The 70,732-nt window shown below is 43.0% G+C and overlaps 3 protein-coding genes across 12 annotated transcripts in view; 2 read left to right on the top strand and 1 right to left on the bottom strand.

Moving 5' to 3' along the window:
• Nucleotides 1-546, top strand: part of FAM3B (FAM3 metabolism regulating signaling molecule B) — an 11,043-nt gene extending 10,497 nt beyond the window's left edge. For both annotated transcript variants that reach the window (XM_051770857.1, XM_051770858.1), the window contains one exon: nt 415-546. In XM_051770857.1, coding sequence (XP_051626817.1) covers nt 415-504 — 90 coding nt within the window. In that variant the 3' untranslated portion in view covers nt 505-546. The remainder of the gene's footprint in view (nt 1-414) is intronic.
• Nucleotides 547-13,922: 13,376 nt separating this feature from the next.
• On the top strand, nt 13,923-35,552 carry LOC127462315 (interferon-induced GTP-binding protein Mx-like). Of its 4 annotated transcripts, XM_051770803.1 has the most exons (15): nt 13,967-13,992; nt 14,536-14,594; nt 17,037-17,356; nt 18,864-19,056; nt 19,867-20,004; nt 21,222-21,376; nt 22,741-22,879; nt 23,359-23,557; nt 24,292-24,370; nt 25,004-25,126; nt 25,881-26,022; nt 28,134-28,292; nt 29,163-29,239; nt 30,706-30,924; nt 33,552-35,552. In XM_051770803.1, exons 3-15 carry the CDS (start codon nt 17,090-17,092, stop codon nt 33,783-33,785), a joined length of 2,124 nt encoding a protein of 707 aa, XP_051626763.1. In that variant the 5' UTR covers nt 13,967-13,992; nt 14,536-14,594; nt 17,037-17,089; the 3' UTR covers nt 33,786-35,552. The 4 variants fall into 4 exon arrangements, with proteins under 4 accessions (XP_051626765.1, XP_051626763.1, XP_051626767.1 ...); XM_051770805.1 differs by lacking the exon at nt 14,536-14,594 and having other exon boundaries at nt 13,923-13,992; XM_051770807.1 differs by lacking the exons at nt 13,967-13,992; nt 14,536-14,594 and adding an exon at nt 15,147-15,179.
• Nucleotides 35,553-35,676: 124 nt separating this feature from the next.
• TMPRSS2 (transmembrane serine protease 2) lies at nt 35,677-58,422 on the bottom strand. Of its 6 annotated transcripts, none has more exons than XM_051770836.1 (15): nt 58,270-58,422; nt 51,292-51,465; nt 50,057-50,127; nt 49,008-49,206; nt 48,644-48,727; nt 47,155-47,298; nt 45,704-45,833; nt 44,243-44,353; nt 43,361-43,404; nt 42,077-42,251; nt 40,372-40,547; nt 39,198-39,293; nt 38,409-38,551; nt 37,683-37,835; nt 35,677-37,486 (listed from the first exon to the last, which is right to left on the bottom strand). In XM_051770836.1, the coding sequence occupies exons 3-15, from the start codon at nt 50,069-50,071 to the stop codon at nt 37,475-37,477; spliced, it is 1,482 nt and encodes a 493-aa protein (XP_051626796.1). In that variant the 5' UTR covers nt 50,072-50,127; nt 51,292-51,465; nt 58,270-58,422; the 3' UTR covers nt 35,677-37,474. The 6 variants fall into 6 exon arrangements, with proteins under 6 accessions (XP_051626796.1, XP_051626799.1, XP_051626795.1 ...); XM_051770839.1 differs by having other exon boundaries at nt 51,292-51,452; nt 58,270-58,286; XM_051770835.1 differs by lacking the exon at nt 58,270-58,422 and adding an exon at nt 57,614-57,781.
• Nucleotides 58,423-70,732: the final 12,310 nt, after the last annotated feature.

Here is a 70,732-nt window from a genome sequence, read left to right as displayed (position 1 = left end):
AGTGCTCTTCCTGGCACACCCCAGGATTGGCCTCCTTGGCCCCCAGGACACACAGGGACAGCTCTTTGTCCACCAGGACCCCCAGGTCCTTCTCTGCAGAGCTGCTTCCCAGCAGGTCAGCCCCCAGCCTGTACTGGTGCAGAATATTGCTGCAGAATTATTCACATTTCAGAGCTTCTGCTGGACAAAGGTATTCAACTGAGTGTATATCACGACAGCCATCTGGGAAATAAATAAAGCACTCCGTGTAAGAGAGAAACTGGTGGAATCTTCACCCATTATGTCAAGCATGATGTGCTACTTTGCTTCCCGGTCCCCCTCCATCACCCCTTTTTCTTATATGAGGTTTGACAAACTACTGTGTAAATGGAGAGAACTAAATGTTGATTTTTGAAATTTATTTTATTTTTACAGATAAACCACTCTGACCGGAAGACCAACAGATACAATGGCTGGCCAGCTGAAATCCAAATAGAAGGTTGTATCCCAAGAAACCTGATTTGAACAAATGCACAACTCATTAATAAAGACAGTTCTATATTTTTATATCTATGACTCTTGTGAATGGCCTCCAGAACCCAATAAGCAGCTGAACACTAATAAGTCAAATAAGTAAAATAAGTCATATGCACAGTTTTAAGCCTTTCTTTCCTCTCTGTAGTTTTATTCTAAACTGAAAACAAATAGGTATTTTGATGAAAAGTGGAAATAAAATACTCTGTTTTGGAATTACAATGCTCAGGAAGTCAGCCATAAAATGCCATGATTTTTGAAAGTAAGTATACATTAGTATATTTTAAGGGTTTGGTTTTACTTGGATTTTTTTTTAGCAAGTGTTTTCTTTTGGTTCCCTTTAAAATACTAATATGCAAATAGAGCTTAACCTAAATTGTAGTATAGAATCCCTAGCAAGAAAGAAAATTACTTCTATCTTAGTTTATTAGTAACATTCTTTCTCTTCAGAAAAAGTATGGAAACAGCAGTCACATTTCTTGAGCTGATTTTAGTGATGTTGACAACACAGGATAGCAATGTTAACATTGCATGTTAACATGTAAAGATACAGTTACTTGAACTTTTTTTTACCAAATTTAAGGTGAAAACCTATATAGTTTGGTTTAATTTTTTTTTTTCGCCCTGTAAGTTTAACTTTAAAAAAACGTAGTGTCTTCAAGCAAGCTCAAGTGTTGTTCATGCAAACTACAGAATCAAACACATGGTTGAAAGGAAATCATAGAACCTTTTATTCCATTTCCCCTTTTCTGAAGCACAGCAAGTATGTCTGGACTGTTCTTAACTGCTTAACTCATCACTATTCTTTTTATGCCAGTCCATTGTTCATCTGTAGACTGTCCCCATCAACTCCCCCCTCCATTGGCTGAACCCACCTGGTATGTTTTAATCTTTCTTTACACTTTTCTCAGCATTAAAACATTAGTTCAGCAGCTTCGTGTTTCCTGCTTGAAGCCCTCTTGAAACCTCAAATGAAGCTTGGCAGCTTCAAATCTCTACCCTTGTCACAGCTGTCACCGCCTACTCGTAGTCACTGATGTGTTCCCAGCAGCTTTCTGGTATCACATCCCTCACCAGTCCCTAAAGTTTCCTGCTACCAGTTTGCAAACTACTCCACGTCCCAGGGGTGCTGCCAAAGAAACACTTAAATCAGTTTGACTTTGGCAGACTCCATGGTTGCTCCTTAGCACCTTGCTGCTGATGAGGTGGTTACAAATTGAGTACTTCAATGGCTGTTTCAATGTTTTCCCACATCTGTCATTCTTCTTGTAATAATAATATTTTATTCAGGCAGTGTTCATGTTACTGGCAGAACATTTATACCCTTACCTCATAATCACCCCTTTGTTACTTGCCTGAATTATAAAAATAACATAATTGCAGTGCTAACTGTTGGCAATCCTCAGAGTCCTGGAGTCTGACAAGTCATTGCCTTCTGCTCCAGGCCACAATTAATCTTACAGCAATTACAATTAAATTTTACTTCAATTTCTGTTTAGCAGTTGCCATGAACTGTGCAAGAGCTCCAAGTAGTACATTTTCTTGCCTTACACTTGCTCTGTTCTTCACTCTGTGCAAGCATCTCATTCTTTGTAATCCTGCAGTCTGAATCAAAGATGAAACCACACGAGAGCCTTTCACAGCACGAATTCATGAATACTGACCTTTGACTCTCTGGTGTTTTCACTTTTCCAGAGATGAAGTTGAGTCATCTGGGCAAGAGTGTTGATAATCTGCAGTGCTGAATAGCTGTAATCAGCTTTGCTTTAATTTGTTCATGACACAGTGTTTAAACACGGCAGGCAGAGGAGCCTCAAGTGCTTTGATAACCCTCTGATCTGAAGAAATCATGGAAAAGTGATCACTGAGGCAAAACAGGTGCCACTTTTTCAATCATTTTTCAGATTAGAAGCAATCTTACAGGGGGTTAGTTTGAAAGTGGGATTTTGACTTTGCACCCACGTCTTGAAGGCTTTTAAAGGCACTGCCTCCTCGGGAGGAGTGAAAAAGCTTTTTTGTGGAATTGTAATCCTGAAAAATTAATCTGGGGAAAGGTCAGGTAGCTTTGGATTTATAAATAACCAAAAGCTCATGAAGTTAAAGACTTTAATTTTGTTTGGGGGTGAGGCCATAGGGTGTAGAATCCCTAACACAGCTCTCCTTCCTCCCTCACCTTCTCTGTCAGGTGCTCTGGACCACAGATCAGCTCCAGTGGGGGAGGTGGATGCTCTCAATTCCAGGTGACACTGCCAACCACAAGCAGCAGGTGTGGTTGTGTGGAAGTGGTTTGCTGTGCTCTCCTGGGCTGCATAACTGCTGTGGTCTCACCTGTGAAGTACCTCTGGGTGGTTAGTGGGGTCACCACCACAAAATGAGGTTAAAACCTGCGCAGCAATCCATCTCTTTCTGACCCCAGTAGGCAAATCCCACGGGAAGACACGAGCTTTGGGCAGTGGCCTTACTCAGGGCGTGGGTTTGTGGATTTAGAAGCAGAATGGCACAGCAGGTGGCAGCAGTGTCTTTCCAGATCCTCCGAATCTCTACAGAAATACCCGACCTGTCTGTGCTTACCTGTCCTGGACAGACACTGGAAGCCACGGACACGGCTGGAGGTCACCTTGCCTTTCCCTTGTGGCTGGGTGGAAGCCAGCAGCTTCTGCCTCTAATGTTCCAGACCTTCCTTTCCTGGGCTTTGCCAGTGGCAGGCTCCCATTTCAAATATCCCCCCCACCCAGCAGCAGCCTGCCAGTCAGCATTCCACACAGGAATGTCTCTGGGACCCTCTGACCATTTAGCTGGACATTTCGGATGCTCCTGCTTTCACCTCCAGTGTGAACGTGGCAACCAATCCCACAAAGAACAAAGTACCTGGAAAAAAGGCACTTTTTTCTCTCTCCATTTAAGAGCATGAAAAGCATTTCAGGTTCTTGACATGCCTCTTAAAAATCCCTGGATCCCTGATAGTCCAATTTGATGGCAGCAGTAGGAGATATTGATTAAATAATAGGTAACATTTTCGGTTTCTCAGTGCTAACTGTTCCTTCATGTTCTTTGTGTAATGTTGTCTGCCTCAAAGTGGGAAGTTTTCCTCTGTATTTAAAAGAAAAATACAAGAAAGGAAAAGTTCTTGGGTGAAAGATCCCTTTTTTCAGGGCAGGCAGTGCTTAAAGGAAAACTCCCACAGAGTGCAATCCATGAAGACCAGCAAAGAGAAGCTGCTGCTTTTACTTATACACAATGCCTAGAGGGAAGTAATGTATGACTGTGATTTATCTGATCTCTTCTTAGCTGCAATGAAATGCCGAATGATGATTATAATTCAGGGGATTAAGATGGGTGGTTTTAATAATGTTTGAGTGACAGCAGTTCCTCGTTTCCTGGGACTCTGAAGTTTTGATTTCACTTCTCTGTTGTGGGTTTTGTTTGTTTTGTTTATTTGGTTGGTTGGTTCTTTTTTTGATTTTTTTGTGGGTTTTTTGTATTGTGTTTCTCTTTGTTTTTTATTTCTGGGAGAGATTTTGAGCATCATAGGAGATGTAGCTTCTCCTGAAAACACAAACTTCATGCTAGCAGCTCCTTTTTCCAAAGATGAGAGCACGCAGACAGATGCTTTAGCCAGTCCCTGCTCCACTGCAGATCTCATTAAAAATAAAAAATATTTTTTAATAGTAATGTTTCAGCCAAAAGCAAGACACATTTCAACTTTGTACTTCTCAGCTAGATCTTAGATGGCTGTGCTTTTTATAGCTACTTTCTATCTCCTGGGAATTCCTTACCAGAGTTCTTGGGAATGAGACTGAACTCTACCTTCTCCCCCAGGATCTGTGACAATCTGGACTTGAAAGAGGAATGAAGTCTGAAAGTAAGATTTTCCAAAGGGTTATTAGAGTTTTAGAGTCACTCCTGACTATAAATTCCACTTTTGCTCCTATCTAATAGTGTGCTACCTGATTTTATTGCCTGCAAGGACTGCAAGTGGAAGAATTACACCTTCAGTATCTCTGGATAGAGGAAATCACCTCTCACTCCCTGTGCCACCATAGCTGATGTGTTTAAAGCCAGACAAAAGCAACCCCGTTTTGCAGAAGAATGAAAAACAAATGTTTGCCTCCCCTTCAGAAGTCACTGCTGTGACTCCTCAGGAGTCTGTCTTTTATAACCCAACACACCACCCATAATTGCTCTGCAGTTGCCCAGTACTAAAGATCAAAAAATCTGACATTCCTTGTGGTATTTCAGGCTTTCTCCTGACTTGGAGGATTTGCTGATCAGGCTTTTGATCCCTTTCATTTAGAATGCATCCTGTAAGTGCATGTGCAATGTTACAGTCAGACCTGGTTTATGAACTGGTTGCTCAGTGTGACAGACAGGACTGGGGGACACAGCTACAGCTCCTGCACAAAGAAACAACTGGTGATTTTTAGGATACACGAAGTGTCTGCACCTCAGAGTTCATCAGAATTCTGTGCACCCCTGTTCGCTTCACTGACTACAACACTGAGCAGCTCTGCACACAGCCAGCACCTGCTTTAGAGTGATCTCTTCTTTACTGACAGCTCAGATGAATGAACTGTGAGGGCTTTTTTGTGTCATTTCAGAGAATGGGCCAGGAGCACAGAAAGTTCAAGTCCTGATGGGCTTCCCTGTTACAAACCCCATGTCCATGTCCAGCTCCAACTGATGGCTGCTGAGAACCCCCTCCAGAGGAAGGGCTGAGGGCTGGTGAGACCTGAGTGCAGAATAACCCTGTTCTGGGAGGCTGTACTTCCCCTCTCACCCGAGGAACTTCAACAAAGTAGATTTTCCTCCTACTGCCCACAGCTCTCCCCTTCTGACTTGCGTAACATTCCCCTTTGATGGGAGCCCAGCCCAGTGGTGCACCCCTCCCATCCCTTGCCCAATATTCCAAGTACAAAAAAGGGGAAGTTTTATTTTCTTGTTGTTCACTTAAAACTTCTATGGCACAGTACCAAAAATGAGGGCTCAAGAGTTTTCTGTGATATAATTTCCCACAGTTTTTACTGCCAGTGCACCTCAGCAGGAATGCAACATACCCCCTAACTATCTGGGCTGGCTGTGGCTCCACTAGGGATGCAATAAAACTAAGGAAAGCCCCCTCACCCTGCCCAGCAGAGCATAAGTACTCCTTGTTTATGCATGTATCACTACGACTGTTATTTTCCAGTGCTGCTGAAACTAATGTCTGATATCCCAGGGATTTCCCACAGAGGAATTTGCATTTAGAGATTTACGAGGTTTGTTTCACATATATGTAATTTAGCCAGAAAACATCAGTTAAATATATATACATCAGTCAGGCACCACATTGTTCCTGTTCATGAAGTACTTGAACATTTGTGAGACACAACTGATGCCACTCAGGCATGGAGCTGGCCCTGCAGATTTCATGATGCCGTTTATTATCCCATGTTTATTCCCGAGATGATGTGGCCTGCCTCTGCACTTGGCAGTGTTAGATCTACAGCTGGATTCAATGATCTTAAAGGTGTTTTCCAACCTAAATGGTTCTGTGATTTTGTCATTCCCCTGTTAAGGAAATTTTCCTGCCTGACCATTCAGGAGCCACTCTGGCAGTCACAGTCCCACCACCAGAGGCTTCCTCTGCTGGGACTGAAGCACTTTCATGGCAGGCAGTTCCAGTGCCCCAACAGGTGCCCTGCTTAACTCCCTGCACACCCCACCCACACAGTCAGACCAGGTTTCCTTCCCAGCTTGACCCCAGGTTTCCCACAGCAGAGTCTCAGACATCTGGATCCTTTACAGTACTTGATCCACAGTTCAATAACACACAAACAGCTCAAGGTGCTGCCTCTGAGGAGGGACCCCAAACTAAGGAACCTTGGACTTTTATCCCCTCTTCCTCCTGAGTCCTTGGCTCCTGCCTTGTCCCTGAGTGTCTGGTCACCTGGCTGGTGCCACAGGTCCCTGTGCCCTTTGTTGTGCAAAGGGTTGGTGCCAGTTCACAGCCTCTTGCCTGGAGCTCCCACCACCCAGAGCTCAACCTGCACCTTGAGTTCCCTGCTCTGAATGGGTTCCTCAGCTGTGGTGAAAGCATTTTCCTTCTTTCACAGTCCACTGCTTGGTGTCTGAGCCCCTGTTTGTGTTTTGCTGCGGTGAAGTGAATTTGTCAGTGAAATACTGACATATTTCACGACAAATAATGAGCATTAATTAAGTTCATAACCTGTTTGGTTACTATGGCATAGAAGGGATAATTCGAACTGTAACTGCTCAGCAATGGTCATTCCTGACCAAGGAATGATGTGGCACGGAGGGAAAGAGGGCAAGAAAGGGTTACCCTGGCTGGAAGCAGGGATTCCTGAGACAGGATTGCTCCCTGTGAGGGAGTGAAGTTCCAGTGGGTGATAAGAAATCCTGCAGCACTGTCCTGTGGCAATGGTGCAATGGGAGCGCTCAGGGGCCACCTTTGGACAGCAGGGCTGGTGCTGGAGGATGGACCATGGGGCTGAGGTGTCCTGTGCCAGCACTCACCTGATGCATCCCAGCACGAGTGTAAGGAATCAGCCCGTGCCACATCTTTGCACAGGCCTTGTAGAACAAGTTAGGGCAGCAGGACTTTGCTCTAGACACCACTCATTAAATCCTTTTTTTAATTCGAGTGCAAATATGTGCTTAATTCACCTCAAGGGATACAAAAATCCCCCAACATTATTCTGCCAGGTCCTTCGCTACTATTTAGTTTCCTGTTGGCAATGATAATTTACATGAGTCGAGGAGCTCATCTAATTTTTAAAGCAACAAGATAAAGGAACAGAAGTGGAGGAAGCTCATGCAAAGCTGGTTGCACCCAAGCAGTTCCTGGGCAATCATATACACTACGAGGTGTGTTTTAGGTTCCAGTTTCTCCCCACCCCACGCAAATTGTAATACTTGAGTGCTAAAGAGCTGTGAGGAAGTGACTTTATTTGCCTTATCTGTAACAGACCATGCTCTTCTATTCCTTTCTCATTGTCAGAAGCAAGGAAAGTATTAAAAATGGTTAGATAAAAATATCACCACTTGTAAATATCCAGATGTCAGGATCCATTACCTCCTGGCAACTGTTTAGATACCATCATCATAATGATGACTAACAAATGTCAATATCCCTTGAACAAATAGGTTTATACTCCAGATAACAAAGTTTTAATTCTTAGTCACACTGCCTTATATAAAATGAAGAAATGGTCTCTCTCTTTGAGGAGGGGATTTTTTTTTTTCATTTCTTCCTCTTTCCCCATGCTTCTTGATAGATTCTATTCATTGGGGTTATTTAATTTATTTTGGCTATTTTGTTGTGTGGGGTTTGTTTTGGGGGAGGGGGTGCCCAATCCATTGCACGGTTAAAGCTCCTCTTTCTTGTTTGATACTTCAGTTTTTGCTCTGTTTACTTGCTTTTGCCTTTGATTACCTTGAAATTTGGAGACAGAAAAATATGTCACTTTGTCAGCTGTTGTTGGGTTCATTGCTTCATTGCTTCTTAGCAAATCTTTACTCCTTTTCTCAGTGGAATTTGTACCATCTAGTCCCTGTACATTAGGATTTTTATCATTTTCTCAGTGGAGAAAGAAAATGCCAACATGTAGCTGAAAATAAACTCAGAGTGTGGATAACAACAAAGAGGGAGTTCAGATGTCAGTTCCTGGGCTCATTTCTGACTGCTTTCCTTTAGACACTCTTTTGAAGCTACTTCTGGGGACAGGAGGGGAGGTTTTCATACTGTAAAAGAGGAAAACACTGGCTCAAGATTCAGAGTCCAGACAGGAAAAATTACTTTGGCAAACACACCAGCACAGATAATTTGTTACCAGGACCCACAGTTACAGCATTTTCACCCAAATATCATTACGACTCCCTCTGCAAAGCCTCCCCAGAGTAGTTCAATATGTTTTTCTCAGGCACTGGTCTGAGAACCACCTCTCTACCCAGAAAGCATGACACCTAACAAATGTGCAGGGCGGGTGGAAGAAGGGAAAGCACCCAGGCAGTGAGTATTTAACAGGAATTGTAAGACTCTGCATGCAGCTGAAGAGGACACAGCCCACTGGGTGAGGGTAGGAAGGACCTGAGACTGCAGAAAACTCATTATCTGGATAGTGCTAATCCAGTGCATGTGGGATTACTCTGGTATTAATGATGTCAGCAGCTCCCACTGCTTTGAATAATTTGGATCTCTCAAATTTTGTGCTGGAAAAAGATCCCCTTGACTACAATATTCAGTTTACATAAGACTATCAGGCTTCACTAAACCACATTCAGACAAATCACAGTCTTGACTCCCTCTCTGTGACCGATAGGAAGCCACACAGTGATAGATACTCACATGGACAACTACACCCCCTTCTTCACTTTCTTCAGGGATTTCCTTCTCCTCTGTAAGGATGAAACTTGCATGTCCAGCAGTTGGTACTGTGATCCAAACTTCAGCCAAGTCAAAAAGCAGACAAATACACTTGAGACCTTTGCAGGAAGAGGTGGAAGAGTTCATACACACCCTATTTACTGAATCCTTATAACCCATCCCTTACTAAAGAAAAACAAGGCTCAGAAACACTTAAGAAAAGGGCTCTGACTTAAGTCTGTCTCACTGCTCTGAACCATGGAGAGTACTGTACCCATTGATGTATTTTTTAGACCCCTCATGCACACACAGACCTGAGGATTCACTTACCCCAATTATCTTTTCTCTCTGACCTTTCCCCTTCTCTGTTTAGCCTGAAGCCTTTCAAGCTTTCGCCACCCACTCCTGCCTGCCATAAGGGACAAACTGCTTTTTGTCTCCATTAGCTCGTGCTGAACCAGCTTTGCATTTGAACTGCAAAGCACCTCCAGGCAGTAACAACCTCTTGTCAGAGAAGACCATCAGCTTCCATCCTCTGGGCCGCTCTCTCCTCACTTTCTGCTTTGTTGCAGGGACCCGAGATTCTCATTCCCATCTTGCACCCATTGGGGTGTGAGTGACAGAAAACTGACCAACCAGGGGATGTTCAGTTTGGTTTTAAATCTCACGCAGGCCTAGGAGCTAATAAAGAGCTCTCTCCTGGCTTTTTGTGAGATCTCCTCACTGTCAGAGCACGGGAGACTGAAATGTCCTTGACTTAGGGTAAGCACTACTTAGCAACAACTAAAACATCCCTGTGTTATCAACATGTTCTCCAAAACACAGCACTGCACCAGCTACTAGGAAGAAACTCTCAACTCAACTCTCTCCCAGCCAGGACACTTGGGAAGGGGTGGTTCTGTGGGTGGGTTGTAGCATCCCCTGGTGTCTGAGAGGATGGTGCTGAGCTCTTTGTAGAGATGCATGGCGGGGAAATGAGAGACAGGGGGCATAAACTGAAACAAGGGGGGGATATATCCACCTGGATATTAAGAAGAAGAAGAAAAAAAAAATCATTAGTTAATCATTTGAATTCATTTCATAGTGAGGCTGTGGAATCTCCATACTTGAGGGCTTTCAAGACTAAATGGGATAAAGCCTGAGGCAATGCTCTCTGAAACACTTTGATTTATAAAGATTGACAGGACAACACCCAGTGTGATATCTGAATAATTTTATGATTAAGGATTTTTCCTAGTGGTTTATGTCACATAATGATCCTGCCAACTAGTGCATTTACATTACATTTTGATATTTCTTTTTAAATTACAATCTGAAATGGCTTTGACAAATGCTTGGTCATTCATCTTCTGCATCATGTCCCATTTTTCTGTTCATTAAATTTATTTCAAAACATACTTTACACTCTCAGATTTGAATGAAATTCTACTTAATTGTTTTAAACATCCTTTATTGTGTTGTCTTAATCTGTAGAAATGTATTGCTGGTGAAACAAGCTGTTATAAATCATTGCACAAACACGAAAATTGTTTTCAATGCCTTACATTAAAGCATTTTCCACTAAGGGGATAAAGATTCTATTTTGCTGTTTCAGGAAAAAATAGTAGAACCGAAATCTTGGCATGTGGAGAAAGGAAAACCCCTATTTCACCCTTCACAGCAGGTGATACTGCCCAGAGTTGTTCTTTTTTTGAGAAACATAGTCCTGTGATTAAACAAAGCCCCATAACCAAACTGATCATGTAACAAAGACACTGCTGAAAATTCACAATCTAGTCACTACGTGGGTGCACAGCTCCCAAATACATAATTTATGTTTAACCTGTCTCAGTAATTGCAGCAGCTACAGAAAAAAATAATATGAGAAATAAATTCAGGATAATATATCAACTGAAACCAGGAATTTTTGATGTATAGTGGAGCCACACATTCAGTAATAACTCACTGAAAGGACCTGCTAAGTAAAGTTACAATTCTGATTGTTGGGGTAATGGGAAAATGAGCTTTGTGACATTCTTACAACTCATGGAGGGCACAACTGGAGATACTCAACTGTCTCATGAGTCTCTACATGCCAGAATGTCCCCTTCCATTGTTAGGACAAGATGCATTATGCAAGTTAAGTGCTCAAACAGCTTCTTGGAAAGCTCTATGTGTCTCACAAGAAAAAGCATGGAAGGCTCTGATCTGTTCACTGATGAACCAGAGCTCAGAGGAACCTGGGAATGACATCCTGAATGCAGTCCTGAATGCTGCTGAGAGAGTGTCAGTCTGAATCAGACACCAATAAAGAAACCTTGTTCTCAGGAGTATGGGTAGGATTTGAGAACAATAAACCAAATAATCATGGAAAAAATAATTATTTGACTGTTTTGGATTTAAAAGATGCTTTCTTTTGCATTCCAGAGGATGAGCAGAGCCAGGCTCTTTGTGTTCAAATGGGAAAACATGACAATGGGAAGAAAGGTGCAGCTATCCATGCAGAACATCAATGGTGGGGGCACTATTTTGGGAGGGTCACTGAGTGCTACAGGGGTTTTTGCTGTTGTTCTCTTCACCCTCTTGTTGTTCTCTTAATATTAACCCTATTATGCTTTGTCTTAATTGCAGCACTGTGTATTTGCTGCATATATTTTGCATATTTGATTTGGAAAATCATGAAGCAATTGACTGACCTGCCATCCCCATGATTCATTTTGGGAAAGTATGTGATGGTTGTAAGAAGTGAGGCTCCTGAGTCTTGTCATAGAGACAGACCTCAGAGCCTCAAAGAGGGGGAATGATGAACAGCTCCCAAACAGATAAATTAGGCTTAACATGTCCCAGTAATTGCAGCAGTGAGAGAGAAAATAAAGGAAGAAAGAAACCTGAGGTAATGCATCAGCTGAAATTAGACACAAGGGAATGCTGAACGAGCAAACCAAGGACACTTGGTGAAGCAACTGAGGTAATTCCAGATTGCAAGGAACAAAACCAGGCCAGTGCATCAGGCCAGGAAAAGGTACTTCTGGCACAGGGTGGTGGAGAAGGCCGGGAGAGCTTAGAGATGTGTTCTCCTGCTGTGGGCAATGTCCAGCCGTGGTGGTGGCTGTGAAGCACCAGCTCTGTGTCACACCCTGCCACTCACCTGCAGCCTGAGATCAGAAACGAGCCCTCTGAGTCACAGAGGAAAAGGGCTGGGTCTAGAGAACAGTGGGAGTGCTGTGGGCTAGAGTAAGGCAGGTTGAAGCCCACCAAAACAACCAGGAATTGAGAGCAGCTGATCAATCGAGGCAGCAGTCAAAAGCAGAGGGAGTGAGAAGTAAGGGCTGATCCTGCACCTGACTTGGAAAGCCCCTGACTGAACAAACCATATTGACTTTGCTTAACAGCTTAGAGCCTGTAAAAAGAAAAAGAAAACAAAACAAAGCAAATGAAACCAAACTAAACCAAACCAAACAAAAAACCAACCAAACAACCAAAAATCCAACCAAACAAAAAAAACAAAACACCAAAACCACGAAAAATGAGAGAGGAGAGCAAAGCCAGCAGAAGAGGGAGCATCCTGACCCAGTGACTCTGGGAAAACAGCACAAGGATTTGAGAAAAAGCTTGAGAGCTCAGCTGTCCTGAAGCAGTGTATAACACAGACAAATCACACTGTGTGTCACTTTGCTTTCTCTCACTCATATTGAACAACCTCAGCCATACCCTGCAGCCTCTGGCAGCCCTGGCTCAGCCCAGGTGAGTGGTGGCACAGTTTGCCACCCTGGCTGGGCTGGAAAGGCTCCCTGTGAGGTGGAAAAAATACTCCCTCTCCTGTGGAGGGGGCCCTCACCCACTTGTTTTTTGCATGAAGGGATGAGAAGGCTAAAAGGGTCCTCTGGAGGGCACAGGACCAGCATTCCCACAGGGCAGTACTGGTGGGATTGGGGCATAGCAGCTTGCCTGGGCTCCTCTGGAACCAGTAGGTTTCACCTCGGGTGTGAGTGAGTTGACTCAGTGAGCTGACTTTTTTGGGGAGGAAGAGGGGGCTGTTGCTCAAGGGCAATATTTCCAAGTACCTCTGCCGTTTGCCATGACACCCTGACATGCAGTACAGCCAAGAGAGGAGGAACTGTGTTGTGAGGAGTTACTTTTCTCCTGTTCACTAAACAGCAGGAGGAGAGTTGGCATACAGAGAAAGGGAAAAATACCAACACATTGCATTATTGTTTCTTCAGCTATCGTGAAACTGTCACCTTTAGAGTATGGATTTGGCATTTGTCTGACAGAGCCCCTCCAAGGACTTTGGTGGAGGCAGTTTCACAACGTCAAAAATCGTTTACTCAGGTGACAGCTACAACAGATTCAGAACTGCTGCTGATAAATGCATTTGCTGTGTTAGTGCTAAATATCCTAAGGCTAGAAAGACAGTGATTAATTAATAATTTACAATTCACTAAGCTTAACTTTACCATTAATTAAGCTCAGTTTCACCAGGGTATGAGCCGCTGAATAGCGGTACAGAGGTGGGGGTGCTCTTCTGTGAGGCTTCAGAGAGATTTTTTACAACAACATGTAATAGGACAAGGGGCATGGCTTTGAATTGAAAGAGAGTAGGTTTAGACTGGATATTAGGAAAAAATTCTCCCCTGTGAGGATGGTGAGGCCTTGGCACAGGTTGCCCAGAGAAGCTGTGACTGCACCCAGATCCCTGGAAGTGTCCAAGGCCAGGTTGGATGGGGCTTGGAGCAACCTGGGCTACTGGAAGGTGTCCCTGCCTGTGCAGGGGGGGTGGGACTAGATGATCCTTTATGCCCCTTCCAACCCAAACCAGATTCTGTAATTCTATGAACTTCTGGCTGTGAGGTCTCCACTTCACCCTGGGCATGACTTGGGTGTTGGGATTACTCCGGGTGCAATGTTAGCAAGAGGTGCCGACTCATGGCAACTCAGCATTTTGAAAAAGCAAGCCTGGTCATTTTCCACAGAAGGCAACTATTTCTCGTGTGAGAATTGGTTTCGTTTCTCGTGTGAGAATTGGTTTCGTTTCTCCTGATCTTGTCACTGTCTGTAGGTGGAGCCTGTAAATAAAAAACCACCCAAAGAAGTTCAGAAAGGTTACTGCATCTCCTTGCTACGGGACACTTACAAAGGTAAGTTCCTTTTTTCCTGCTTCTGAGAATAATAATGCAATTTTTGACTGTTATTTTCATTTTAACGTGAAAAGGCTCCATAAGAGTCCAAAATAAGTGTGTTTAAACAAGATTGCCAGGAGTAGGATTTGTTGCTTTCCGGGGTGGGGAAAAAAGAAAAGACATTACTATTATTTCCTCTTTAAGAGGAGACAGCTGAGAGATGGCATTTAAATTGGAACACATGTTTTAAAGTAGGTACTGGTAGGAGGGAGGCAGTGTTCAGCAACATGATCTAGCCAGCAGTATTCATTCATGTGTAGCATCATAAGCTGCTTTTTTTTTTTTTTTTCTGAGAAGACAGCTAGAATTAATAAACATACAGCCCAGGGACTGTGTGGTTTACCCAAATATCCTCAAGTATGCCAGCCAGAAGTCCATATGCTCCTCAGGCTGGACAGAGGGTGCAATAAATGCAAGAACTGTGCGGGTTCAGCACCGCACCCCTGCACTTTAGGGTTAAAAGGGATTTTATTGATAAGGGATTTTTTTAATCTCCTTAAGGTGCAAAGCCAGGATCTTTAGAGAAAAACAAGGCAGCTCCTCTTCAGAACCATCAGCAGGTTGGTGCTTCGTGCGGGTGTGGCTGTGCAGCACAGTGCTCTTGGCTGTTCCAGGAGAGGTTTCCACACGCAGGCAGGCAAAAATCTAAAAGTAAAGCTCAAGGAAAGGAAGGAGGCAGGGGATGCTTTAGGATTTGACTCTGTATTTGACTGGATCTTAGGTATTTACACACCTGTCCAAAAGCACTGGGGCCGGAGGTGTAGAAAAAAGGTCCCTCGCTCTGCACCGTTCACAGTAGATGAATTCAAGCGGGACAGACTTTAGTTCAGGAAGAACTCTCTTGTAACTTTATTACTCCATTTCTATATACAGAACCTGGGCCCGAGCTCTCCAGCCAGGCAGGTGTTTCTATCTCTCTCCACAGACCACACACCTCCATGTGACTGCTTCCAGCCACAGAGAACAGCTGTGCTTCAAGCGGCTCTCCAGCCCGATCTTGTGATTCTTTTCACACACACACTAATCTTAGCTCTGGCTCGCTCAGGACCACAGTATTTTTGCTTTAGTGTTTTCTTCTTCTTCTTTAATCATCCAGGTGGCTGGTGTTGTCCGTCCTGCTGCTCCTACGTGGAGGTGCCCTGCAGGTATCCCTGCCTGCAGGTATCCCTGATGGAGGCACTGGCGGTGGGGCGGTGGGGAGAGGGGGGTTGGGGAGGGGTGAAAATCGACCTGGAAACTCCCTGAAATCTCAGGAGGTCAGTTTGCCCTGTTGACTCAGTCTCCAGCATCATTTTACACCCTTTGGTGGCCGATGTGCACCGAAGGCAATCACGAACATCTCAGCTCCCCTGTCTCTGGAATGAATTAATTACGCAAGCATCCAGACATCCTGCAATGCCCACCTGCTTATCCTTGGGCAAATGCCACTACCTCAGAGACCTGGAAGGGATGGGGGAGGGCTGAGGATTCATGAGAAGACCCAGCTATCACCCCTACACACACCTAGGAGGGGTGAAGACCGCAGGGTGAACACACACCCTAAAGAGGATTCCTACAGGCATCAGCAGAGTAAAACAACACCTGTGGATTTCTGAGGTTATCAAGCTATTGTCCCCCTAGACCTGGAAAAGGTTAGTAGGGTGGTGCAATCCTTCCTGTGCCACACAGGCACAGTGATTTTTTTTTTTGTGTACTGAGCCCTAACAACATCTGATGAAGGAAAGAAAGAGGAGGGGGAAAAAAAAAGGCACTGAAATGGGCCAGAATCCACAAGTGAAACGTGACACCGGGATGGGATGACACTGAAAGTCTGCCAACAGTTTCGCTTCCCCAGGGCTGCCCCTGCCTCCTTCCTTTCATTGAACTACATAAGTGCTTTGTTGCTTTGTAATTGTGAATTCTGCAAGGCCAAAGACAACGTTTTGGAAGCAAGAGGGTCTCACTGAAGCTTTGGCTCAACAGGAAGAACCCTGACCTGACTATAATCCACAGTAATAGAGGGCAGAGCTGTTATTTAGGTACTGCACTGGCAATATTTAGATACTGTATTAGCAATAAATCTAATCATAATTATCCACATAATCACTGTATCCTACTTTTCACACCTGTCCCAGAATATTCTCTTGACTACTCTGCTACAGCATGTGGTGTTTTGTCTAAACTTGTTTTACACATTGAAGGTATAACTTACATTGTGTCCAATCATCCTATTTTGACATCTGCTTAAATTAGAAAACCTCTAAACTTAATTCAAGCAAAGAAATTAACAAAACAGGAAGTTGTTTCAAACAAAGATGTGCTTCTCCTAATTTATTTCCCCAAGTGTTTAACAGATCCTAGTTTTGGCAGAGGGAGGCCAAAGAACATCAAGCTTTGAAAAAATGCTGATGGGGTTTTTTTTCTTTAAATCTCCCTCTCTGGAAATCACTTTCCCTGGAAAATGTCACGTCAAAAACCTCTGCTTTCTTCAGACATCCATAGAAAATAAAACTTTTATATAAAGAAAAGCTGAACAAGAAAATAAAAAGTCTCCTAGCTCTCCCTTCTCTAACATCATGTCAAGCAAAGTCTGCTTTTGGGGAGAGGGTTTTAAGCTATAGAGGAGGAGACCAAGATGCAGAGCTTTTAAAATATGTGTCAGACTTGCCTCTGACAAGTGTTTCTACCACAAGAGAGGTGAGTTGGCTGCACAGCAGAATATGGCTTGGTGTGTCCCACTCTCACTGCTGGAGGCTCACCCATGTAGACCCTCCTTGTGCAGCCCACAGCCCTACACTCCTGACCCCAGGAAATTAAGGATTCTCACACTCTCTCCAATCATGCCCACGTACTGACTGAGCTTCTCCAGACACCTTTCAGCCAAATATTTCACTGAGGGAAACCAACTTTTAGCAAAAAACTGGTGTAACTTCGCCCCTCATCCCCAAATAAACACTGTTTTTTTCTGTGGCAGTTTCATTCTTTCGAGCTGGAGTCACTCATTGCCCCATGTTTGATTTCAGAAACTGTACCTAAGAGCTGGACCAGGCAATAACCACTGTTTAGTGAATCACTTATGGACCGGCGTGGTAGCCCAAAACATCGGCGGACCATGGATAAGAGGAATGCAGGATTCAAATCACCTTCTGAAAGAACCAAACCTACCCCAAAGATAGAAGGGTTTGCATTTCCTTTCTTTAAAGAAGCTTTAGAAGGTGTTGCAGTGCCTCTCCCACCAGAGACAGAAGAAGAAGAAGTTCAGATGTCGGAGAACATTTTCCAGAGGAGGCCTGACTATGAGCAGAAGGGCTTGGAGACAGAATATTCCAGAGAACAGGAGAAGGTAAGGCAAGAAGAGGACACAGATCCTCCCCATTCTTATTCTGTTGGTTCCCTTTGTGCCCCAAAAATTAATTCCTTTGTCTCTTTTTGGGCAATCTGCACTTTTTATGTCCAAAGAGTACTTTTGGATCAGGGCCAAGCAGTCATTTGTGTAACTAGGAAGACAGGTACCTGCAGTTAATCTGCAGATATAAACAATGCAGGTCTAACAAAAAAAAAAAAGGATGGCTGCAGCCTAGAAGCCAATTTAATGTGTGACATGTATCTGTGTCATTCTTAACAACAAATGTTGAGCAGAACTCCTAAAAGCTGAGATAGATTTTACTTGAGGCTCTTCTACCTTCAAAAGAAATGCAAAGAAAGGTTGATAATAACCTTCTCAGATATTTGACGCTGGAAGCAGATTGGTTTTAAGTTTGTGACATAGTTAATGAAACTTTTTGAGAAGTTGCTAGCTATTAAACATCACAGTGAAGACAGTAGGCAGGGGGTACCAATAAGGTTTCAGTGCCTGCCTCGAGTAAAGTGTGCAGTCTTCCTCATCTTGAAAGAAAAATTCTGCTCTGTTTGAGTACATCTGATTGACAGACATACTTTTAGAGTTGGTTTTCTTGTATAAAAGTGATGGAGAGAAACTTCAGTTTTTCTTTTCAAAAAGTCAGGTTTGAGTGTGCCTGGCCCAGTATGTCTGAAACATATTGGTGTTCTCAAAATTGCATTTCTAAATGCAGCAGTCAGACTGGAACAGGGAAAAAAGACCAAAGCTGGTCTTTGTATACTTTATTTGAGCATATTTAACAGCAGATGGACCAGTTTTGTAAAAGACTGGAAGTTATCTGGCTTGTTTTCATGTAAATGAGGAGCCTGTGTAAACGTCTGGCACATGTATCAAAACCAAAAAATGACAATAATCAGTCATTTAACACAACCCACTCATATTCATTCCTCACCCAAGCCTAAAATGAGGCAAAGAAAGAAGAACCACGATGATCTAAAAGTCTTTTAGCCACCTGTTGAGGATGCTACAACAGAACACTTTTGGTGTCTGTGGAAAAACTGCATCTTCAAAATCCAAAACAAAGATTTAATAAGCTATTCTGTCCTAAATTCTGTGATTGCTAGTTTTCATTTGCATACACATTTCAATACAACTGTAGATGAGTGGAAGAAAATGGCAATTATTCAAAAAAAAAAAAAAGAACAAAGCACACTTAGTAATGTGGTCTCCTTCTTTTTTTTTTACCTTCTCAGAATAGCTTCCAAAATTTGGTATTTTTGCTAAGGATGATCATTGAGCCAACTGATTTTTTTTTCATATTTATAGACACCTGTTTGTAACATGGAGATGCAAGGATGAACAGTGCTACAGAGCACAGCTTGATGTCAGTAAATAAGTTGTTACGAAAGAATGACGAGCCAGAAAAGATGTCTGGATTTTTGTTGTCGTTGTTGTGGAAACAACTTATTTTAAAATTCGGGAAAACTCATCCTTAATTTGACTCTGTCAGGCTGCAGAACACACCTTGTACAGACAATATGAGGAAAGGATCAGGCCCTGCATTGATCTCGTCGACAGCCTGAGAGCTCTGGGAATAGAGAAGGACCTGTCCCTGCCTGCCATTGCAGTGATTGGAGACCAGAGCTCTGGGAAAAGCTCTGTCCTAGAAGCCCTGTCTGGTGTTGCTCTTCCCAGGGGCAATGGTAAGAATTCCCCTTCTCAGATTTTCACCTGAATTTCACTTTGATGAGATGGAAGGGCTGGGTTTTTTCCCCTCTTTTTTTGGTCTAGAATTGGATAACTGTGACTGAGAAGTGGATGTGCCAGTGAGGCACCACAAGGTGACTCCCAGCAAGGCACATCTTCTGGCTGGTCAAGAGACCAGGAGTAAGGAGTGTAGTGTAGTTACCCCAAACTGTGGACAGACTGAAATGTAGCATCAGGTGACTCTGTGCATTTCTCAGCAAAGAATATCAGTTTCATGTGGAAAATTACTTTTGAAATTTGCTTTTGGTGTTGGTTTAGATTTTTTTTAACAATATTTTCTTAGAGATACCTTTTTTTTTTTTTTTTTGTAAAAAGTATACAAAGACCTTTACTTAAAAACAAAACACCATTTAAGTCATAGAAGGCTGTTGGAAGACTTTGCAGCTCAAGAAGATTCACTTTTCAGCTCTCTCTGTGTGTGTATATTCGCAGATGTAAGTTCAGCAGGTTCTGTGTGAGCTGACAATACCCTCTGATCTTTGAGGCTGGACTTGAGGAAAAATATTCCTAGGATTTAGGTGCAGCACTGAAATGGATCACCCAGCAAAGAGCAAATCCCCCATCTGTGGAGGTCTGCAAGACCAGGCATGAGTGGAAAGAGCCATAGCTGACCTCACGTAGTGCCGGTGACAATCCTACTCTGAGTGGGAAGCTGGATGAGACCCCTCTGGCAATGTCACGTAGTACAAGGCTTTGTGTCATGCCCAGCAGCTGCTGAGTTACCTATGTCTTTGGAACTGCTGCAGGTATTGTCACTCGGTGTCCCCTGGAGCTTAAACTGAAGAGGTTGCCCGAGGGCCAGGCGTGGCAAGGGAGAATCTGTTACCACAATGTTGTCATGGACCTCCAGAGTCCCTCTGAGGTGGAGAGGGCAATCAGACAAGGTGAGTGGGTTTGGCTTGCTCAGTCTCCTCCGAATCAGGATGATCCATGATGATCACAGAACCACAGAATGGTTTGAGTTGCAAGGGACCTTAAAGATCATCTAGTCCCAATCCCGGCACCGTGGTCAGGGATGCCACTTACAAGATCCATGATCCTTTTATCCATGATACAGGATCTGGGTGTGTTCTTATCTGGGTGGTGTCTTCCTGGTTTCCTGGTCTGGGGAGGTTGTCTGTCAAGCTGTTAACATGCAAAGCCCCAAATGGTCCCTGTCATCAGTTCAAAAGCTCAGAGATTGCTCAAGGTGTCTCTGGATGGAAATCTTACAATTTTGGAGAAAATTGCAAGAAGGCAGAGTGAAGACCATGGAGAAATCCTGGCAGGTACTGTGACCATGGCCTCAGTCACTGTCCTTCCCATGTCACGGCTTTGCTGTTATGGCATTTCGTGCTGAGTAAGAAATCATTGTTCTTACCCAAAGGGCAGTAAGTACTTGCCCTAAATGTGAAAGTTGAATTGTCCTTATTTCCTTGAGACTAGCACAGCTCTGCACAGTTATTCCTCCTGTGTTGTTGGGTTTTCTTCATTAACTTTTCAATATATTATTTGGATATTCTCAAGTTATCTTTCCAAAACTGGCAAGGCAACTGGTATGAATTAATTAAGGTAATTACAGAGACAAAAATCTCTCACGAGAATGGCTATGGGTTTTCTTTGCTTCTCTGTGCTGCTCACAGTTCCAACATTATTGCCTTGTAGGATTTGGGACAATTTACTTGGTCTCCAAACCTCCCTATCAAAGTGTGAAGAATATAGAACAACACCTATTTGTCTTTCAAGGCATCTAAGGATTAATTAATGCCCAGAGAGAGTCTTGTTTCTGGGGAAGCATTTCTACAGCTGACCAATATTTTACCTGATCCCTTTTGCTGTGGTTTATTTACATGTATTTTGTCTCCATACAGGAGAGTTCATAAATATGTGCTCTGTAAAATATTGCAGTTCCTATCCCAAAAGGACCTCACGGGTGCTGCCTAATAATTTTCTTAGACTTTTACATAAGTGGATTTATGTGTGTGGTCAGATCTGAGAGAAAAAGCCAAGCCTGAAAGAACCTTAGGTGGTAGTTAGGCACTTTTCAAAGTCGGTGTGTTAAGGTTTGGTTTGATGTAGAGTTGAAGCTTGTATTCTTTGCCTTGCTCTTTTCTCCTTGCAGCCCAGGATGTTGTGGCTGGTCCTAGAGGTGCCATTAGTGCAGAATTAATTTCCCTAGAGGTTCGGTCCCCAGATGTCCCAGATTTGACACTAATTGATCTTCCTGGAATTGCCAGAGTGGCCGTGGGGGACCAGCCAAAAGACATCGGGGAACAGGTAAAACTCAGTCTCATGTGCCAATCTGTGCATGGGGACACCTCTGTAGCACCCCCTCATACCTGGGCACATCACTGAACACACTGCAGCCCCATGTCCCTCAGCTAGATCTGGAAGACAAATACATCCCAGAAAAACTGGTCTCTTACAGCTCTGCGGATGTATTTGGCAGAGGTGAACAGATCTGAGTTCATCCCTTACTTGCAGAACACATCAGAATCAGACCCATCCTGGGTTTTCTCATCCTTTAAGGGATCCCAGCAGACCTTTTCAGAAGTAAACAGAATAAGTGTTAAAGGGGAGGGGATCTCTACTCTTCCTCTGGCTGCTTTTAGATGAAATGCTGGGGAATGCAAATAAAACTAGTTGGACAAGGCCCACTGTGAGGGTGACATGCAGGAAGTGGGTGTGCTGTTCCTCCTAAAATGCCTTTAAATAGGAGCTTGGAATAAGAGGAGCCCAAACTAAACTAGACATACCAAATAAAAATGAGACAAGATTGGATTGTCTGGGCTTTACTTTCTGAGAGGAGAGCAATTTAGTTTCGGAGTTAGATAGTAATCTTTCTATTGTATTCAGAAGAAAGCAGCAGATGTGACATGGTCCAAACATTTCCATCATCCCCAGCTGTCTGCACACTTCAGAGATGGAGTCTGTAGCATTGGAGCATGTCAGAAACTGGGGTGGACAGGAGGTAGAAAAGGGAGGCATCTTTAGCAAAACCCAGGGGGGGAAAAAGAGTTAATTTACTTCAGAATAAGCACAATAGAGCTGTGTGAAGCTGTTGCAAAACAACACAAATTATGAGAAGCTTGTTTAACTGGGTGTTGAAACATGGAAACAATGCCAACTAGTTATCATGGGCTACTTGGTTTTTGGCTTTTTTCCATTTCCCTACAAATACTCCACTGAAATAAAAGCCAGACATTTGCTCTCCTTTCAGAGGTACAAATTTGAGATTTATCAATATAATCTAGCTTGCTTTCTTTCCATGAGTGTGTACCTAGACATCAGAACCTGATTTTCTTACATATGGCTATTTATCAAATATCTTTAATACTTCCATAGTTAAAGATTACTTGCATGAGAGGTTAAACTCTACATAGTTGTCAAGACAGGCATAACAACAGTCTGGTCTCTGTTCATGCCAGCTGTTTGGATAAGGATAAGGATGTTTACATAGGAAAAGAGGCTGCATTCTTCTGCTGACCTGTTTCCATGCCATCCCTTAACAGGTAATACCATCCTCAGCATATGTGGCATTTAATGTCATCAGACAGTGGCTCATATTGCTAGAAATGGTCACATCCTACGTGCAAGCATCTGATTTCACTGAACCTCTTTTCTGCTGTATTGCATTGCAGATCAAAATTCTCCTTAAAAGAATTATTGGTTGCAAGGAGACAATCAATTTGGTAGTGGTGCCATGTAATGTGGATATTGCAACAACAGAAGCGTTGAAAATGGCCCAGGAGGTGGATCCCAGTGGAGAAAGAACACTAGGTGAGACAACTTTTAAGCTACAAGTTGAAGAGAAGGGCAATTTTTTTTTCATGAGGACTGATATTCTGTGTTCCACATCAGATCTGTGACATTAGCTACTAGAAGAGGAGGGGAAAAAAAAAGAAAACAGCCTAAATAAACTATTTACAAACCTTAAGTGGCTCTAAGAATAAGAATAAGATAAAAACCCATGGTTTTGTCTTGCTGGCATTCATGTTATGAATAATTGGAAACTGCAAATCTCAATGGTAGGAAAGCTTTGCCTGTTAAAAAAGGTTTGCAAGGCAAAAGGCCTGGTGGGAGGCCAACTGTAGAGCAAGTTTGACAGGGCAAAGCCCAGGGGCTGAGAGCTTTCTAGGAGAGAGAAAACAGACAAAAACTCCTTTGTGAAACATGGTTCCTGCTTGGTGGGGGGTGTTTCTCCTGCACCTCTCCCACCTGTAACTTCTGCACTCGACTAACTTTGGGTCATTTCACAGGGATCCTCACCAAACCCGACCTGGTGGACAGAGGAACTGAAGAGTCTATCATTAGAATAATGCAAAACATGGTAATCCCCCTCAAAAAGGGTTACATGATCGTGAAGTGTCGTGGGCAGCAGGACATCCACAACAAAGTGACCTTGGCCTCTGCAATCCAGCAGGAGAGGAACTTCTTTGCGAGTCACAGATATTTCAGGTACCTCTCACAGAAAAAATCCACTTAAAAACATATCAAAATCACTTCAAAGCTTCCTGTTGATTTGCTGAGATTTAACTCAGGGTTGCAAACAGGTATTAATTATAATTATATATTGTATTTCTCACTGCCTGGATAGTGTTGTGTTTCAGCAACCCAGAGGAATTTTTACATAGCAAATAAACTTTGAAAATGTTTTCTGAATGCAAAATACATGGGAGAAGTGCAATGAACTTCAGAAGTTCAGAATAACCCCAAAGAATTCGAGTTAAGCATCTGAGCACTTCAGGTCAAGCACTTAGGTGTTTCTTTTCACTGGAAAACGTGATGAAACACAGCATGAGAAAGGGCTGAGGGCACAGTTTGCCCAGAACACGAGTCAGCAGCAAATCAATCATAATACAGAGGATGGCCAGATGAAAAGGGCTTTGAATCAGTGAACTTCACACATGCAGAAATGATGCAGCAGCACATCCATCTGCTGTCAGGATTTGCTGTTTTCAGATGCTTCTCTGCTTCCCTTTGCTTAGCCAGGAGCTGTAAAGCAACTCGTGAATAAAAGAGCCCAGAGAGTCCTGAGCTGCTGCCACGTCTGTACCAGCACTCCCCAGAGGGCTCTTTCTTTATTCAAGTTGCTTAATAGAACTAGTGAAAATAGAGCAGAGCATCAGTGCTGCCTCCTTGCCCTGCACATGCTGGCTACCCAAAACCCACCCTTTCCTCTTTTTTTGCAGTGTTCTTATGGAGGAAGGAAAGGCTACTATCCCTCATCTGTCGGTGAAGCTCACAAATGAACTTGTGAACCACATTATTGTAAGTAACAGAGGTACCACACTAAGCTGTTTGTACCAGTTACTGCCTAAAAATGAGTTCAACCCTTCGACCTTGGAATGCAATGGACTGCAGCTGGATTGCAGCTTTCTATGCATAGATAGTGCTTAATGATCCTTCAACCTGGCAATCTGAGAACAAACTGAACTGAGAGTTAGAGGTAAAAGCACCCCCATGCTCTGTCCTCGGATTTGCCTTTAAACTGCAGATTGTTTCATCTACTTGTGACTCTGTAGCTCCTGCCTTTTCAATGGCAGCCATGGTTTTTCCTTTTGTTTATAAGGAGTGTTGATCATCTGGGTGACAAGGTACTGCCACCAGCTTACTGAAACACAGTCGTTTCTATTTAACTGAAAATGTCTTCAAAATTTCTAGTAAGATGTAATTGCTCTATTATATTACCATACTACTGCAAGTACATTGGTGTTTTTATTTTATATATATTTATCTGTAAGTAATATATTTTATTCCACTAAGGGAAGATGCTAAAATATAAGGAACCTCTAAATTCACTCTCAAAGGAGAAAAAAAAATATTTCTTTATGTAAACTTACAGAAAATAAGCCAGACATGTTCAACCTATGTCAATGCCCTTCTTTACTGACTACTCCCCAGAAAACTTTGCCAACACTGGAGAGCCAGATACGTGAGACACTCCAGAAAACGTTACAGGACCTACAAAGGTACAAGAGAGGCACTCCCAAAACGGAGTCTGAGAAGCTGATTTTCCTCACAGATGTAAGTATCAGTATTAGTTTGGTCAGAGAGCAGAGCGAGGAGGTAGAAAAAGTTATCAAAACATCAGCATGAACCACCAGGAAGTTTGTGGTACCTGTCACTGAAATGCTTTGAGAGTAACACGGGCAAACCTCTTTCAGGAATACACCATACCTGCAAAAATAATGGACCAGAGAAGCTCGTGGCCCATTCTAGCAATTTTTTTTTCCTGTGATTATCTGACAAGAGAATGAAACAACTCAGTTTATTGGTCAAAATCAAGCATCTCAGAGAGGGAAAATTTACCCTTCTGCCTACTCAGCACTTTGAAGGGTTTTCATTGTTTACAGCACTTGTAAGTTCAAGTGTATTCCTGATATCAAAATGTGGTTTGCAAGTCCATCTAAGTTGTCTCATCTTGGGGAGTTAATCCCTCACAGTAAGCCTTTGGCAGACTTATTTGTGAAGCCTCACCAGTCTTCAAAGACTTCATACAAGTCTGGTCAATTAGAATTTAGTAAATAGTTCTAAAAGTCTATGGAGGGGGAGGAAGGGGAAAGAGTATCAAGTTTGTTCTCCTCTAGCTGTGATGGTTTTGTAAGAAAAACCCAAAAACCCCAAAGCCAAACAAACCAGGAGCTGAAAGCAGAAAAGATGTAAGGAAAGGATGTTTTCTATGAACCGTGTCCCTGCTTTAATTCACTTAATGTACACAAATTAATCTGAAGAAATGAAAGTTTGCTACATTGCTTGCTCGTTCTTAAATTCATTACAGCTGATCAAACTCTTTAACCAAGACATCTCTCGGACAATGAGAGGGGAGGAGCAGCTGTTTGGGAATGAAATCAGACTGTTCACGAAAATCCGCCGGGAGTTTCAAACGTGGGGAGCAATTCTCCTGGAGTGTGCTGAGAAGGGTAAGCAGAGAAGCCATCACTTGCAGCTGACCTGAGAGTCCATTCCCTTGCTTTTAAATCTAGACACGGCATCATCAGTAGGTTGTTCTCAAGAAAGTGAAGAACAAGAAGCTACAAGCATCCAGCTGTTGTAGGGTTAGGCAAGTTATGCTTTGGGAACAAAGACATGATTTGTGTTAAATGTTGTCATTACAGAGAGATCAGTGGATGTCTCTCTTCTCCCAGCAAAGCAATAAAATCAAGACCCAGAATTTGTTTGTGATTCTCTGAACCACTCTTTTAAATAACACCACCACCACCACCACTAATATTAATAATAATAATAATAATAAATAATACATTGTTATTTTCTATTATTATTACTATGAATGTTTCAGAATCTGGGTCTTTTTTTGTTCCACTTTAGCTCTGGTTTTAAGGTGTGGAGAAAGCAAGTCTGGGTCTGAAATAGCCACAACCTTGCCAAGAATGTTGCACCTTGCTAATTGCTTAACTGAACTCAGTTCTTAGCTGGGGGATTTTACTGTAGAGTGATACATGCAGACTGAACTCTGCTGTACACTCAACATCCTCTGTAGCAATTTTTTCACATCTCTGAAACCCATCATTTGCTCTTGGAGATGAAATAGCTTCAGCTGCCAGTCAAGCAGTAGTTCTTTTAACAAGTTCTTTTAGTCTTTGATGTACTTCTGTATCAACCTCACTAGTGACTAGAATGATAAATGATAATTTAAAAGTGATAAAAATGATAGGTAGATATAGGTTACAAAGCTGTCATCTGCCAAAGAAAAATCTATGTATATATATATGCATAGATGTGGAGACAGACAGACAGACAGACAGATGTGGGTGTGTATCAGTGTCTCATCCAAGTAGTACCTTGAAACAGTAGTAGTACATCCTTGAAGTACCAAACCAAGCAACATGATTTTATGGAGAGGAATAAAAAAATAGGACAATGAAGGCACGAAGGAATAGATGTAAAGACAGCAGGAAGCAGAAGGATGCAGCCCCTTCAGAGGACAACAAGCACCTGTGTTGCAGAAGTTACACCAGGCATCACACAGCAGCTGAACCACAGTGGGGAATCCTCTGGGCACTTCCAGGTTATCCCCCTTGATGTCCAGCTTGGCAGTAGGTGAGGGCAGCAGCACCCAACAGCTCTTACGACAGCACAGCTCTTGCTCACAACATGCTGCCCCAAAATCATGGGTTCATATGTCCAGGGAAAGTATTTACATCTTCAGCAGAGAAAGTTCACTTATGTAGCTTGAAAACTAGAGGCAGCTTTAGCAAGACCTTCCTCAACGAGAAGCGCTGGTATCAGTCACTGCTTAAGACTTCTGAAAGTATATCACTGAGTGTCAGATGATTCTGTTTAACTTCAGCTTTCTTATGATGAATTAAAGTATAAACATAGCAAATACTTTGGATACTCGAAACCTTGAACTTTCTGTTCCAAACTTGATGGGGGTTCATGTGGATTTGTATTACCGTAACTGTACAGGTATGTTTTTAGACTCTGAACAAGACACTACACATCTATTTCTGTCTTTTATTTTCTTTTCCTTTTCTTTTTGAGTTTTTTCATTATCCAACCATAGATTCATATATCTGAATATTAGAACTGAATGCGTTCATGGATTGACTTCTACTTCCACACGTGCCACGTGATCCATGATTCACAAATCTGACCCCAAAACAGGGCAATATCAAAACCATTCAAAAACATGTAAACCAATTCAAAGGGATATAACTCATTTAAGAGGGCAAATGTGTATAATGTCAACAAAGAAATACTGACTGTTTTAAATATTGACTATTTTAAACAAAAAATTACTAGTCAGCAGCAGATTCCCTGGAATAGGTGTTCAGTGAGCTGGGGGGGGCTGTTTTGCTCTGGGTTTTTATTAAACTTGGAAGTGAGGTGACTCATTCACTGAGCAACAATGTGTTAGCTCTGTTCTGTAATAACAGCATTGCTTGAAATATCATCTCAGCAGTTGCTCTTCTCAAGAACAACTCAAGAGGAGAATTAGGCTTCCTTCCTAAAAGTGGAATGCACAGATTGAGTGATTTGGTGGTAAAGCAACGTTATTTTACTATTACAGCTAAGAAAAGTGTACCCAGTAAAGCAAACAAATACGAAGACCAGTACCGTGGGAGGGAGTTCCCAGGCTTTACCAACTACAGGACGTTTGAGGACATCATAAAAGAGCAAATCCTGGAACTGGAGGAGCCAGCCGTGGAGATCCTGAACAACGTGATCCGTACGTCTCACAGCCTTGTGTGGGACACACTGGGGTGCCTCACAATTGGGTTTTTTTCCAGGATAAGCTGATGATAATGCTCTCTCTGCTGGAGCAAGAGCTCCAGCCAGGATGCTGCAGAGCGGGGAAGTAAATCTGATTCAACCTGGAGACTTGCTTCTTCTCTAAAGCCTTCATTCTCTCCAGCATTTGTTAATATTTTTCCCAGTGGCTCTTGAAAGGGAGTTAGAAAGTAACTTTAATAAATAACACAGTAAGAAAGCAGTATAGTAGAAGTACCTGGTGCCAGCCAAGCAGCTTGGAATTCCCAGACCCAGGGAGTGGAATACACAAACCTGAGCTGGGAATGCATCTTCTTTGATGACATTGTATATATTATACAGTGACTGCTGGGGCTGGGGGGGAGAGTACGTAGCTCATCCAGTAAAAGGCACCCAAGGAAAAATGATGTTGTGATTCTGTCTCTGCTGTGTTGCCTTAGAGGGCAGCAACCCCATGCCAGACTTGCTGCTCTGTACTCCATGTGCCAGCTCCTTGTCCTGGAGAGGCCACTCGGGGTAAGATACAGATGTGCTGACATGGCCAAGTGATGGTACATTTGGTAGGCACAGCTGTAAGCACAGAAATTGCTCTGTCAAAGAAATATCTCTCTCAGGTGTTAAGTGGTTACAGGAGGTCTTTAATTGCTCACAGTCTTGGACCTGGAAATCTAAATTCCTCCTTGTTTGTATTGGTCATAAAGGCACAGTGCACCTACAGCTGCTCATCTATTGCTGAATGAATACAGGAAATGAGTAGTTTCCCGTGTCTCATACTAACAACAGCTTAAAACCCTCACCTACTTATTTTGTCTGTCTGTTCTTCCCTTAGAACTGGTTGAAGAGAAATTTATGGAAATCGTTAAAAGGAATTTTGCTAATTTTCACAATCTAAGCAGAGCTGCTAAGGTGAGACACTACCTATAACCTGAGATAAGTCAAAAGCATTTGTAAAGACAGCCATGCTTATGGTATATGTCTCATTGCATTACCCTTATGCAAGTGTGGAATTTCCTGCAGGAAAATAAGGAAGAAATTGAAAATTATAGAATGTTTATAATGGCACTAATGAAAGTGCATTTTGCACAACTTTGACAAGATCATATATATATATATATATATATACATGTATATATATATATATATATATATATTCTCCATTCATTCTGATCACATTTTTGATGCTTACAACACAATGCAAAGAAAACCTGGTCTGGCTACTTGAAGAGTTTACAACTAATTTCAAATTTAAGTCCTGCAATTATTTGTAAGCATGGGGGTAGCCTCAGAGTCCTAAACAGTGCTTTTCCCTCTCTGAAAATGAGCCAAGGTGTTAGCCAGTGCAGGAATGCCATCTTTGATAAAAGGGAGCGAGAACAGACAGGTCAAAAATCATTCAACTATGAAAAAGTTAGCAGATGACTGTTCACAGTTTGGGCAGGAGCATGTGTGGGGTGGAGTTAAATGATAGGGATGTCCTTGAAGGCCTTTCCTCAGAAAGAACTTTGAGGAAGAGATGAGAAGCAATGCTGGCAGCCAGGAGGCAGAGTCCACTCACAGGGTACTGCTGAAAAAGGGAACTCGAAGGCAAATGTGAGTGAAATAGGTGGTTTGCCATTTGAATTGCATGGTCAAACCCTGCTGAGCTCCAGGCCTACCAGGCAGCAAACAAATAAGGTATTTAATCCAAACACAGAGGTGTTCAAGAACACGGTGAGAGGAAAGAAGTTCTGTTAGACACAGGACATGAGAAGAAAGATGGGATGCTTTCTTAGGGATGCTAGGAGAGCATTTTAGGGGAATTTGAGGACGACTGAGGGAACTTTGAGTTCCCCACAGACTTTCAGGTGGAAGTATCAAAAAGGGCAGAAAGCATCAGATGGCTGCAATGGAAGCACCAGACAGTGAGGGGTTAGGCAGGGTTGGCTTGCTGACAACAGATAGGAGACTGCAGTGTTTGAGAAGGGCAGGAGGGGCAATGGAATTCCCATCAGTGCCTGCTGTCACTGCCCACTGCAAGAGGGAGATGCAAATGAAGCTCATGCAAAACCCAAGGACTGGCTGCAGGCTGAACCCATGGCTGGCCACTGCTGCTTGTTCCTGTCAACTTTGTGTTTGCCTTTGGGTTTCAAGCACCAGTTTCGACTGATCCCATTCATGTTAAGGGGGGGACAAAACTGCCACGTTTTCCTGCTCTTTCACAACAGAGGAACCAGAATCTAAAGCATTACTCCATGTTCCCAAGAGCCAGTCTGGGACTAGACAGTGCTGCAGTAAGGGCTGTTGAGCACTGCCCACCTTGGGACACTACTGAGCACTGGCACCCCTCCAAAGGAAGCAAATGTCTTAGAACTTCTTCTTCCTTTCTTTTCTAGATGAGAATTGAAGACATTAAAGAGAAACAAGCGGCAGAGGCTGAAAGACATATCCGGACACAGTTTAAAATGGAGAGAATTGTGTACTGCCAGGATGACATTTACCTCTGTGATTTTAATACTGTTAAGGCCAATGTGCCACAAATTCTATTTCAAGCTCCAAAAGAAGAACCCCTCTTTGTCCAGGAAATGGTTTCTCACACAAAGGCCTACTTCTCTGTGAGTTTACAGACAGCTTTGCTGCCCCCTGAATGCTATAGCATATACCCCTCATCCAGATCTCCCTGCAGTCAATACAGTCTTTCATACAACACTACTGCTATGCAGGGAATAGTAGCCAGAGGATATATAAGTGTCTTGTTCAGGTACACACTCAGCTTCTGTACAAGTTAATAGGAGCTTCTGACCAGTGATGAAAATGTCAGGACAAAGCTGGTCTGTGGGGCTGTATCAGCACCATGGCTGGGGAGGAGTTGCAGAGTGCAGGATGCCGTGATCAGGAAAGCCTGCAGGTTGTTAAAGTGACAACTGGATCCTAAACCACTTGTTAGCTACCTCCCAGTCTGGCCTGGCTCCCTGCTGCAGCTGCCCTTTGCTTGGGGAACACACAGTCAGCAAGGGAGTCCTCTCCTCCTCCTCCAGCCTTCCATGGAGAAGGGGGGGACTCCCTGCCCCCTACAAAGCCCCACACCAGTACAGTGCTCTCTTGCTGGCTTTCCTATGGGAACAAGCATTAGGGGGAGGAAAGGACAGTCACTCACCAGCATGGAGGAGAGGACAGGACGGGGAAGAACCCTTGGCCCTGTAATTAAAAGTTACTGAGTGATGGCCAGCTCCCCTCTCGAGAAAAGGAAGCAACAGTCCTAGGACTGTGCTCTCCATTGCAAGTTCATCTCACAGTTTTCAAACAACACAGGTTTTCACAGGCTTAATAACATTATATACAGCACTTTGGCATTTGTCACAGCATCTGAGAGCTCAAGCCACTCTGCATATTCCTGCAGCCAGCAGAACGTGGTGTCCACGGCTCGCAGTCGGATCCTAAAGTAACGCGGCAAGAGGAGAGATAATAAAACATGGAGTTAAAATGGATCAGCTGTCTGTAGGGATCAGAGCGCATCTGCTGTACTGCAGACAGCTCCCTAGAAGTTAAGTCTCTGAAGACAAGTGAGATGTTTTAACAAGGGATCATGTTGGAGAAAGACAGAAAAGAGAACATGCAGTATCAGGATTTGCTTTGTCATAAACCTCCCTCAGAAAGTGACAGGTTCAATATTAATAATGCAGTAAACTAAGTAGCAGCTCACCTTGAATTCTAATAGCAAGGTTTTGACAAATTTCTGCAGTTAAATGTCCAGGCTGCTCAGGTTGATGGAGAAAAAAAACAGTGGCTTTCAGAGAACAAGAGACAAAGGCAGAACTGCATAAGCTCTTCCATCCCACCTCGTTATACTCACTGCTGTAATATGTATGACTTCATGCTAGTTAAACATTTTTTTAAATGCCCTAAGAGCCATTTTCAACAGAGAAAACATGCCAGTGCACCATATCTCCACGGGACTTATGCAAGGCCAAATACAGTTTGAATGAGATAGAAGCTCCTAAGCATCCATGGCCTTTGAAAATGGCATGCATGAAGATGTGTTACCTATGACAGGACTGTCAACATTCTGAGTAGAGTTTGGCTCCAGACAAACACCCATATTTAAAGCACCTGGGCTCCCTCACAGGGTCAGTAGTGCCTAGAGAGTAAGTAGGCTCAGTAAGTGCTTTAGCTGACTCAGCCAAATTGCTTGCCATTGACTAGATCTCTGCAAACTACAGAGATAAACTAAACATCTAGTCTTAGGTATTTTTCAGCTTGAGTTCAGCCTCACCATCACACACAAAAGATTTTCAGGCATTGAGCTCCAGAGGTATCTACAGCCAGAAACACTTTAGACTTCTCTGGAAACAGGCTGCCTATAGGACCTACAAATGAAATGTGCCTCTACCTGGTCTTCCCACTGCCATTTTCAAGTCAGGTATTGCAAAAAGAAAGGAAGACAGAACCTCTTAGCTGCAGCCAGTCACTCAAGCATAAGTGCTCACCTGGCACCAGGAGGGCTTGAAGCAGCTCTCCCGTATGGGAGAGGTTTTATTTTTTTATTCCTGTTGCCCAGGAGTACCAGCTGAGCCCCAGACCCCTGCAAATGTCTCTGGAGAAAGGGCCCCACAAGCTCTTCTGGGTCAATGTGTTTCAGTTTGCATCAATAACTCGACCAGGCAGTTGGTCAGGTTAGACAGGAAATTATCTCATTAAGATATCACTACATGTAACGCAGGCACAGTCTGGTCTCACCACTGCTTTAGATGTTTCCCCATAAGGCTAAATCTTACTCCAAAGCTGTCTTACACTTAAAAGGGTAAATATATCAGTAATGCCATCTAAATACAAGAATTTACCAGCTTTGGGAAAAATCACTCAGTGATTTCCTTCACCATAACATCTTGGTAGAATTTAGTGAAGACAGGTTTGACAACAGAAATTGTTCACAGGTTCTGTTTGTCAGGTATGTCCTCCTATAACTCATATCAATGACAGCTGACAGAGCTAAGCAGGGAACAGCCTGCCTTGGCTGTAGTTTGCTGAGGGGGAAAAAACAACAGCTGACATTCCAGTAACTCTTAATTTTTAGATCTTCAGGCACAGATTTTAGTTCATAGTAGTACTCACTTCTTGAACAGTAACTCAACCCAACTTTTTGAAACCTCAGTATCACTTTTTACCAGATTACCTATAAGCCCTTCCCTTTTCAGTTCTTTTTGGGAAACTAGAACTTTGCCTTTTTCCCCCCATCTCGCAGGGAGCAAGTAAACGCCTCTCCAATCAGATACCTCTGATCATCCTGTCCTCTGTCCTTCACGACTTTGGAGAAAACATTCAGACCACAATGCTGCATCTTTTGCAAGATAAAGACAAGTTAAATGTTCTCCTTGAGGAGGACAGTGAGGCTGCTAAACATAGGAACTATCTCAGTCAGCGAGTCCATCGTCTCACCAAAGCCTGTCAGTACCTGAGGGACTTCAGCTCGCTGTAATTTTTTTTGGTTTTTTCACAGGTATTTTTCTTGTTTTCTAGCATTATTGAAGAATTTCATATAATGCCCTAAACATTTAATGTCAGCCCAGACCTTTAACACTCATTTCTAATGCTCAGCTCTGCTTTATTTTCCATAATCAGTTTTATGCAAGCAGCTAAAAGGGCTCCAATGGGGGAGCTGTGATTAAACAAATGTTATCCTATTTCTTGCTTCATGAACTCTGTAAAACCATTGAAATGATCATAAAAAAGCTACCACTCCGAGGGTTGTATGTTTTGTTGTCTTTCCTGGCATTGCCTAAAAGATGACCCTGCAAAGTGTCACCACTGCTAAGTGTCAGCCCAATAGGCAGAGAGGGAACACACAGTGGGAATGAAACAATTACAGCCTGGAAGGAAAATAAAAGTTTACTTCATCTGATGGGTACCTCCACAGGATGCCATTGGCTCTGTTGAGTCTCCTTTTTCAGTTCTCTGATTTGCAGAGAAAGGCTAAGAGGCTCTTTCTCTTGGATGCCTGGAGCATCACCTGAAATTTTGGGACTGATGGGCAATTCAATACACTGCAGGATTTGTATGTCCAAAATGGATTAAACCACCCAGGATGTTAAATATTAGAAGGCTGTCTCAGCATGTGGCTTGTAGGGGTTTCTGATATGGGAAAACAGCAAGAAATGGACGTTGTTACCCTGGTAGGATGCAAGCCATGGGAAAAGTAAGGAGGAGCAGTTCCCTAGGGCAGAAAGAGGAACTTGAACAAAGGATGAAAGGAACTAATGTTGCCAATAGGTAAAAATATTATAATATTGTAGCTAGCAGCGAGGACTTATGGATTTAATGAACAATTGCAGCTTATTGTGTAAAAGGTATAAAAAGTCTGTTGAAATAAATAATAAATGTCTTCGCTTTTACCACCATGTGAAGTCCGTGTCTTCAATCGCCACAGTGGCTTGCTGCCTTTCTCCTTCCCCTCCCCGGGGCATGAAGAACCTTTACAAAACCTCTTTCAATTTCACAGAAGCCAGTGCAAAATATATCACTGCACACTGTGTTCATGGCATCTTTCATATGGAGGATTTATTTTAATGGGCAAAGTTGTGCTTTGTGTAGTAAAAGTAACGTCTGCATTCAGCTGGAAAAAAAAAATGTTGTTATACCAGTGTGCCATGTAGTAATTTCCAGGATTGTTACAAGAGAAGCCTTTTCCTCAGGCTAGAAATGACAGAAAGTGTTTGACCCTCTGACAGGAAACTGCAGTTGATGGCTGATATCTGTGGTACAGCATTCACCCCACTACAGCACAGCTTCCTTAACCCTACTGATCACATTTCACTACACTGTTTTGCTACAGTGCTGCAGGTCAGAAGCCATAAAAAAAAAAGCCCGATATCGTAACAACTTAATTTATTTAATTTCTGGTTTGAAAGTACTTCAAACTCACTGACTATATCATGGTAAGCCCCAAGGTGCACTTGATGCACGTGTGCTGTTGAAAACACCAGTCCCACACCTAGAGAGGCAGGTACACATTGCTTGAGGCAGTGTGAGATGCAGTAACAAAATAGGGTGTGACTCCCTCAAGCCACTGCCTGTAGGTCAAACTTATTTAATTTAATTTCACAAGTCAAGTGTGATTCCATCAGACCCAACCACCACATTCAACATTCCAGGACATCTTTCCAGCCCTCTTTCCCTGGTTTTTTTTAAGGACCTGAAACACTGGAATTAAAGCAATCTCTTGGATCACCCTCTTGGGTTGTTTTTCTATTGTTTGTTCCTTTGTTTTTGTTTTTCTAATCAGATTGCCAAAGCACTTCAGACACTGAGTCCAGCAACTGCTTCCAAAAAAATCCAAGCAAACAGATATAAAGCACTGCTAAGGAAAACTATTTGTAAAAAAAAAAGATTTATTTGGTGCAGTGTTTACATGTAAGATAATTACATCTCAGTACCAAAAGAGAAAACAAGACTAGTGGAGTCATTTCATTCAATAAAGATTTATCCTTCTTAACAAAGTGACTTGATATGGCTTTTTGATCCTCTGTACTATGATTATAAATTATTTTCAAAATCCTAGTTGAGGTGGCACTCAGATATTAATTGTTTTGCCAAAAAACATACAGGCAGATACCTAAAGGACAGCTCTAAAGAATCAGAAGGCAAATTTAATAAATGAGGTAGTTCATCTGGTTACGCAGAAACACAGATTTGTGTTTCCTTGTATAAAACATCCAGTCTCTGCACATGTGTCTGCAATCCAAGGTCTTGCAACACAGCCTTGCTGGAAAAGTTTGCCCTTTGCCTTTCACAGCAGGGAGAGTTCAAAGAGTCAGCCTCGGTGTGCACAGCATCACTGGGACACCTCCCTCACCACTTCCTGCGAGAGATCCAGAGCATCCCTCTCCATACCTGACATCCCTCTCCACACCTGACATCCCTCTCCACACCTGACATCCCTCTCCATAGCCTCCAAAGCGAATGATGGCAGGGGTTGCCCTTTTTTTGGGTTCAGAGCAGCTTTAAGGCAGAACAGCACTTTTAATGGCTGAGGCAGCCAGACTGGTCTCACACTGGACAATCTGACTTGGGTGACTGCTGTGTTGAGATCCTGAGGATTTTTAACTACCTGAATGTACAGTATTATTTTTTTTCCTGTGCCTCTGCTGTAGTGCATGAAAAATTCCCTTCACATATACTCCTTACCCTCTACTCTGCTCTCCTGAGACCCCACCTGGAGTGCTGCATCCAGCTCTGGGATCCCCAACATGGACCTGTTGGAGTGAGTCTAGAGGAGGCCACAAAGGTGGTCCAAGGGCTGGAGCACCTCTGCTGTGAGGACATGCTGGGGTTGTTCAGCCTGGAGAAGAGAAGACTCCAGGGAGACCTCAGAGCCCCTTCCAGCACCTACAGGGGGCTACAAGAGAGCTGGAGAGGGACTCTGAACAAGGGCCTGGAGGGACAGGACAAGGGGTAGTGATGTCAGACTGAAAGAGGGTAGGTTTAGATTAGATTTTGGGAAGAGAGTCTTCCCTGTGAGGGTGGTGAGGCCGTGGCACAGGTTGCCTAGAAAAGCTGTGGCTGCCCCATCCCTGGAAGTGTTCAAGGCCAGGTTGGACAGGGCTTGGAGCAACCTGGTGGAGTAGGAGGGGTCCCTGCACATGGCAGGGGGTTAGAACTGGATGAGCTTTAAGGTCCCTTCCAACCCAAACCACTCTATGATTCTACACTAAAAAAAATTAATTTCTTTTTAAATTGCCAACCAGCAGCTCAGAGATTCAACATTCACATTATTTAACATTTAATTTAAAAGACTACTAAACCAACTGTCTCAACATCCTGCTACAAAAATCTTAAATTAAACTGTGATTTAAATTGCCATTATAAGCCTGTACCTGATTATCAAGTGAAAGTTACTCAACTAAAGAGAGACATTTTAGCAAGCAGTTGACAGAATGACTTTCTGCCAGGCACCACAAGGAGAAGAAAGGTGCTCATTGTGATAATCCTTCACTGATTACCATCAGTCACTGTAGCCAGCACAGAACCAAGTGTGCAATCCTTCATGACATTTTTAGAAAGAAAATTCAAAGAGAAAAAAAAAAAAATCAATTGCAAAGTGAATAAATATCCCAGGCACCCATGGCTTCATTTATTCTTGTCCTCAGAAACATCGATCAGACGTCGTCGTCATCTGTTCGCCTGTTTAAAAGACAAAACAAAATACAAAGGTTCAAGTTCTGTCTTATCAATTACTTGGATGCTTCCCAACAAAACAGCTTAATGAGCAGACAAGTCCTGGTTATTTATTTATTTATTTATTTATTTTTAAAAATAAAATCGTGTTTCAGGATTTGGGACACGTAAAATTTTCAAAAAAAACCTTCAAATATTTTACCTGCATATTTCTATAAATCCAATCTGTAAACACAGTCATATTCCCATACACTCCAGGTTTATTGGGAGTAGCACAGCCAGTTCCCCAGCTGGTATCTCCAACCAGCCACCACACAGAGTTTTTGTTAGTCACCAGTGGGCCTCCACTGTCACCCTGCACAGAACACAAGCATTTAATTAGTGAACTGGCCACCAGGAAAGATAAGATCCATTTCACTGCAGGAATACTGGTTAAATTTGCAAAAAAAAAACCCAAAAAGCTTACTGCCATTTTAGGGAGTCACTAAAACAAAATGTGATGGCAATTTTGGTATTAAATGACATCTGCTTGCAAATGGGATGAAAATCATTTGCCCAGAGCTCTAAGACCTGCATTATTGACTGTTCACAAGCATAATGCCATGATAATTACCATAATAATCCTAATAATGCTGTGATTATGAAGAGTATTTGATCACTTTCAAGTACCAGATAACAAGCCATCCTTGAAGCATTAATAAGAACTGCCTCACCCTCTTTGGGTATTTAGTCAGAACTCAGCATTGGCAGCCATTCAGAAGATGAAACAAAAGCTTTTAAAGGGATGCACCACAAGGGGAACCTGAAGCCCAATCAAATGTTATGCAAACTTTTAATTTTGAGGGCGGGGCACGGGATTTGTTTGTGTGAGAGAGAAGGGCCACAAAAATAATCAGATCATTATTAGGTGCTAATTAGGAATAATTACCTGACAGGAATCGACTCCTCCTGCTAGATTTCCAGCACAGATCATTGTAGGCAAAATCATGCCACTATAGATAGAGGGAGAATTACACCTCGAACGTTCTATTAAGGGCACCGCAACATAATTCAAATTATTTGATGTTTTGCCTGAAATTGAAATAGGCACAAACATACAAAGACAGAATAAGCATCACATTAAGTTGCTACTACAAATCCCAGCAGCCAGCACAGTCCACAATGAAATAATCTTACTAGAAGCAGCAGGATGGACTTTTAAAATATAAGAAGTCTGCAAGAGGTGATGAGGAGCTCCCCACGGTTTCAGGGTCCAGCACCAGCTGCCAGCAATTCCCATATTCAGGGCTCAGCTTCCTCAACACCCCCCTCCCCACCCAGTACCTTCTTTTACTGAAAGAAACCTTTCCTCCCTTTTCCATTCTTACAAATTTACTTGCATCGTGCTATTTTAGCCTGAGGTGGAGGAAAGGACAGGCTCCTGCCCTTTCCCACCTCCAGAGGACTGGTTTAGCATGTAGGAGAGGTGGCCCTGCTGGCAGGGGCACAGAATTGTTTCCTGGGTGAATATTTCTGGTCCCCAGCACTGATTTGAGGGTCCTCTGCAGATCACAACTTGCTTTAATACAGAATGCCCTGGGTAAATACTGGGGACTGTAAAAGGGGTGAAAAAGTAGCTTATCAACAGATCTAGAGCAAACTGCCCAATCAGCCCATGAAATGGTTACTCATAGGCTGAAGAGGACTATTTATTTAGAAGACCATAACCACTCTTTACCTCCTTGGTACTCAGCTCCCCACCCTGATATCCAGCACTGCTGATCAGGCTGGAACATCATTCCCGGATTTGGCAGACAAACTGGCCGTACATTTTCTGCAAAACAAACAGAGTAACATCTGTAATCCCAGATGTGCAGACAGAATTCAAAATAAATGCAGATGAAGTCTCTCAGCACCACCACCACTTACACACCACACATTTTCTCTGTACTTTACCTTCCTTGCAGGTGAGCAACACTGTGCAATGCAGGCAGCAGCAGAAAGTTTACCAGCTGCCCTTTCCCTGAGGACTATCTAATCTTCATCTCAGCTGCCCTTTCCCTGAGGACTATCTAATCTTCATCTCAGCTGCCCTTTCCCTGAGGACTATCTAATCTTCATCTCAAATCTGCTTCATCTTCACCTCAAACTGAAGAACTAGCAGTTAGTGGTTCTAGCTCAATTCATCAGGCTAACTAGAACAACTAACACCAGCTCTTCTGGTCAGTAGAGGACAATAAAAAGAAAAACTTCAGACAGCTCTGCACTCTCTTTGCAAAACTCAGCTGAAAATAATTTCAGTGTGAGCAGAATTCAGTGCCTATATATATATGAGAGGTTTGCAGCACAAAAACCTGGTAAACAGACACTCTCCCTCCTCTCAATAGCAGAAAATCCTTTCCAGAGCACTTCTAGTAAGTTTAAGCTGATGCACTGATACACAAAGTACTTGTACAGGAAAAGCACTGCAAGTTAAATAACCATTTGTTATTTTGTACTCCTTGCTTACAAGCAACCTACATCTATGTTTATGAAAGGGAGTTCTTATAATGTTTGGTTCTGGGATTGGGGGTTTTTGACCATCATTTGACCTAAATTGATTTAGGATGTAGTCAGCTGCTCCACTAAGGCACATACAGCAGTGTCAATACTTAAGCACCATTCTGAGATAAAAGTACATTATTGAGATGAGCCTAAACCTTCTGTACATGTAACAGACGTAAATAAATCCTACTTAGGAAATCAGAGGCTGTGCCCTCAGTCTTTTCCTCCACCCTGCCTCTAAGCTGTCTGTACCCACATTTGTGTTCTTCCCATAAATACCCACAAGGATTTCTTGATGAAACTCAGAAGTTTTAAAAGATGTATTCATTGCCACTGGATTTTTGCCTTAAGAAGAGCAGGATACATACCAGTAAAACTCAGTGGTGACTCCAACTTCATAAGGGCAACATCATTGTCTTTGGAATCTGTGTCGTAATCCGGATGGGAAATAATCAGATGCACTCTGTATCCCCTTCTGAAGAGCATCTCATCCTGATTCAGAATCCCAGCATAAACCCTCCAGCTGTGTGGGTCAGAAAATCGTCTGTAGAGAAAGAAAGGTTAGAAGGTTTGCTTCTGTGGCAACAAGACATGGATTACTGACCTTCAAAACATTGTCTTCAGGAATTGTAGTCAAATGTACAAGAATGCACATGCATTTGACTACCATTTCTGAAGAATATGATAAAAAAATTGCAACACATCCAACTTTAGGAAAGTTGGACTCTAATTTCATAAATATATCAAAAAAATCTTCAAAATGGATTAAGTATCACTCTCCATCCCCTCATGTCACTCAGCACAGCAATTAAAGTCTGAGACTGCAACACTGAAGTCTATTGATTTCCAGGGTTGAGGGATCAAGGAGTTATTTCTGAGGTCTCACATGTCAGTGGTATCACTCACCTGTTCTACCCAAAGAACACAGAGAAGCAGAAGCCAAAATTAGTAAAAACATGATCTAGCGAGGGAATTTCATTATCTCGAAAATGCCAGGGGTTTTTTTTGTGTGGTTTTGGTGGTGGTGTTTTCTTTTAACATTAAGCATGCTTGCTCGATGCAATTTAAGTAACTTCTTGTGCTCCAGCACAGTTTACAAATGCTTAATAGAAAATTTCCCACAAGTGTTAAAACTCCCCCCATGAGAACTGCCAAGGCAGAGGAGTGCCTGCAAGTCATCCCGCCTCCAAAAAAAACCAAATCAAGACTGAAAACCAGGTTTGTGCCAGCCACAGCTTGGATGCCATTCCCAAAGCTTTTGCATACTACAGAGCTCAAATCATACAACAAAGGAGGGATAAGATCACCACATAAAAATAAACACTTGCATTCCTTCCTCAAGGTTAAGGACAAAGTTATTTTTCCTCGCCTTAGCCTTGAACTGTGATCCAGCCAACCAACATTAAAAATGTTTTGCTTTGTGGGTCTTCCCTCCAACAGAAGCAGCCACCTTTTAAACACAAGGTACTGCAGCACCCTCAACTCTCCTTTATAGGTTAAAAATGTACAAAGCATCAGCTATTTTTCTTGTTGATGGCTACATAAAGTGCTGTTTGGATAGGTATAAATCCACATTTAATACTGACTTGGACTTTACTACCCTGTGGCACGAAGATATGAGGAAATAAATGGTACAAGTATCTTCAAATTGATCATATCTACAGTAGTGCAATACTTGAGGGTTAGGGAATATTTGTTTTCCATTTTCTTTGTGTTTTCTCACAGTTCAATTCGGCATCTTCACGGAAACATTGTACTGTCTGGTGTTAATTTTGGTGCCTTGAATTTACATGTTAAATTGGGTGGGTATCTGCATCCAACACCACCATCCAATTTAATTTCCACCTTTAACACGCAAAATAAGGCTTTCTTCCTGCAGAAAGCAGACAGATGACCAGCAGCCAGAACAAATTTTGCCGTGAGCCCTCAGGCCCGTGCTGCTACACAGACAAAACGCTGCACCTCGCACCTGCACGCGAGTTTTATAAGCAGAAAGTTGGGAGGCTTCGATAAATGTGTGCGTTTCAGCCCGAAGCAAGGGAGATGGGCAGCTGGGAGAGGGGTGGGGCTCACCCTTCCACGCAGTGTGCCGCCGTCACGATCCACTGGTGGGTGATGATGGAGCCCCCGCAGACGTGGGTGCCCTCCACGTGCAGGCTGACCTGCCACGGCCACTGCCCCAGCGCGGCCCCGCTGCCGCCCACGATCCTGTTCATCATGCTCACGCTCTTGGTGGACAGGCCGCACTCTGGGGAGTCAATCACACGCACGGGAGTCAGTTAAACAGGGAGCTGGGAGATGGATTGCTCCACCTTTGCACTGCCACAGCTCAGGCCCCCGCCCTGACACCGGGATCCCAATTGTCCAGCAGCGCAGACCCCCCGTCAAATTGCAAACATCGCTTGGCAGCTGCTGCCCTTGGTTCACCACAAACTATAAACCAGAGGTTCATTACAGCTTTCAAGCATCTTTGGCGAGACACACACCAGTTCTGGTCACTGCCATGCAAGAAAGCTCTTAGAAAGTGCCCAAAGGAGGGCAACGAAGACGGTGAAGGGCCTTGAGGGGAGGCCGTGTGAGGAGTGACTGAGGGCACTTGGTCTGTTCAGCTGGAGAAGAGGAGACTGAGGGGAGACCTCACTGCAGTTACAACTTTCTTGGGAGGGGAAGAGGAGGGGTAGGCACTGATCTCTTCTCTATGGTGACCAGGGACAGGACCCCAGGGAATGGCCTGAAGTTGTGTCAGAGGAGGTTTAGGTTGGATATTAGGAAAGGGTTCTTCACCCAGAGGGTGGTTGGGCATGGAACAGGCTCTCAGGGCAGTGGTCACAGCACCAAGGCTGACAGAGCACAGAAAGTGTTTGGATGATACTCTGGGGCACATGGTGTGACTCTCAGGGATGGTCCTGTGCAGGACTAAGTGTTGGACTTGATGATCCTTGGGGGGCCCTTCCAGCTTGGGATATTCTGTGATTCTGTGCTGTTCCACAAAGCAGCCAACAGCCAGGAGACTCCTCACTCCATCACCACCAAGAAGGTGCCTTGGCTGAGTGTTGGAGAGCAAAGGTGCCACAGACATCCCACCGTGGCTCCAGGTGAGGGCTATGGAGCTTCACCACAGGCAAGTCATTTAAAGTAATCAGCAGCAGCAAAGATCAAAGCAACTGGGGATACAACATCCTCCTCATCTCCTCTCCCACTCTGCCTCTTAAACTGAACCTTTTGAAACTTGGCAACCAGAGTTATATCATTTGCCCATCCAAAGACAGCAGGTATTTATGGAGATTCAAAAGGATTTCCCAGCTAGAGCGTTTCAAAGCATGAACCAGCAGAAGTGTGAAAACCACAGTGCCTTACCTATGCAGCGCAGAGAAACCACATGTCCTGAGGCACAGGAATCACTGCAAGAGAAATAAAAAACCAAAGAGGATCTTAGGCACACAGTGAAGGAAATGGTGAGAAAAGTCCACCCTCTAGCTGCTTCCTACCCTTTCCAGCTACGTGCCCTGCCTTCAGCCTCATCTTCCTGCTGAGGGTTCCCTCCTTTCTTCACTCTCTCCAGCTACCCTACCAGCAACCATCTGGCCTCCACCATTTCTTGCATTCACCAAAACTATTATGTGGAAGACTGAAGAGGCCAGTACAAAAGGTTTGTAAGCCTACTGAGGAGCAAGATGAAGAACAGCATGAGAAAAACCTCTGCTGATTTATGAAGTAGTTGTAGAAGCATCTAAACAAGGGAGCTGCAGGAAGTTTGCCAGGCACAGCAGTCTATAGGTTTTGGAACCAGACATTTCAGAGTTGTTTAATGAGAATAAAAATGATACTTTCCACAGTGAAAGATCAATTTCTGCACACTGTGTGTTCTTACAACTGAAAAAAAAGCTGTACCAGCTGCTGTGAATGTGTTCCAGCTTGTAGCTATTGTCACCATACAGAAACTCCTGCTGGTGGTCAAAGAGCCTTAGATAACTACCTTTGACATGGCAACCTTCTAGAGAGCAAGGAGGGAACAGGATGGGACATCTTTTAAAAGATGAGAGGAAGGATGGAGAAAAGGCAGCTGTGCTTTTAAACAGAAGGGAGAGCAGCTGCTGCAAGCAGATTAAAAACAAAGTCTTCCTCTAACAATCCCCATTGAAAGATGTGCTTGCATTATGCTGCAAGCAGAACCTACATCTCTTACAACAGCTAAACAGACCCTTGGTAAAAGGAAAGAGGTTTGTATTAGACAGATACCTGCTGTACAGCTTTTTGTACAAGTCTGTATTCCCAGCACTTGTGTTCAGCTTCATGTAGCTTTTAAAGCTGACATCAGGTACTACCCCACGACTGTAGTAATATGTATCCCTGCAAAATAGAAAGCTCATTACAAAACTCAGTAATTTCAGTTTTCCAACAAGGAACAATAAGCTGTGCCAAGCTGGAGCTTCTGACATGACAACACTAACAATATTTATTTGTATTTTTAAGTAAACACAGAACCCTGGTGGTGCAGTACAGTGCCAGAGACTCAGATTGTTTAAACATCAAACAGTTACTAGGTTAAAAAAGTATTTTTATCCAATATGCACAGTAGAAATGCTCAGCCTCATGTAACAGGGAAATATGAAGTGAATGTACTTTGCCAGTACATTTACACAGCACAACAAAGTTCAGGTGCACTAAATTGTGACATCCACGTTTAGTGGGACAACAAAAAGGGCAGCAAGTGTTGTTCTTCTGCCAGGTCTTCTAGTTGAGGTTTTCTTGCTGCTGGGTTGGAGTTGGAACTACTGGAGCTGGAACTGGAACACACTAGTTCTGCCTGCCTCAAAAATTCACTCCATTGCTCCACACACAACAGAGGACAGCATTTTCCAACTGTATCAAAGAGAGGCAACATCAAATATTTAAACTACAGAAGAATTTAGGCTGTGGTGTTATGTGGGGAGAACGTGGGCAGCACTCAGGGCACAAATGTTTACAGTGACCTTACCACAGAATCATAGAAAGGTCTGGGTTGGAAGGAATCTTAAAGATCATCCAGTTCCAACCCCCTGCCATGGGCAGGGACACCTTCCACTAGACCAGGTTGCTCAGAGCTCCATCCAGCCTAGCCTTGGACACTTCCAGGGGTGGAGCATCCACAGCTTCTCTGTTCAACCTGTGCCAGGGCCTCACCACCCTCACAGGGAAGAATTTTTTCATAATATCTCATCTAAACCTACACACTCTCAGTTTGAATCCATTCCCCCTTGTCCTGTTGCTACATGGTCTTGTTAAAAAGTCCCTCTCCATGTTCCTTGTAGGCCCCCTTCAGGTACTGGAAAGCCACAATTAGGTCACCCCTGAGCCTTCTCTTTCTTCCACAGAGCTGGTGTTGTGCCCTCTGAAGATCAAGGCTTTCTGTGTAATACTTGTGTTGACAGATTAAGTCAGACTGGATGTCACTGAGCCATTTCAGTGACCTGAGAGAGCTCTGGAAGTTATGTTGCAAGTGAATGTAGTGGATACAAGTGACCCTACAGCAAGTGGTCACCCCATGTGGGCCAGACCCCATTACTTGTTGGAGTAACATTCCCTTTTGAGTCTGCAAAAGCCTCCACTGACAGCATCAGACCCATGTGTTTTTTGGCTCAGAGATGTGCTTTTAAAAATGAAAGAGACAAATTTTAACCTTTCCATGTATGTGCAAAGGCTGGTGAAGGTTGGACTTACACACTGTAGCCCATGTCTTTACATGCAATCTTCCCATAGTCATCATTCCAGTCATCTTGACAAACAGGATACCAGGATTTGCTGACAGGTGAATAAACTTCCAGGATGAAATTTGGTCCAAAAAGTCTAACTGCCAGAAAAGGAAGAAGGGGGGAAAAAAAGAGAAATCAAGAACATCACACACTATAGTACTGCTCTTTCTCTACTTAAAAGTATTGTTACCCATAATATTCACTTCTATGTATGAACTGATGTTAATTTAATGCTGCCTTCTACTCAAATTCTGAGTAAATATCCAGGAGACAAAAACATGGAAATTACTTAGTTCTTTGTGTGTAAGGTACTTTAAAAGAACTACCAGTTTTAAAATGCAAGTGTACAAGACATTGTTCATCTTCAGCTTTTATGCTCAGAATTCTCTTTCATATTCTGAGAAATACCACTGAGAAAGACTGCAATAGTCAACCTTTTGTTATCTTTTACCTACACAACAATATATTTCTTAATATATCACATACATGTATAAATAAAATATAATCTATTGTAATATACTTTATATTATATCTTAATACACCAAATTTCTTCAGAGAAGTACTTGTAGGGCAAGAATGTAACAAAGAGCAATTAGCTCTGGCATTCCATGCCCCATTATGTATTTATTTGTACAAGAATTTAATATAAAATAGCTCAAGGAAAAGAACAGATTGAACAAGCTCCTCCAAGAACCCATTATTCAATCAAATGGAGAGGAACAGACTTAGAGCATATGCCAGTAAAGGCTAATCCTGCAAGAGGCATGTGCTGAATAAAAGTTCACAGAGAGAGAATGAGAGCACAGCTGGAGTTTTCCAGCATGGCACAGGTGACAGAAACAAGGTACCACACCTTTGGAATCTACAAATCAATGATGTTTCCAACATCTACCATCAGCTTTACATTCTCTTGACTCCCTTGGCACCCTTTCAGTTGGAAACAATGATCAGGCCAGGCTTTCTAGCACGAAGGAGTTATGAAGCAGTTGAAGAGTTATGGGGAGAACAAGGAATGCAAAATATATGGAAAAAGACAAGCGTGATTGAAGACCCTCAGGTTTATGTTACCACCTGAGGTTTACTGAGAAGTCAACAACCACTGTTCATTCCAGAGACAATGTTACATTCAGTTTTGCGCAAGCCCTACTCAAATTAAAAGGTAATATCTAAAAAACTGATTCAAAGCCAGGGCAGCTCAAACCCCTGAGTCAGACATTTTCTTTCAGCTTTTCAATTAGACCGAAAACAAACTGAATATCTAGATACACCCCCTTCAGAGCACTCAAGCATCCTAAACCATTTTAGGGATATAACTTAGGCTAAAACACTCCTATTGTAACTTAGCAAGCTTTGGACAAGGCCATTTGCTCAAAAACTCTTTGCAGGTCTCCTCCCTGAGCCCCCGACGCCGTCACTCACCACAGCGGGTTTCATCCTCCCCGTTGGGGCAGTCACTCACTCCATCACACCACTGAGACGGTGGTATGCACACTCCTGAAGATCCACACTCGATCAGGGAGCCCAGACAATGATTCTCCACTGCAGGGAGAGAGAGAAACAGCCCTAAGGCCGAACATCAGTGAGCCTCAGGTGCCCACTGCCAGCTCTCAAGGACTCCACTTTGATAGGAGCTCTTAAACTCAGAGATGGGAGGAAGCCCAGCCTGACACAACAGGATGTCTTGCTCTGGCCTTTAGATCACTTGTCAGATTAAGTCACTGATGCAGTTGATTGGATTTTGGCCACTGGCCTCCACTGAAAAAGCAAGAGCCATTAAGTTGTCAAAAAAGAGTCAGCTTCACTGACAAAGCGTCCCACTTTAAGGAGGAAGAAAGTGAGTTCTCCAATTATATACTTTTCCTGTCACTTAAAAGAAGATTATGCTCACCCTGTATAAATCAAAGTGAGTGAAAAAAACACTCCTAAGAACACAAAGTGTCATCCTAGTAGTTCTAAATGAACTCTCTTAGAATCAGAGAATAGTTTGGGTTGGACGGGACCTTTAAACATCATCTAGTCCAACCTCAATGCAATGATCAAGGACATCTTCAACTAGATCTCTCTTCCTCTTTTCTTGCACAGAACAGAATGGAGAGGCTCCTAAAACCATAAAAAAAATGGATTTTAACTTCCTTTGAAAAGTGGCTTTCATTGAAAGAGAAATGACGACACCACAAGGCAAACTTCACTTAAGCTGAAGAGAATTGTTCCAGCTGAAGAGAATTGCTCAGAGCTCAGTCACCCCAGTTGTGGATGACTTCCAAGGTGAATGTATCATCCATTGTATGGCTTAAGGTGGTGAGACAGGCTGGGCTTGTCCAATGTTTACACACTTTCAAAACAAAAGCCTCACAGAAACAAAGAAATGGATTTAAATGACCTCTGCTCTGAGAGAGGTCCCATTTGACCAAACCAAAACACACCTTGACCGTTTACACTCTTGCAGTTAAGGTATACAAATTTACTGCAACCTCCTTCCTTCGCTTAAAATTAAGTGAACTTTAAAAACCCTTGCCAGAGGTGGAATATTCTTTACTAGTTGCCCTGCACCAGCTCTTGTCAGATAGAGGGAACCTTTCCAGAGGAGCCACCTGAATAAGCCACTCCTGAACAGTCAAAAAGTTGTCATTTCTTACCATCAAAAACATATTTACCTGATGAAGGGGAAGGGAAGAGACAGCAGCATTGTTCATTAAAAAGAGAGAACAAAAAAAAAAACCAACCAACTAACAAAACTGAGCCATTAGAAAGCAACATTAGTTCATCTCTCGGGAGAAAAGCAACAAAGACTTGCCTTTCCTTAATTTGGCATGAAATGGAAGATGAGAATGTATATTTCTAACTTTCAAAGTTTACTGCATTTTTCTTTCAAAACAAAACAAACAAGAAAAAAAACCCCACAACTTACGAAAATACCAGATGAAGAAAGCAGCAATTGCACAACAAACGACTATCAAAATAGATAATATTATTATTATGGTTTTCCTCAAACCTGAAACGAAAGCAAGGAGAAAAAGAGAAATTAGTTCACAAATATGGTAATTTCCACCCATCAGCACCGTATTTCCCTGACATTAAAATCAGATCCTTTTCACCAGACAACTTTTCTCCATCCCACCATCCTTCCCTCAAATCACTCATGTTCCTGCCCAGTTACACCACCATCCCAGCCAGATATCACTTCTTCATGCACGGGGAGGTGGCTCCTTCCATGCACGAGTTGAAAGATCCCTTTTCTTTGTTATCTTGAAAGAAATCCCAGCAAAACTTACTTGATGCACATGATCTCCCGGATGAATGTGCTACTGGCCTGGTGGACTGGTGGGTGTGAACCCTTGGGACGTAGTTTGGCACTGGAGGAGCATTTGTGGAGTAGAAGTGTGGATATGGATTAGCACCCACTGCCTGGCGGGCAGGATAGATGTGTTCTGCCTGAAAGCCGTGGTTCTCGTAGTATGGCGGTGGTGGACCCTAAATGGTGATGTTGAGGGGGGGAGGAAACAGGAGAAAAAAAGAAAAACAAGAGGCAAGACAGCAATTAGGACAAAGGTTTCAAAACCCACCCACACTCAGAACCGTAACTCAGTAATTCTGCCAATGCACACGCCCCCCACACAGACACTTACTAGTGACTCCAGTTTACACAGAGGAAGGGATTTACAGCACAGGCCTAGCACCTCACACTCTGAACAATAAAAATAACACAGAGCAAGGCTGGAAAATGCAAGATAAGATCAGTTTCCTGACCCAAAGTAACTCGGCCTGAGAAGGATTCTTGAGCCCAGCCCTCCAAGCTGGTGGCACAAACGCTTGCACTGGAACATCTGACGGGGTAGAAATAAACAGTAAGGACAGCTTTAGGCAGCTCTGTCACAGAAAGAAATGCTGACAAGTAACAGCCTTTGTCCAGGTCTAGGATAAATGCTTACTGCCCCATTTTGTCCTGTGACAACACCAGGTATACCTAAGCCATTTCTGAAACACGCTGGCCTACAACAGGTTGTGGGATATTTATCCTGGAAGAGCTGTAAGAACTAGTTAGAAGCCATTCTAACCTATCCCACCAAAATAAGCTTTAAAAGTATAATTCTCTCCTAAAAGCATCTGAGCACTTCAAATGTTAGTTAATTCAAGGCTCTTACACGTGTCTCACAGTGTCTCTTTCCCTTTTTGCAGAAAAGAAAACACAGCAAATATTCCATGTTTTAAAAGGCTTATTAATCAGTTCATTATTTGATAGGCTGTTACTTACAAAGAAATGAAACATCACTGAAAGAAAAAAAAATCAGAGATGAATATTGCGAACATTTTGATTACTTACTACAGTAGAGGTCATCTTTCCTTTGTCAACAGTACAGAAACAATTCAAGTGTTTGGAAGTAAAGCATGAACCTGTACACAAAAAAAAAAAAAAAAGAAAAAGAAAAAAAAAAAAAGAAAACAATCACAACCAGAAGCTCTGTCCACCTTTCTTGTCAGTTTTCCCTTTGGAAAAATGCCAAACCTAGAGGGGGGAGAAAAAACAACCACAAACACAACCGGAAGTATTTGAAGAGAGGGTACAAATTAAGGTGCAGCATGAAATCAGATCTCAATAGCCTCTCACTACAACCCTGAGGATTATACAGTGGCAACTATTCATTAACACGAGTGCCACACAAACTGAGAAGGTTAAGTCAGTGCTCACTCTCGCTGCTAAAGAATATCCTGGCAACAACCCACACGGTGTCAGTACCAAGTTCAGGTCCTCCTGCCTCTCTCAACACTTACTCATGTAACACTTACTCTGAGGTTTATGACACAGAAACAAGAACACGAGCAAAGCATCAGGAAATACAAATTCAACTCATTTGATAACAGCTCGCAGCCCCACAAGCCACTTTTTTTTCACTCTTACGTGTTGCAAAGAGTTGTTTTCTTGGTTGTGTGTTGTAGCCACAGCACCAAAAACGGTGAGAGAAGCACAGCAGGGAAACAACATCGACATAAAGTTTTGAAAATAGAGTTAAAAAGAAGAGCTATGTCCAATGTTTCAAGCATACAATGGTTTATTTTAAAGTTAAACATTAACATTAAGTAAAACCACCGATTAGCACAGACACAAGAAACACAAAATGTTTGCTGGTGCAGCTCCATGAGCTATCATTTTAATAAATACTGTAATCTACTGAATCTTCTCATGTTACTCCACATGGAAAAAAGCCTAGGAAGTGCCTCAGTCATGCACTGAGAAATACCTTTCCCTAACTTGCAGAGCAGAGCCCTGCACACAGGAACACTGCAGTTGCATTAAGACTCAGCATAATTCAACCCAAAGTACAAGACTAGTTTTTAGAACCTCCACCAAGTTGTCATCTCTCCCAAAACTGAGCTGCAAATGTCTCTGAAGCAAGTTTCAACAGCAGCTCGGCACCTCGAGCGTGCCAATGCTTTGCAGTTTAGGGAAGGCTGAGGCTGGTATTTGCTTATTAGTGACGGCAAAAAAAATGTAAATAATGCACTGTTGAACTTATCTGCATGGCAGACAGGTGAGAAACAAGTCTTAATTCTACTTACAGTAAGTCCATCCGATTGGTGACTAAGGCTTCAGGACTTCTGCTTCGCTTTATGTCGCATCCATTCTTACCCAGCTCTTCACAGCAGTCAGGAAGTGCAGCTCTGCCCAGACTTAGGGGACAATTAAAAAGTTGGAGGAGGATATTTTCGTTCCTCGTTCTCTGAAAAGGAGAGCTAAAAAAGGATTAGGAAGTTTGGTCATAGCAGACAGAAGTGGTGATTCTGAGGTAAGTCAACAGGTACTATGATTAAAAAAAAAAAACAAACAAACCACAAATATTTTTTACATTACTATTTGAAAGGCTTTGCAAATTGGCAAGTAAGAGTCTTCCTCACTCTTTTTTGGGGAGTTTTTAGGGTTGGTTTGTGGTGGGTTTTTTTTAAAGAACTGAGAGGAAAAATATCTCTGTTGCTTAACTATTTTTCAACCATCCCTCCCAATTTAGTACTTGTTAGTAACCCATCCAGATTCTGATTAATAGCAGTTATCACATCACAAAATACCGGGAAGTCATAGGTACATACAGGTTTCCATGGTATTCCATATACACATTTGCCAGTGTTTTAAAACCAGATGAAAACAAACCCGTTAGTTTGCAAATGTTTAAGGCAAAAAATCAATGTGCAGCATCCAATAATGATATAATCTAGTTTTGTTAAGCACACATCACTCCTACAACTTCAAAATCATTTACAAATACATCAAGGGAACTGCAACAACTCAGATAAGGCAGGTGAGTCATGGAGGAACAAACTGACCTGTCAAACACTCCCCATCCCAACAACTACAGGGCTAGAAGAGACTAGTCTGTCTTATCTCAGTCCAATACTTTGGCCTTTAACTCACCTCATACATCAGATAAATTTAAATAGACCCCATGTAAAAGCATCATAAACCCACTCTGATGCAGAAGAGTTTAGTGGGAATGCACAACTATCCACTGCCAGTCATTCTTCCTGATGTCTGCTGAGCTATAATGGCACTTTCCTGGGTACATCTGAAGAAACAAACTTCAAGAGATGCCAGGCAAGGAAACAGGGATGGAGTTCCCCCACAAAAGAGGCTTCAAGGAGTAAGGGACAGGGCCCATGGTGCCAAAGGACTGCAGGGCAGCTTGCTAATACCTTCTAGCTTTGGTAAAAATAAACCCAAATAATGATGGGGACCTTTCAGTCATATGCAGTCGAGTCCTTGAATTTCAGAAACTTCAGTTTACTCTGGTGTGGGTGGAGCAGAACCAGCACTTGGACCCCCAGCAACACAGAATATCCAGAACTGAGCGTGTTTTTCTTTGGTAACTCTGAAAGTACAGAAATAAAGCTACTGTTTCTAATGACAGGAGATAAGGAGAGTGAAAAGCCATCACTGACACAGTATCCTGATGAATACAGGAAAATGTACTGCCTCACAGCTGGCAGCTACTGCTTGAAGTATCTGAGCTTCTTCTCACATATGCCTTAGGAGTATTAATATCAGTGTGATGCCATGGGTCATTAAGATTAAAAAAAACACATCATTATTTCCAGTAAAAGTTGTCAAAATGAAAAAAAAAAAGAAAGGAAACAAAATGGCAATGCAAAATTTTAAAATATTAGATTAATTCAAAACAAATTCAACCCAATAGGTTTTGGTTTTGTTTTAGTTTTTCAATGGATTTCTGCAGATCAGATCTTTAAGTAAAAGCTGCAGTAGAGTTTACTTCATTTGATAACATACTGCATTTGGTAACATACTACTTAATCTAATACAGACTTTCTAGACAATTAGTCCTCCAAAGGCTTGTCCTCCTCCCTACCCCAGTGACAGCCACTCTGTCCCCTGGATGGGAAAAGCACTGAGCACAGAGTTGTGCTGTTCACCTCTAAGGGGTCACCACAACATCCTCCTGAGCCCCTCACCTGGTGACTTTTGGGCAAAGGAAAGACTCCACTTTTGCCTCCTTACAGCACCATCATGTCATGGCTCCTTCATCCAGCCTGTGTCCTTCACTAGCCAGGAGCCAGTATCCCAAAGAGACAACAGAAAGAATGAAAGGCAATGAAACCCTAAAGGTTTAACCACAGTTTTGTCAATCAAACCTGACCTGCTGGCTTCTCCATGCAAGAAATAATAAGGTACTTCCTTAGTGCAAACCATTCATAACTGTTAATTGCTTCCCACAAGGTTTTATGTGGAGATCACCATAGGCTGTTTCCAAGCCTAGGCCAGTAGGATGGAATAAGTACCTCCAGATATCCCAGTTCAACACTGTGAATTCAACTTGGCCAAAGAAGCCAGAGTTACGTTGGCAACAGTTTACTTCCTGCATTTACATAATGCTTCAATACACATTTTGTGCTATTTCCTGAGACAGCAACAACAGTTAGCTGTTTGCTAAGCTCTGTGATAGTTGTCAACAGTTAAAAAAAAAAAACAACCAAGAACAAAGAAAACCAAACCAGTTCTCCATAGGTGGACCTACGTAAAAGCAACCACATGCAAACAAGAAAGATGGGAGAGAATAGAACAGTCAGAAGCCAAACGAATGAAATCAAGCCCATCTTCTAAAAGGAGGAATCATAAAAGCATTCAAACACTCTACGTGAACCTGAAACAATGTGTCACATCCAAAAAATTGCCACTATCCAGATGAACAAACTGGCAAAACTCATTAAGATAGCAAAGGAGTAATTTCAGTGCAACCTTAAAAAAGGGCAAGCCGAGAAATTATGGTGTTGATGACGCTGGAAAGGAAATATGCTTCCTTTGTTTTTTTTATTCCCTACCATTTTATGATCCCCGAGAAGTTTCAGTAGCATAACCATAAACACAATATAACCATGATATGATGGTGGGGAGGAAATTTTAGAGGGGCAATAAAAAAAAATCAGAGGGAAAACCAGGAAGGAGGTGACTCCAGATTAATTTTCATTATCTCTTCAGAGAGCAATTTCACAGAACAGGATAATTCTTGCCTTTGCTACCAGGACAAGAGGAAAGAAACACGGTCAAGATTTCTATTGAACAATCAGTACTAAAAGTCACCATGACTTGCAAATGAAGTATAGAAAGGTTAAAACAAATCCAGCTATAAATTAAAAAGGAAAGGAACTAAGTAAGGTTTTCACCTCATTTCATTAATAAGATTTCCTTGACACTTCAGGAAGTAGCACTAACTATTCTTATTGTGATGATTAAAAAAAAGTAATCGTAATTTACTCCACAGAGTAAAATTTATCCCCTGGAAGGGGTCAAAGACAAATTGACTGAATGTCTCAAAGTCATCAAAATCAGGTTCTTCCCAATGTCCTGGCCCTTCAGGAACCTTCTCCATAGAGGTGATCTCTACTCAGCGTGCCTATGAGGTAACATCACACATCTTCCGGAGAACAACAGGAGACTACGTAAATATTTACATTAAAGGTTGCCTCAAATAAAACCTCAGCATTCTCACAATTCCTAAGAAATAGGTTTGAAGCTATTCTAGATTAGCTCCCAAAATATCATTATACTGCAGAGTGTACTGATCAACAGGTGTCAAAAAACAGTGCTTCTTGATAAGCACTATCAGCAGCAGCTCAGTGAAGCCCACAACAGTATTCCTGAGGCCAGGAAACCAAGATTAATTCTACTTCCACATGTGGCAAAAGAAGGCATTAAAAATCTCTGAGTGTAGCAGTCTCTTTAAGCAGTTACAGGGTGCCATATTTGTGCTACAACTAATCATCTACTTGTCTTCTCTGAAAACAGATACTGCCATGAACTGCCTATCACAAGTACATCACGTCAGGAACACTGGGGTGGGGAAGGAGGCTGAAATGCTGTTGCCTGGCTGAGTGGATCATGAGTGCCAGAAGACCCTACAAAACCAACCATTTCTGAAACAGAAAGGACCAAGAGCCCAAAAGAACCAGCTGTGCTGTCATGGTAGGAGATGGACCTATTGGTCAGGCAACAACTGCAAACCACAGCACCCACCACCAGATCACAGGAGGAGCTGGAGGATGCAGCAACAGCCAGCTTGGCATTTGGATTCTTACTTCCCCTACACTGCATCCCCAGTTCTGCCTCTGCCCTTCTTCCATGGTAGAAGCAAATAATTTTCTGGCAGAAGCATATTTGCTTGTTATCTTCATAATTGATTATTATCTTCTGGCAGTAAAATTCAAGTGTCTACGTTACTGAAAGTCGCTGACAAGGAAATGAACCTCTCAAGAATACCTGTTTACCATATTGGAGTTGCAAATGGATATTGTATGAATATGGTAGCACTAGTTAGCCACTCTGCAGAAAAAAAAAAAAAAAACCAGCAATGTTCACAAATCAGACTTATTTAGACATCTGGTCCAGGTCAGCTATTTTCAATCTGTGAACTACAGATCCTGAGAAGCTGCAAACCATTTCTAACGGGTCTATGGCAGAGAAGAATGAAAAGCAAATCTGCTGGTAGGAGGTTTGAATTCACTCCATGGGGAGGCTTGTGTTGCCAGAAACAGGTTTCAGGATCCAGGCATCCAAGATGTGAGGGAAGTACTGCTGCAGTAGCACAGACACTGCTGAGCTACCATCGTGGCACTGGAAATACTCATGTGGATCAACCCTGGACTGATACAGGAGGAAAAGGCCATATCTTCAGGACTGACAACTCCAAGAGAAATATTTTGACCAGCACCCTGGAATCAGGAAAAGGTTCTTCACCCAGAGGGTGGTCGGGTCGGGCACTGGAACAGGCCCCCCAGGGCAGTGGTCACAGCACCAAGCCTGTCTGAGTTCAAGAAGTGTTTGGACAACACTCTCAGGCACATGGTGTGAGTTGGGGATGGTCCTGTGCAGGGTCAGGAGTTGGACTTGATGATCCTGATGGGTCCCATCCAACTCAGCAGATTCTATGATTCTGTGAATAATGTGTCACTTTATTTTTCCATCAACATCCAGGAACATAGTTTCAACTTATTTCCATTTTCAGGCTAGGCTGCCATGATGGATTTGCTCTAGGCTGACTGTCCTATGAACCAGTATAATTTTTAGCACTTTAAGAATGAAAGGAAAAAGGAAAAAAGACATGTTAAGTCCTACTTTGGCATCAAATTTTATCTTAGTCTTTTGGCTTTACATTTATGTTGATACCTGTAGGTAACACTCACAACAGCAATCACTTCCCAGTTCATTGATTTGTGCCACATACAATGTCCATCTCTTTCCCCCACTTAACACTATAAAAATCCAAAATACTGTAAAAATCTTTCCCCACCTAATACTGGAAATCATCCAAGTTGCTTCCCTGGGCTCTCTCTAAAGCACTAAAGGCATTAGTGTCACTTTACTCAGGGCAAACAAGGATACTTAGGACAAAGGCTCGATGTGAGAACTGGCCCTTTAAATTCACTGACACCCACTCACCCAGGGACTTGAGGTTGAAATTCGAGGGCCAAGTAAACTCTGAACATAAAGCCACCTGAGGGGAGGTGTGGAGTGGGGGTTGATTTCAGCTTGCAAAGATTTGGCCCAGAAGTTTCAGTGCTAGGACTCCTGAAAAAAGTCACTCTTCCAAAATCTAAAGCACTTAAAGGGGTTAGTGTAACTTAGGGCAAACAGGGACACTTAGGACAAAGGCTCAACGAGAGAATGATCTTCCAAAATCACTTGATGAATTATGACAACTTTAACCAGAAATTAGAGTTTTTGGAAAAAAAAAAATGAACCAGTGGTGGCATTAATACAAGCTGAAGAGGCCCCAGAACTAAGCGTTGTTCTGGTTTACTCTCCCTGTGAGCGGCTGCTCGCTCGGTGACCTTGAGAAAGTTGCCTCATCTCCTGCCCTTCATCACCACGGCAAGACATGGACAAGCTCCACTTGGAAAGGTGCGCGGAGCTCTCCGCACCTTCCCCCCCCCGCCGCTGCTCGGTATCCTCTGAACTCACATCGCCCACCCACCTTCTCCGGGCGAGTTCAGCTCCCGGCTCCCCCTACAAACCGGCTTCCCACGGGGAAGCGCGACTTTATCGCGCTGCATCTCCCAGTGGAGAGACCGTCTACGGAGAGGGGGAGGCAGGGGGAAACAGGGGGAAACACCGTTTAGAGGGGCGAACTACGTCCCCGCTCGCTTTTTTTGTCACCCGGCGCCTCCCACCCCCACGGGACGGGGCTTTCCGCCGCCGGGGTCCCTCCGCATCCCCGCAAAGCCGAAACGCCTTAATTAAAAGCCAAAAAAACCCCAGTAGGCGCCACTCGGAGCGGCCGGGATGGCGATTCCCCCCCTCCCTTCCCTCGGGAGCCGCCCGGGGTGGCTCCGCTCGGCTCTCGGGAACGAGCCCCGTGCGAGGCGAAGGGGCCGCGCTTACCTGGGGCTGCTCCCGGCGGAGCGGGACGGGAAGGGATGGAACAGGGGAGGACGGAGCCGGGAGCAGCCGCTGCGGCCGGGGAGGAGTCAGAGAGCGGGGAAGGGGCAGGGGCAGGTGCCGGCAGGTGGATGCGCCGCCCGGCCCCTTCCTCCCGCGGCGGGCGGGGAGGAGGCGCTGCCCGCTGCCCTTCGCCCGCCTCCATCGCCCCGGGACCCCGCGGGGGACGCAGCCCACCAGCTTTTCCCGGCCTCCGACCCCTGGGGCTCCCCTCTTCCTCCTCCTCCCACGGAGGAAAACAAACAAGCCGGATGGAAGCCGAGGGACACCTCGAGGAGGAGGAGGAGGAGGCGGTGCCCCCTCCCCTGTGAGACCCCGATGCTCGCTCGGGTTTGGTTTTTGGTGCTCCAGCCCAAGGGATCCGCGGGTTCGTTTGGGGTTTTTTTTTGGAGCTCGCCCATCGGTGCCTGCTGGGCTCCGTTTCAATTAAATCAGGAGTCACAACGATTCCCTAATCAGGCCAGGTCAGCGCCTGATAAAGATTGCTTGTAAAATACCGGCCCTGGGAAAAGACTTCTGTTTTCTTCGGCTTTTTTAGGGCCATTTAATAACGGGGTACTCTGGAAAAGTACCGTGGTCTCAATGGTCTCGTGACTTACAACGCTCTGGTGACTGGTGGTAACTCCTGTGGAGCAGAACTGCTCCTGAGCGGTGACAGGACTCGATGAAACCGCACGAAGCTGAGTCAGGGCAGGTTTACGTTGGAAATCAGGAAAAAGTTCTTCCCCCAGAGGGTGGCTGGGCACTGAACAGGCTCCCCAGGGCAGTGGTCACAGCACCAAGGCTGACTGAGTTCAAGAAGTGTTTGGACAATGCTCTCAGGCACGTGGTGGGATTGTTGGGGTGTCCTGTGCAGGTCTAAGAGTTGGACTCGATGATCCTGATGCGTCCATTCCAATTCAGCATGTTCTATGATTCTGTGATACAGTGAGTGAAGTTTTTTCTCTGCTGCAGCTGAGCTCCACAGCAAAAAAAAAAAAAATTAAAAAATAAAGATTACTTATATCCCAAAACTTCAGAGTAATACTGGAAAAGTAAGTCAGCAAAAGAAATTCCACTCAGTGTTAAAAACAGCTCCAAATTAGCTTCAGTACTGCTGAATGCTGTGCTTAACATCTCTGTATGGAGACTAGAGATAAGGCAAAGTACCCAAGTTTGGCATGATAAGTGTCTGGAGTTTGTGTATATTTTCAAATGCATATCAAGGAATTACATCAAGTGCACCAAGAGGATCATACCTTCAGTATTTTTCCATCTCTATGTGTTTAGTCAAAGAGAACGAATGATCTTCAGGCCCTTTAGTACTAAAACATAAGGAGTTATTGGCTCTAAGCTTTAGCTTAGGCTTTCCAGCTGCACCATTTGTAGGGCTATTTCAGTTCATGTGCTCCCAGAATGAATCAGTGAGATTTGGTAATTTTCCAGTTTGGATTCAGTTGCAGGAATTGGACCTCAAATTTCATTTGAAGTGTAAAACATAAAATCATCCGAAGTCACAACCAAAATGCAATGTCACCTTCTGTGGTTCTTTAATGTGCCCACCTGTGTGGCTTGTCCTTGTCTGCAGTAACTCTGTCAGTGGCCTTCAGAGCTTAGAGGTATTTGGGGTTTGAAGCAGGGTACCTGGTCATAAGGTTTCCCTGTTAAGTTTCCTTACCGAGAGGAGGGAAATGGCCCTGCAAATTGTCACTTGGCATCATAGCAACAAGAAGAAACCCCACAGGATCTGTTCTGTTCTACAGGAGAACCTGAACAATTTTTTTTCTTTTGAAATTCACGTATTTTTTCCTCTGAAAGTCATGTGGAGATTATATACTCCTGAACTGATGGTGTCTAGTGCCTCTCTCAAGACAAAGCTCAGTTATTAGTTATTAGGATGTCTAACAATATATATTTCAAAAAGGTATTTCTTTTGAGTTTAGAGTATTTTGGATCTCTCTTTGGACTTGTCCAGATCTCTTGCACAATGCCTACAGATAAGGAGAAAGGGAGATATAAAAAATACGTGCTGGCTCCTGTTGTCTGTATGCAGCCACCTCTAAGTTACTACATCAGTTCGGGTGTTGGGAACGAAATTGGGCAGAAGGACACGGCAGCAGGTAACAAATATTCAGTGCCAGGGAAGCTTTAAACCCTTTAGGAGGACCCGCGCTGCTTTATGCGCCGGGAAACAACACCAGCCCTGCCGTGGGGGAGATTCAGCGCAGCTCGGTTAAAATGAATGGCGCTCTGCTAAGTTACAGACTTGAAGATCTGGGCATAAGCCAGCAGGTCGCTGATTACCCCTGTTAGCACCTTTTCTTCTCAGAGAGGGCTGAGCCGGTCAGTGAACAGTGCATTCCCACCCTCTTTCCCCCGGTTATTCTCTCCCTTCGTGGCTGGTATCGGGCTCACTAAAGGCTTGGCCTTTCTGATCTCTAACGTAGTAAAAGCTTTTTTTTTTTTTTTTTTTTTTTAAACCTGGGTTAATATTCCCCAAGGTTAACTCGGCTTGCTAACAAAGGTCAGAGGAACGGGAGAGCTGGAGCAGCGGCAGCAGAGGTGGGGAGGGGGACATTGCCTCCTCTTGGCAGCAGAAGCTGTCAGGTCTGTTCAGCTTGTCCTCTCTGCTCGAGGACTGAGCTCCGGGCCCTGTTATCTTATCCAGAATAGTTCCGTGCGCTGTTATCCGTGCGTGTTACTGTGTTTTAATCACGCAAAGGTGGCTTTTGCAGAGCAGGATGCTGAGTGTTCATTTTATTAATGGATTATAAGCAACCTCTGAAGGAGACATCAGGGCAGGGTTTGGTTTCTCGGAGTGGCTGCCTGCTTTGGGAGGGGCAGGCAGTTGCCTGCTGGAGAGGGATGTGCTCCTGCTGGGTAGCCCAGAGTTCACTGCCCAGAATTGAGGGTGTTGGAGAGCTTCAACATGACCCAGCCTAACATTGCTCATCTCAGAACTTACTCCAAACACCTTAACCTCACTTAAATATTGATAGTTAAATGTTTGGCAAACCCCTTCCTTCTCCTTATTTATGCAGGGGAACATGTTTGGAACTTTTGTTGGTTTTTTTTTACAGGCATGCAGGCTAGCCTTCCTGTAAACTGGTGCTAAGCATCTGAATAAATAAACTGATGAATACACTGATCTTTTTAAGTACCTGGCATCACCTACTATTGCACACCCTGCCTTGTGATACCTCTGGCTTCCTATGACACCTCCTTTACCCTGTTCTACAAGGTAGCTCTGCCCACCCATTTATAGCATCACAGAATATGCTGAGCTGGAAGGGACCCACAAGGATCATCGAGTCCAACTGCTGGCCCTGCACAGGACACCTCAAGAATCCCACCTCATGCCTGAGAGCATTGTCCAAACACTTCTTGAGCTCTGTCAGCCTTGGTGCTGTGACCACTGCCCTGGGGAGACTGTTCAGTGCCCAGCCACCCTCTGGGCGAAGAACCTTTCCCTGAGATCCAGCCCAAACCCGCCCTGACTCAGCTCCAGCCATTTCCTCCAGTCCTGTCACTGGTCACCAGAGTGAAGAGATTGGTACCTGCCCCTCTGCTTCCCCTGGTGAGGATGCTGAAGACTGAAATGAGGTCATTTATCATAACTCCCTTGGTTTTTGCAGGCACTTTGTCACCACGGGTGGGTTCATTTCCTACTCAGTTACTGCCCAGTGTGCCATGTGCTCCACTGTACTTCTGATTTTTGCCTGGGTTTCATTTGTCTAATAAAGAACCCAAGGCAGTGGGAGATAAGGCCTCCCTAGGGCCAAACACCAGAGTACTTACTGAAAGCACATCAAGGTGACTTTGCCCTTGACACTTTGGGATTACAGCACAAGACTGCTCTTTACCATTCCAAAAGAGCTACAATTAGAGCTATCTCCAGCGAAATTCGGTGCTAAATCCCACAACTGGGAAACAAACTCACCAATATTCAATTAGTTGTGTCCTCTATACATTTTTTTTCTTCCCTCAGTAGCTCTGTGGGTTGGCTCTTTATGACAGACACTACAGTTGTGCACTCACCCATAAAACTGCATCAAACCTGGGAACATAATTAGTCATTTAATAACTAAGCTTAAACTCAATGTATGTTGACTTTGGAAGTACGTTTGCATCTGGCTGGTATTACCATGAATACACACACATAAATTTACCTGCTGCAGCTATATTTGAAAATCAAGATAAACGGGCAGACATCTTCAAATACAATCTTTTTTTTTTCTAGTTCTAACTGTTGAATGAAGCAGAAGGTAGTCCTTTGTTAGGGTATTAACTAAATATGGTGAAAAAACACAACTTCTTAAACCAATTACCCTGTTATCTGGGAACTAGGAGAGGGTCTCTTGTGCCTGTAGATTAGAAAGGTGGGTCCTTGTGAACATTCTCACTTCTTTCACAGCCTTTCAGAAGCTATTTTAGGTGTTTCAAGCCCCACACAGACGGAAACCCAGAAAGTTGCCCAGATTTTTCGTTGATCTCAATTTATAATTTTTTTTTCTTTTTTTTTTTCTCCCAGTTTAGCTTTCTGGTATAGACACAAAAGTCTCAGAGTTACGAGATTCTTTGCTGTCTCCCAGAGGGGAGAAACTTTCAGGAATAATAAGTGACCTTCAGTTTCATTTAGGTGCATTTTGTTTCAACGGGTTTCTTCTCTGTTATTCTATAACAAGAGAGAATAAAAGTTCAATACTGCTCTTTGCTGGATTTTTCTGGGTGTATTGAAAATACAGCTGCATTTTCCTACATCAGAACGCAATTTGACCTGCTACCCAAAATAAAATAATCCTCCTCTTGTGGCACAGAAAATGAATGACAACTTTCATTTATTGCACTTTTTTTTCCCTGATACTTGGGACTTTTTTTTTTTTTTCACTGATCTGGTAGTTTAGCTTTGTCTTGCACTTGTAACACAAAGCAGCCATAAATTCAAACTACTCAGCCAATTAAGCCAGGTTTATAGTTACTCCCGTGCCAGTAATCAGGTCTGAAGCAACTATAATGCATCAGTGAGTTTGAGTTTCGATGCAGAATGATCTCACTGTTCTCATAAAAGAAATTACACAAATACATTTTAACTTAACATTTTAGAATATTTTATTTTGTATGAAATTGCAAAAGGAAAATTACTCCATTCTTATGCAATTGTCTTAAACAATTAGTGAAAGAACTGTGTTTTAGAGTAGATTAGAGTCAAATATATTTAGTCTTGCTGATGCATACTGTTATTCAAAAACTTATAGAAACTCGAGACTTTGTTTATCACAATACAGAAAAATACTGAGTGGTAAAATAAAAAGAAACCATAATAAATCTTAAATTAAGATTTTTTTTTTTGCTTTGTTTTCCAATTAGAAACCAAAAATTATGTTTTGGATCCACATGTAATCTTGGGAAAAGTTAACATTGATTTAGTGGAGCCAGATCTCAAATGATCATTTAATTATAATTTGTTTTTAAAATGTTGAATGTTACTCATGCCATCTTATATAAAAAAAAAATTCCTTATTTTCTATAGCTCCAGGAAGACCACCGCTTTTCATTTATTTGGAAATAATTCTATGCTAGAGAGGTTTAAAAAAAATGAACAAGACCTTTTGAACAGCTGAATTTTCTGAATACCTGCATGAGATAACCAGAGATAAATCCTATTCGAAAAGAATTGCCTTTTGTTTGTCTGAATAATAAAGAGACAGGGTTGTTTTTTTTTTTACTTTCCATACTAGTTGAGCTCCAGATTTACTATATAACTTCAGCAAATTTGCTGCCCTGTGAAAGGAAATTAATGGTATGCAGTATCAGGAGGATCACAGCTATTTTTACATTTTACCAAATATTTGTAAAAGTGCTTGGAGACTTGATGATTAACCTGTTATAAAAGGGTAATAATAAAGTGTCCTCTTTATATTTACCTGCAGCTAGATGACCTTTTATGGTCTGTTCCTGCATCAGGTATAGGTACTTGGTTTTTATCAATAGTGTGACGTTGCTTTAATCCTGTGACAAACGGTGCAGATGGAGTCAGAAAACTGTAAATCCCTGATGAGTCACAAAAAAACCACCACTGCATCAGGTGTGTTATAAAGGAGGGGAAATGCAGTTTGTTTTCTCCTGTTTATATTCTTCAGCAAACCATCAACGAACTCAGGAAAAAATAGATTTAATTGCGATTATGAAAAAGCACTGATTGCATATGCAAATGCAGGATATCAGTTTTCAGGAAGCTTTCCATGGAAGCAGCCAGATGTGTTGTCCATGACGTTTCACAGGATAACTTTGTGAGTAAAGTTATCTGATTTTACAGTTTGACTCCAATACGTTATTTTTCTTAATTTTTTTTTTTTAATTTTAACTGAAGAGGCTCAATGAAACACTATTTGTGCTGCAAATATATTTTTGAGTGGAGGACAAATGTTGATTTCTGAAATTATTTCTGAATCACAGTTACCATTCTTCCACATCTCGGTGTAAAAATTATTAACTTGTAGTAGGACATCACACATTTGTCACTCTTGCTACTTGCTACATTTTCCTCGTTAATGACTAAAATATATCTTACTTCATCATTCTTAATTTAGCTCTGACTCTCTTTATTCTGGTTCAGTGGCAGCATTAATTCCTTGAGAAAAAACTGTGTTTGTTGGCCTGCTGTTTGTGTAAAGAAGTGTTGTGTTTGAAGGCACAAATAAAACAAAGACAAAGTACTTCTTATCTTTAGAGAAGGTGGCACCAGAAAACAGATCCTTGCTGGTCAATAATGAAAATGGCATTACTGTTTTAAGAGGTGAGAGACTGATGCTTTAATTCAACCTTTACCTAATTACCAACACTTCAGCATTAACCAAGGAAGTTTTTGAAGAGCAAATTCCTGTGTTAGTGTAACTGCTCGGTTACCAGATTTTTTCTTACTGGTTCTATAACTCCTTTGTGATCAAATCCCAGCCACACTGGCACATATCAAAGCTCCATACGAAGCCAGAAGAAGCTGGCTGGAAGTGTTTGTTTTCTCTGGGACTGGTTGGACACAGGTCATCAGACTCCTGGACAACCACCTGGTGAGGAACTTTCAGAAGGTAATTTGAACCGTCCTGAGAAAGGAGTACAAGCTGGCCCAGACCAGTTTCTGCTGGGGATGGACCTATTTTCTTAAATACTTCTGTGGTAACAACAGCGACAACCCTCATAAAACAAATACCAGTGAGAGTTGGCATCTTCACTGCTGCTTTGTATGAGACTGCTCAAAGTACAGGTGCAATGAAAAACACACAACATTGCATGGGCACTGTAGAAAATGGCCTTAAGAAATGAGCATTTCCATAAATATCCAAAGCTGACAAAGCCTGTGCTTTAGATCTTAACATTATACCACTATTACTAATTGGTGGAGTGGGTCTTATATAGTTGCTTTGCAAAATACTGATTATCTTGCTGTCTATGTGGACAGGTTTTGAAGGAAAGAACCAGAATGGATAGCATAGATGGAAGTCAGGTAAAAGAAGCTGGCCAATTGATAGTGAATTTTATGAACATGTTGTGTCTGCAGTCAGGGTTTTTATTCCACCTTTAGCATCACCAGAGACACAGGAATGCTAGAACTGAAATAATAACATATAAAAAAAATCACAGTAGGTAGACCATATTATTTTGGAAGGTTATAAAAATTTTGAAAGTTTTGAAAGCTGCAGGAAGTGGTAAATATTTGAGGTACTTGGAAATCCAACTTTCCTGCCTGCTTTGTGGCCTTCTCACTGCCCTGAGGATGTTGAACTCCACCAGGAGATAGTGGTACTGCAGTACCCAGGAACTCGTGGAATATTGCAAGAACATTTCCATGAGGAGTAAAAAAGATGGTCTGTGAGACAAGATGTTCCTGTATTTGGACTGGATTAATATTGCCACTTTATTTTGGTGCTGTTGCATTGCTACCTAATAGATAATGAATATCTGAACCATCTGGGTTGTAATTGTTTTGGGGGAATTGTATTTACATGTTTCCTGTTTTATTTTTTAAAGTCTGCTTCAAGACTGTTCTCCCTTACTCTGATTTGAGGAAGACACATTATATTTTTTTTTATAAAGTTTTCTTTATTTTGCCCCTTTATTAATGGCTCTGTTTTTGTAATTTCTACTACACACAGTTGCAAGTGCTAATATTGATTATTCAGTAAGTGAAAACATTACCTTGTTTTATGTTCTCTCCTCCTGTTGCATCTTCAAGACAAAACAGTCCTCTGCCCTTTTTCCAATGAATTTAGTTCTACTGAACTACTCTAGCCTGACAAAGAGGATTTCCACACCTTTGAACTGTAGCTGCAAGGTGCCAATTGTATGAAAACAGAGAGTTAACCTCTTCTTCCACTGGCTGTGCTGAAGTGGGAGAGAGAGAGAGTTTTAACTACAGATTGCTTCAGAAGTGATGCAAGAGCTTGTGTGTCCTGCCCCTTCCTGAGCTCTCCAGGCTCATTCCCAAGGGAGACTGGCTTGTCAAGAGAGTGCCAGTGCAGAAGCTGGGAGAGTCAGCTGATAAACGCAGGAAGGTTCAGACCCTGGAAAATAATTCCCAGGGTGTGGTTTGGATACCCCAATAATCTCTCAAAAAGCAGCAGGGCAGCCAAGGTGGACACCTCACCACAGGGCATGTTGTAGATGTTGGCAGCACTTGGGTGACCAGGTAACACACAGAGGTTTTTAATATATTTTTCTACGACTTACAAATACAAAATAATCCTCCTATTTATGCTACTTTTCTTGATATGTCTTTACACCAGTCAGATTTGACAGAAAAGCCTAGTCAATACACAATCTTTTAATATTGGACTACACTTAAAATTTAAGAACTGTGGGATTCCACTCAGAAAATGTGATTTTCCATGTATCCTTGCAGAGACTAGAGCTGGAACTGATGGAGAAAGTTGTCTTTTAAGTGTTGGGAACTCTCAGAAGACCCTAAGGCAAAGAATCCACAAAATAGCCAGGCCTTTAGCACCCCATTACATACCCCAAAAGGGCAGGTTTGGAGCTAACAATTCAGGAGAGTGCCTGTACTTCATGACTCGTTTGAGCCCCATCTGAGAACACTTGGAATTTTTGTCTTAGATATGCTAAAGGTGACAAATTAGCCCAGATGCCAATGAGTCATTTCATTAGGCACAATCTGATTGACCTTCAGACACTCATAAAAGGACTGAAAGGAGGCCACTGGGTCTCTTGCATTCTGTGCACACAAAACAGCTCGATCATACGTAGTTCGAATGCAACCAGGCTCCACTAATCCAAAAACTGTATCGCTGTGTGATGGGGCTACAAAAGCTACAGCCTCGGCTGTTGCCTAGATGGGAGCTCAGGCTGTTTGTCAGGCTCTGAATGGGGCAAGAGCAGCAGGTTTCGATGAGATTTCACGGATTTGCATGTGAACAGGGGAGCCAAATGCCGGTGTTTCTGCCCCCGGGCACGTCACCAGCATCCTCAAAGGGCTCCCAGAAGGACCAGCAACGATCCTTTAACAGCTTCTTCAGATGTTCCCTTCTGGAGGAGGGGAGTGGGCCTGCAGAAATCATTTCATCCGGCCAAGGTTAGCCTGCTTGTCTTATGAGAGAGGGGCAATGCCAAGTCTCCCTGGAGGACAGAAGCACCCAAATCAGCCTTTACAGCCAGGAAAGGCTTGTGGAACAAGCCCAGTAAGTTGGGATTGTATCTGTCCATCGGTGTGAGCAGAATGTCCTGATAACTGCAGGTGTAGGCTGTCCAGAGGTAAATAAGTGAAAGATGTAACCCATCCCCTCATGGATGCCCCATATGGACTATGCTGCTGTGAAATGTAGTATAAGCTAAAACAGGGGTAGGTTAATGGTGCAAGTACATAGTAACAGTGTGATGTTACTATGTGATCAACAGATTACCAGGTGATTCAGAGAGGAAGGCTCTGCAAAGGTCAGATCTAAACCCTTAAAACAGTCTCTCCCTTGCAGGAGCAGCAGTTCTCTGTTTTCAGCTAGGAAATTTCCATATCCTGCTGTCCTGCGGGCATCCAGTGACCCGGTGCAGAAGGTGAGCAGTCCTGTGAAACACCCCTGCAACTGGGTGTCCGTTTTTGCAGATGCTGTTGTGCTCATAACACACCCAAAGCTAAAATCACAAGGTAAAAGGCAGGTGGTCTGTCACCCCTGTTATGGGGAAATATCCATAACACTGGCATCTTTTTTAGAGTGCTCTTGAAACTGAGAGATGTCTTGATTGCTCTCGCATCACCCGAATAAAAGGAAAGTGAATATAAGAGAAGGGTAAGGAGAAAAACTGCACCTCTCTCAGAGGTGACTGAAGTATTGAGTCCTCCTCAACAGCAGGAGCTTAGATGTGTGCTTGGACACCGGTTGGTTTAAAACCTGCAAGAAGGTAATCTTTCACTGTGGCTTTCAGAAAAAAAGGTTGCTGTGATACACAAAGAAGAAGAGTCTTGGTTACTTTCAGAGAAAACTGGTTGCATAGCATGAAACTGCAGGGCTTCAGAGCAGCAGAGCCACTGGGCAAGACACAGGTCTGTGGTGACAAAAAAGAAAGTTGAGGCACCCTTCTTTGTTTTTGGCGCCTTTTAGGTTCTCTATTTGTTTTCTTCTTTCTACTCAAGTGTCCACAAGAACACCGAGGCTTTCTAGAGGTTAAACTCTCCAGGCTTTCCACGTCAGGAGCTACCTCATAAATGTGGGTATCCACTGAAGCCACTGGAAGGAACATTGTTCCAGAGAGTGCTTGAAATGTACTGTTGGTTACATGTTAAACACTACAGGTCCTCACAGCACATGCTGTTCTCAGGCCAGTATTTTTGTCCCATTAGGAGCAGAGCAGTTGCAAATTACTTTCTGCCGAGGTTATTGTCTAGTGGGGTTGTGGATCAGAAACTTGATTTTCCCTTCTGGCTTTTGCAGGGAACACATAAACCCTGCTGGCTGAGCCACCCACGGGGACTGGCTGCCACCCACAAGTTCTGAGTCAGGAATGTGTTTTGACTGAACTATAAAATATATGCTGAAAGAAGTTAAAGGGGCACAGTGTATGGTAATGGCACCAACTGCTGTTAATCAACCCAGCAAAAGTCACAGGTTTTGATGGGATTTCCTCCCCCCTCTGTCCTAGGAATATTTGTCATTAAGAAAAATAGACCTGTAATAGAAGTTTCCACCAAGGGGTATTCAGGTATATTCTGTCTTGGGTTCAAAGGCTGGTGGGTAGGCATGGCAGATCTGTAAAAAGCCTAGTTTAGCCAACAGAAGTGCTATGGGAGAGCTTAGAGTCAGGCAGACTTTAAGCCTGACATCAAGAGCTTTTCCCTACCCTCGTGTGGTCTATGTAGGCTTATGTCAGCTCAACAGTGAGTGTGTGAGTCAGCACAGGCAGGCAGATAGCCAGAAAAAAACACCAATTCATGACTATAACACAAAGAATAAATTTATTTCCATTACCTCACTAGCCAGGGGATCCCTGAAGCAACACCTGGGCAGAGGCACACAGGTGGAGACACAGGCACTGTTAAACTCAGTCCATGCCAGAGGATCCCTGGCCTGCTGTTTACTCAGGCTTATCAAGGGTTATTCCCAGCTCCAAGGTCACTTGAGCAATTCACAATCCTCCTCCAGCCTTCCACTTTTTAACCCATTCCTCCCACCGGTGAGCATAAAAGAACTCTGCCAAGTATCTGATGAGTCCTATTGAAACCTTGCCTGGAAAAAGTAAATAGACAGGCTATCCAGGGCTATAAATCAGGAAGGAACTGGTTTTCCTTCCTGCTGCAGACAGAGCACTCACTGTACTTGTGTGAAACCTTTGCCAGTGTTTTTAATACTGCACCCATAAAACTCTGAGCTGAGACACAGACTATAAAGCCCGTGAGGCTTGAGAAGTATTTCCAGAAATTAAGATCTATGTTCTGTCTGAGGACAAGTGTGGAGCTGGCATTCTCATTCATCCTTGGGCTTGCTTTTCCATATTCTTCAGGAATGTCAATACCATGTGCCAGTCTGACATTCACTTAGGGCTGTCTTAAGTTACTAAAATGCCTGGGAAAGGTCAGGTACGTTATGATCCTTAATTAAGAGATCTTCTGTAATTCTTCTCACAGGTGCTATTCAATGTGTAGAGACCCACAGCCAAGCCTGAGATCAATGTACCTCATCCTGACTCCTTGTTCTTAATATTCCTCTGCTTATTTAAGCAATGTGGTCACCTACAGCACCGTGAGTCCTGCCTGTAGCTCCTGATGACTGTTCAGCATTCATGGCAAAACACAGGCTTCAGCTGCTCAGGTGCACTGCGAGTCACTGTCCCAGCTCTCCTGAAGGGAACTCACAAGTGCAGCCTCGTGTTTTTCAAAGCAATTGTCTTGTATCACAGCCCAGTTCCTCAGGACAAAGAGGCAGGTAAATTCCTCTTTTCCCCCATGAGCATTTACAGACGGTCCATCTCATGCTGTGCTGCCTTCCGTGGCTGCAGTGACAGACTCAATGAAGGATACCACTCCAAAAAAGAAAAAGGAAGGTTTTCAGGATCTTGAAGGAAAAAAATCTCTGCATCTCCAGTAAAGAATAATCCTGATATGCAGCAAAAAAATGAAGCTTTGGAAGGGGGAATCTATTGCTCTCTCAGGGCGTGGGGATGGAGAGCCCATCCAGAACAAACCTCACAGACATAATGAGAGCTGAATATAGCAATGAAGCGTGGGGGAGTTGAACCTACACAGGGATCTTTAAACACACAGAGCTGTGTCGAAAAAGTGTCTCATGACTGGACTGGGAACACCCGAGTGCTGCCACCCTTTCTAAGGAATAACTCACTCTGCTGCTGCTGACCTGAACAGGGAAAGATCCCTCAAGACCTGGCTCAGATCTCAGCCAGTGGCTGTTCCTATTCCTTCAGTCTCTGTGAACTGCTCCCTTAGGACCTGCTCAAGGACTTTGTCCTGGGCTGCTGAACTAAAAGTAACATTTTTATCAGGGAAGAGCCCTGCTGACTCTGACACTTCCTGCATCAAATGTGTCCCCTGCTTGGCTTTGTCCCAGACCATCTGACCTCAAAGCAACA

Source organism: Manacus candei, unplaced genomic scaffold (genome assembly GCF_025592945.1).
Source record: "Manacus candei isolate 608988 ecotype Guabito, Panama unplaced genomic scaffold, ASM2559294v1 h1tg000126l, whole genome shotgun sequence".
NCBI classification, from domain to species: domain Eukaryota; kingdom Metazoa; phylum Chordata; class Aves; order Passeriformes; family Pipridae; genus Manacus; species Manacus candei.
This window is presented reverse-complemented; position numbering and strand designations above follow the sequence as displayed.

What these genes read in the sequence shown, in the direction of transcription:
- LOC127462315 (XM_051770805.1), top strand. Translation starts at nt 17,090, where the DNA reads ATGGACCGGCGTGGTAGCCCAAAACATCGGCGGACCATGGATAAGAGG. An exon ending in CAAAAGACATCGGGGAACAG is followed by an intron (nt 21,377 to 22,740) that starts GTAAAACTCAGT and finishes ATTGCATTGCAG; the next exon opens with ATCAAAATTCTCCTTAAAAG. An exon ending in CAGTGGAGAAAGAACACTAG is followed by an intron (nt 22,880 to 23,358) that starts GTGAGACAACTT and finishes GTCATTTCACAG; the next exon opens with GGATCCTCACCAAACCCGAC.
- TMPRSS2 (XM_051770836.1), bottom strand. An exon ending in GGAGGATGAAACCCGCTGTG is followed by an intron (nt 45,834 to 47,154) that starts GTGAGTGACGGC and finishes CTTTTCTGGCAG; the next exon opens with TTAGACTTTTTGGACCAAAT. An exon ending in GCGGCACACTGCGTGGAAGG is followed by an intron (nt 40,548 to 42,076) that starts GTGAGCCCCACC and finishes CTTTCTCTACAG; the next exon opens with ACGATTTTCTGACCCACACA.